A 70,956-nucleotide genomic window follows, 5' to 3' on the forward strand; every position below is an offset into this window, starting at 1 on the left:
AATTACTTCTAACTTATAACATGTAAAAACTATATTTTAGGGAAGACGATAGTTAGCTGTCAAACTTTGTTTAGCAAAGTAGGTTGCTTTTCTTGAAAAAAGTGGCACGCTGGGTGAAACAAAAAATTTTATCGTTCTCTCTCATTTCTTTACACAACACCGGCATAAGTTTCTCTTTTTCTTGTGTGAATGCGACATAAGATATCAATTTGTCTATTGGTTTCTCTGTCTACGCAGCATACATAGTAGCCTTGGGAAAACTTCGTATTAACAGTGGCAATACCAAGTTAGGTGTGAAAGTGATAGAACACAACAATTTTCTTGTTACACGTCAAATGTTCATACCGAAATCTCCAGTGTATATGATATAAGCTTCTTGGTGCACACAATACGAAATTATTTTTTTAAGATCTATGCAAAACAGTCTGTCACAGAGGATCTGACATTTGACGTTTGCACAGTGATGTCAAATCTTTGTCTTTGATTTCATTCGCTTTTCAGGTTTCATAATTAACACTTCATGTTTGTCACAACGTCGTGTGTTGACCTGCCAAGTGAAAGCGAATAACGATAAAGATTTCACAGTACATTTGCAGTACATTTCGATTTATCTGCTATCTACACATATCGTGTCGAAATCATAAAGGTGACAAAAATTTCCTTTTGTGTTTGTGTACAGTGCATTGGCAAATTTGGTGCGCAATAATTATAATTTTTTGCAACAATATTTTTGTTTTGATAATCTTATTGACATTTGTAGCCACGCATAGGTGATTTAAAGTCGTGTAGGTTGTTTCGGAAGTATTTTAGTAATGTCTGGTGAGGATAAAGACATGAACGGTGAAGTGGGTTCGACGATAAATTCCCAAGCTTTACAAGCAGCTGATGATGAGAATTTGAAATCGTGTTGGGTGTGCTTTGCGACAGAACAGGACGACAGACTTGCTGCGTGGGTTCAGCCTTGCAAGTGCATTGGAACTACAAAGTGGGTGAGTAGCTTGTTTATAAAGTTGTATAAGGAATAAGCCTATTTCCACAAGGTTTTAGCCGGTTTTAATGTTATAAGCAGTTTAATCCGTCAGTCCTCGGATCACAGACACAATAGAAAATCCATTGTGTCTCGGCCCGATCGGGCCGCTCGGTGGTCAATGGGTTAAATTGCAATTTTGTAATGACAATATTTAAATACCCACAAGTAGGATAATAAAGTAATAAAAAAAGTAATTGTCCATATTGATTGGTATTGACTTGTAAGATGTATTAATTGTTGTCACATTCAAAACATAAACAATGTGAAAATGATGGACTTTGATGCATGCGTTAAACATTAAATTAATCCGTCAGTCCTCGGATCACAGACACAATAGAAAATCTATTGTGTCTCGGCCCGATCGGGCCGCTCGGTGGTCAATGGGTTAATATGAATTGCGCACATCCACACCCTCAATTAATTTGATAATAATACATATTAGTTAAATATTTATGCATAAAATCTATTTAACCTTAAACACGCACCTCATTTATGATTACAAATAAATTATCCATTAGGAAATTTTACCTATGTGTATATGAAAACGAACATAATAATATCAATATGAGTATTGATTTGATTAATCTATCTACTGTTTAATTTTCAAAAATTGAAATATTAAATAAAATAATATACTGAATGGCTTGGCAAATAAACAAAAACTGACTAAGCATGTTTTGTCATAATTATTTAGTAACCAAACTTTTACAGAGTATTAAGTTAAAGTATTTATTTCAATGCATAATAATTCTAAATGTTAAATTAAAAGTAAGTTAGGCATTTACATTATTGTATTGTGTGTCAAAGAACACAGACAAAATTTAGCATACATTACTCTCAGGTTTTGAAAGCAAAAATTACAAAAACATTATACATTGTTAGTTCAAACAATCTTTGGAATGTAACAGAGTACATAATGTCCTAAAGAAAAATTGTTTATATTGAAAATTCTATCCATGTTAGATAGCCCATTTATTGAGGAAGGCTATAGGCTAATTATTGTCACACTAAGGGCCGATTTTTCGATGCTTGGATAAAACGGATAAAACTTATTCATTGAATAATGTATAAAACTGCCATTTTAAAAACGTATTCTAATTGCCCGTATTTGACAGCTTACGTGACATTTTAATATTATCGTGTATCTTCATTGGACGGATAAGTTTTATCCAAGCATTGAAAAATCGGTCCCAAGACAAAAAAAAGTGGTGTAATGGAGGTAAAACCGCGGGGACACAGCTATTTTAGTATAACTATTAGGAAAATAGAATTGGTTTAAGGTTATTTGTTGCTAATTAATAAGTACACATTAATATGCCATTCTTACATCAGTAGTTCGGTATAATGACAACTTTGGCATGCGTAATGAACATTTATTTACCTAAAATATTCATGTACAAATTAAGAAACCATTATTTTTGATAATATATATTTATATATATTTTGATAAATTAATTTAACTTGTTTGATGAGTCTAAAAAGGAATAAAATAAGTTTGACCTGAATTCATGTTATTTCGTCATTACCTTAGAAAGTTAATAATAGCTGACAATGGTTTATGAATAACAATGTTATTGTAATTTACTTTTCAAAGGGGATAAGTTAGTGAACTGTGTCGCAACTTTGCTTTTGTTGTCTCCTTGATTGTAAAGAAACATGATTCATATCTATAAAGATATTGATGGTGTAAATATGTTGTTCAAATGATAAAAGTATTTTTACATAAAAAAGACAAAGTCTTTTGGTTTCTCATTAAATTACTGTAAGGTCTATTTAGGTAGTATTTTTACATACAAGGTAAAATATTGTCAGTTACAATCAGCAATTGTAACTGATATTTCAAAATATGCGAAAATAAATGAAGTTTGTTAATTATAAACAATGAAGAACGACATTTTTATTTTATTTGTTAACTAAGTATAGGTAATATTGTTTTAGTAGTAATATTTAATACCAAGCAGACTTTACAATCAATATTTCGTTTTTTTATAGCTCTATGATCCAGCATTTGATGATGGTTAGTTTGGATATAGGTATAATATTAGGTATCCAACTCCCTTCACCGTTGCATAAAACAAAATAATACAGTGGTTGGACCATACCATGTTATTTTATTTTGTTGCATTGAATTTGTAGGGCTGCCGAAAGTACAATAGTGGCCCAATTTCAATGAGGATCAAATACCATTAACGAATATTTACTTTAAAAATTATTGTTCCCATACTTCTTCATTGTAGTTAATAGATATAAAATATCGTAGCAGTTAATTATGCCGTAGATTCTGCCTAGATAAGATGCATGGAAATCATATAATGTTTAAATGGTTGCATCCGTTACATTGAGAAAATGTAAGGGTATTTACATAACCGTTTCCACAAACCATTTATAGTTTTCTCACAAATATTGTAAGGAAAATTCAATGCAATGTGATGTCAATAAAGATTTGCTCCTTGAGCCCATTAAATCGTATCAATTGAGTGGCGATAAAATGAATTGACATTACGCTATAATACTATTCATTATTATCATTGAAGCAATTATATTTAGACGCTACAGTATAGTACATATAATTAGTTTTTCTTGATATTTTTGGTTGGATTACTTGTTGACCAATGCCTCTAAAACAAAAGATATTTTCGTAAATATTTTCTATGAACAGGTGTGTTACCATGATGTCATTAATTTCAGTCTGGGAAAGTTATGGCGCTAGATAACCTATATACTAATAACCCCATCAATAATCAACACTGGAATTAATAATGCTTTAAGACATCATGGTAACCCCCCTATAATTTTTATGTAGAAGTGTGAAGTTTGGATATGGTAATTATAATTTATTTTCTTAAGAATTGGGTTATCAAACAACAATATTGTGCGATTCTGTCAGGTGGTTTAGAGATTAGAATGTTCAAATAAGCAAGCAGGCAGCGGCGGTCTTAGGGGGTGGCGAACGGGGCAATCGCCCGGGGCCTCGCTCTTGCAGGGGCCTCGCGCAACAAGCAACAACCCACCCAAGCAAATTTAAAAAAATGAAAATGTGTGCGTGTACTGAGTATGTTCATGCGTGTGTATGAAGGAAACGACGATATTATCTCGGTGCTGAAATACATAATAGAAAACAAATTAACTGAAGTTTACCCCACTATAGAAATAGTCCTGAGAATTATTGCCACCACACCTGTGACAGTTGCGTCTGCTGAAAGGAGTTTTTTGTGGAGTTTTTCGAGGCTTAAAATTATTAAAACGTATTGGTACGGGAGCTATTAACGTTTTAAAAAAAGTCATTTTAGTATAGTTTATATATTTCGGTTAGAGTCCGCGCTGTCTGGCTGGCAGTAGTGGTTGCGTTTATTAGTGCGCACAGGAAAGTATCCGTAATTTAAAGTCATTTATTAAGGCGTAATTTTTAATCTTTTGCCTTTAGATAGATCCATCAGACATAAATTTGTTATTGCAAGACGTTTTTTTCGTTGTTAAATAGGTGCCATACGCAATTTTTTATTTCAAAATCATTAAAATGTCATCGAAATAAGTGAAATTACATCAACATGATTCCGCTTAAAAGGTAAGTAATAACTTTATTACTTATATTATATTATCCTTTTTTAATACTTATATTGAATAATTAGTAAACTAATATTTTTATTAGATGGTTTCATATTTATTACACTTTTGGGTATTAATATGAATTTGATGATATTTGGTTTTTATCAAGTTTACATTAACGTCCTATTTGAGATTCGTTGGGAAAAGGAGGCACCATGGTAGATTGTTGCTAAAAAATTGTAAATAGTAAAATGAATATTATACATAGTATATCCTTCACGGGGACTCATGTTGATGGAATTTCACTTATTTCGATGACATTTTAATGATTTTGAAATAAAAAATTGCGTCTGGCACCTATTTAACAACGAAAAAAACGTCTTGCAATAAAAAAATTATGTCTCATGGATCTATCTAAAGGCAAAAGATTAAAAATTACGCGTTAAAAATGACTTTAAATTAAGGATATTTTCCTGTGCAGATAAGATGTGCACTAATAAACGCAACCACTGCGACCAGCCAGACAGCCCGGACTCTAACCGAAATAGCAAGAGGAACAGTATATCAAAGAACCAACTATACTAAAATGCTCTCTTGTCAACGTTGGTAGCTCCTATACGATATTTGAGGAATTCGATGACACAAGATCGGCTTTCAGCCCTTGCTATTCTTTCAATCGAAAATGACGTAGCTCATTCGTTGGATTATTGTGCTTTAATTAAAGATTTTAGCCTTAGGAAAAGCCGCAAACATCAATTTTAAAATTTATCATCTCTGTATTTGTTAATTTGGTAAATCTTTCTATGTATAAATATATAAATATTTTAAAACTCAAATTTTATTTATTTGTATAACTTTATCATTTCTCCTCAAACATAACAAATACCTAAACCAAACAACCAGACCTACTTTCGCATCACATACATTTCACAAAGAGCAAAGGGCCTCGCAAAGGGCCTGCCGCCCGGAGCCTCGCAATGGGTAAGGCCGCCGCTGCAAGCAGGTATAATATTTGTCTACTATCTAATAGATAACTTATAGGCAGAGCAAATATTTGTATTACCTACAATGTTCTGAATAAGTTTAATTTTAGCTAGACAAATACTATTTTTATTAAATTACTTAATGTGTTAGCGCTTAAAATGTGATAATATCAAACCGCAAAACGTAAAAAAAAAATTTTAGCAGTAACTAGGTTATCTTGTGAATTGCGGTAGGTTTCAATGAAATACAATAACATAAAGCTCTGTATTTTCGTAGATGTTTTTATGATGGGAAATTCTCATAATTATGCGTAAATCATATTGAGAGATTTTTTTACGATTTTATCTTCATGCGTGCTTGTTTATGCCTATTATTTAAGACCAATGATGACGTATCTTAGACTGCTATCAGAAAACCTAATTGGTAGCGTGATAATAAATAGCATTCCTCGATAAGTCAACTATATACAACACAAAAATATTTTTCCAATTCAATTCAATCAAACCAATTCGTTAATTCGAACTGCTAGTTCGAATTGACGAATTGAGAGCAGATTATAGACGAATTTGCGTGGGTCAGCTAGCCCATAATACCTATAGGCAACCCTGACTTGGCAGAAGTCTGAAGTGTCTCTGTATATTTTATTTCTTTTTAAATTCATTAAGTGTATAATTTGTTGTATAAAGTAACTAAATCAATATTTCTTCAAACCATTTAAACTAGACATTGTTTTGCAAGTGAAGTGCTTTGTGTAAAGAACAATAAAATAACAAAGTTAACAGCTGATCGATCAGCTGTATTTACGAAGTACCTTCGATAGTTGTTGTAAAGTGACTACAAAATTGTGCTGTGTTTTCCTGCATATAGAATTTAAGGAATTTATATAAAACTTCAAAATATAAAAATTATTAAATACTAAGTGGAATATCGTGCATAATTGATATTGAAGTAAAATATATTAACTGCCGATTTTAATCATACTGCCATCTAACGACAAGGCAACACACCTAATACAATGACAAATCGATGCGGGGCCTGCGGTAAATTCTGTGGAAACATAGATGGCGTGAAGTGTACAAAATGCAACGTTGTAATGCATAAACAATGTATTAACCTAAGCCCTAATTCCGCTTCAAATGGGAAATATGTATGCAAGGCTTGTAAACATAAATTGAAAAAGCCAAGCGACGATGTTATGACCTCATCGCAAGACTTGCAGGCCCCTGTCACAGATAGTACGCAGGAAGCAGGACCTTCTTCCCCTTTGGGGCAAGATATTAAGCTTTTGAGGACGGAAATCTCCAAATTCAGATCAGAACTGGCCGGAATATTCTCTGTTATTTCTGAACTTGGCAAACGACTGGATTGTATCGAAGAGCGTGTCAGTAAACTCGAGGAGAATCCAATTGAATTGCAATCCCCTCCAGCAATCAGTTGCGAAATTATTGACACCGTCGATCAGTTGCAAAAGCGACTCAACGATTCGGAGCAACAACTACTTTTAAACGATGTTTGTATATCGGGAGTCCCTGAGACAAACGGCGAGAATCTCACTCATATTGTTATGTCACTCGCAAAAAAACTCAGTTTCGAAATTGATGAACGTGATATTGTGAGCGCGCATCGTATGGGTAAGCAGCAAAGCAGGCAGGAGTCCAGCACGGACGGAGCTGTGAGCCCCGCGCGCCCCCGCACCATCGCCGTTCGGCTCACGCGCCGCCGCATACGCGACGAGTTCCTGCGCGCGGCGCGCGTGCGGCGCGGCGCCGACACTGCTGGCACGGGCATCGGTGGGGCTGCGCGGCGGTTTTATGTGAATGAACACTTGTCTCAGTATCATAGCAGACTGTTTTACCTCGCCCGCGAGAGGGCTGCCGCTGAGAGCTGGAGATATGTGTGGTCTAAAGAGGGCCGAATATACGTCAGACGCGATCCGAAAGCTATCTCACACCGTGTTCGTTGTGAAGACGATATAAGTAAAATTTTTCGTCGTGGTTAGGTTTGCAAAGAGTCGCTATAACATATAATTGTAATTATTACTTAGCTTTCGTTATAAAACCAGTAATTAAAACATTGTGTTTAGTAAATAGTATTAACGTATCATTTAGTGTTTGCATTTCAAATAAATATTCATTTCATAAGCATATTGTAAATTGTATCTATTTTTACACATTACCTACATATTATTATTCTGTGACATTATGCGGGATTTATAATTGTAATTTAACCACATATGCATATCAAAACAGTAGTATTTCTGGCCTAGACCAACATAAGTATTTGTATAGATTGTTAGTTCGTTGTTGCTTTAAGACTAAAGTGAGAAAATATTATTGTTCGTATCTATATTCTAACAGGTATAAAAAATATAACGGATCTACTATACTTGTACATTGTCTGTTGTGTAGGCATCTGAACAAAATTAAAATATCATTTTCAATCTCGCCAGCCTTACTGTCGAATTATATTAAAATAATTATTCACGCTTGTTTGGCTGTATATTTGTTAATTATTAATACTAGTATCTATACCCAACTAGTAAATAAATTACTATTATATTATTGTATTTCAATTTTAAGCTTATTTAGTGTTTGTGTATTGTATCTTTTAGACTTATTTAGTTTTAAAAAAAGTTTCTGGATGTACATTTGTTTTAAAAAAATATTGTGTGGCGACATGTCTTGTAAATTTTACAAAATTATTTTGTGTAATAATGTAGTATTTAGTATCAAGAACCGAGTTCGTGTAAAACTTAGTAATTGTTTTTATGAATATGTGCATTTTATTAAAAATTATAGAATGATGGTGACGAATAGTAATACTAAAATATATATTTTATTTCTACTAAATATCAATAATTGTTTCATACTCCTCGAGGTTTCACATTATTTTAAAATAATCTCCTCACTTATTAACATAAACCTTTCCCACACAGATATCTGTATAATATGTATTATAGGTACCTATGTTATATGTGCGAATATCTGTCTATCGTATAGTTTATTTATTATATTTTTGCGTATGTGTTTATGTCTATATATAACTTATATCTTGCCTTCAACATTAAAAATAAATTAAAGGTTGGTTTTATCAATCCTTGCTCTCTAGGAACCCGACATGATGAATTTGTCGTCGCACTAAACCGACTTCGGGTGGACGTACTGGCGATCAACGAGACCTGGCTTCGTGAGGGCGAAGACGGTCGCGCGCCACAAGTCCCCGGCTATAAGCTGCGGCACATACCGCGCTCGAGATCCATTCGCAGTCGCGGGGGCGGTGTTGGGTTCTATGTGAGGGAGGGTATGGTGGTAAAAACGTTGCAGCATCCTGTATCCACGCAAGTCGAGCAGATGTGGATAAAAACCACAGTCCAGGGTAAAGCAATAATTATAGGCACAGCGTATAGACCACCTTGGCTTGACGTCCAGCTTTTCTTGGATACTATTATGGAATCCCTGGGCTCCTTCGCCTGGTCCGATAACATAATAATCTTGGGCGATTTCAACATAAATCTTTTAAACAGGCAACATGCTTCTTTTACCAAATTAAATAGTTTTTTGAACCTGATGAATCTCAACCAGCTTGTATCCGAGCCAACCCATTTCACGGATAGTAGTGAGACATTACTAGATCTAATCTGCACCAACATCCGCGCATCACATGTGTCCGTTAACCATGTCAGTGCCCTGAGCAACCATGCTTTCGTATCATGTACATTAGATGTACCTAAAGATAAATATACTCCAAAATGGATAACGTACAGGTCACTCAAGGACATTGACATGGAAAGTTTTGAAGCTACTTTGGAAGAAGTGCGATGGCAAACAATTTTGGAATTGGATGATGTCGGCGAGATGGTGAACATTCTAACTGCATATATTCAAATTATTTTTCATCATTACGCTCCTCAGAAAGTGAAGTACTTGAAACGAAAGGTCTATCCTTGGGTGACGTATAACATCAAAATGATGATGAAATCTCGAGATGAAGCACAGGTCGTAGCCCGGAGAAGTAAGGACACAAAAAATAAGGAATATTACAGGGAATTGAAAAAACTCGTAAGTGGTGCCCTGCATAGAGAGAAACAATCCTACTTTGATACTTATGTTAATAATAACATCAACAATCCTCCAAAACTCTGGAAACATATTAAGGAACAAGTTGTCATTAAGCCCAAACAGGATAACAAACTACCACCACATTTCAATGATCCCAATCAACTTAATGACGATTTTCTTAATGTTCCTGGAAACAGTCAAACTGCCCTCTCAAGCCTTACTTACTATGAATTTCATCGATACAGCGACGCTACGTCCAGTTTTAAATTTAAATCTGTAACAGAAAATACTGTTCTTAAGGCTTTAAAAACCTTAAAATCACAAGCAGTAGGAGTAGACGACATATCGCTTGATATGATAAAACTCACGATTTCCAAAACTCTGCCAGCTATAACGCACATTATAAACACGTCGTTTAGGACAAACAAATTTCCTGAACTTTGGCAAAAAGCGCTTGTGCAGCCAATACCAAAAAAAGAAAATCCAGTTACGTCAAAGGATCTCAGGCCAATCAGTATTCTCCCATGCCTATCAAAAGTTATCGAGAGGATAGTACACGACCAACTCTATCAGTACTTGGAGCAGAACGGAATATTACCAGACCTACAATCCGGTTTTAGGAAAGGTCGTGGTACTGTCTCTGCTTTGACTGAAGTTGTCGACAACATTTTGACAGCGCAAGATTCGGGCATGAGCACGGTTATCGTCTTTCTTGATTACACCAGAGCCTTTGACACGATTAACATTCCTTTACTTCTTTCTAAGATGTCGTTTTATGGGTTTGGCAAGGAAACGGTTAGCTGGTTCAATAGCTATCTCAGCAATCGCACTCAGACGGTAGCAGTTCGCAAGGAGGATGGATCGGTCGTATATTCTAATCAAGGACACGTTACCAGAGGAGTCCCACAGGGCTCTATCTTGGGTCCACTTCTCTTTATATTATATACTGCCGATATCACCAAGGAGATAATATATAGCCGATACCATCTTTACGCGGATGATATACAGTTGTATATCTCATTCCATCCGTCTCAAACTCCTGATGCCATTGCTGAACTAAACTCAGACCTGGTGCGTATATCGAAATGGTCGGAGAAAAATTCACTTGTTCTTAATCCAGCAAAGACCAAATTCATGGTTTTGGGAACACCGAGGTCGGTCGGAAAAGTCATTGAATTCAATCCGATATTAAACATTGATGGTCAAGCTGTAGAGCGGGTCGTCGAAGCTCGAAATCTCGGGATCGTTTTCGATGAGCATCTCAGGTTTGAAAAACACTTCCAAGCTACTATATCGAATTGCTTCTACAGGTTAAAGCTACTTTATCGCATCAGGAACTACATTACCACACCCTTACGTATAAGGCTCTGTGAGGCACTAATTCTCTCGAAATTTAATTTCGGAGATACCATGTACGGTGCAATGTTGCTTGCAAGGACCAGGAATGCAATACAGCGGGTTCAGAACGCGTGTGCTCGGTTCTGTTGGGACATACCTGCAAGAGATCATGTTACACCATATCTAATCGAAGCAAAAATGCTCAACATGGAACGACGCAGGCGCCTTCACTTTGCTGTGATGCTTTTTGAGGTGGTGACGTCTCAAATACCTAAATACCTGCATAGTAAGCTTAGATGGGTTGGTGAGAGAAATGGCTCGCACTTCACAAGAGCATCCACATTCATGTTGGTTATGCCAAGATACCACACAACCGCTTTTAGAGGCAGTTTTGTATACAACGCAACTAAGTGTTGGAATAACCTTCCGCCGCCGCTACGTGAGTCGATTTCCAAACACTCTTTTAAGTATAAGTATAAAACACACCTCATTAGCGAATTCGTCGGGAAGCCTTAGTTGCGTTGTATATAATATGCATTCAATATATATATGTAATATAATTTATCATTATTTATTTATGTAATATAGGTATTGATGTTTATTTCATTAATTTGTAGATTTTAATATTATATAAATAGTAAAAACACTTACTTATTAATTTAAATTTTTCTAGTTTGTTTTATTGTATTTCATTTTATTTTATGTTATTTAACTATATTTTATTATTCGGGACACTTTAGACTTACGCGTCTGTTGTCTGGTTGGGCCCTGAAAACCAGCGCTATGCCGACCGTGGTGCGGCGTAGCATATGCTGAGTGGCCTTACCCTTTAGGTCACCAGTCGCCACACAAATATTTATAATAGATTTTTAGCTCTTAATTTTTTCTTTTTTTTTTATCCCTGTTTATTTTCTATAGTCTTTAAGAGTGCTTTTGTTATTGTTTTTTTATGTGGTGGTGGTACTTTGGAGATCCTAATAAATGTATTTTATTCTATTCTATTCTATTCTTATAGCTTTGGCTTTTACACACTAGGTTGTATGAAAATATTAGGTATCTGAGTTAAGCTCTGTTCGTTTCGGACATCGACCAGCGGAATTCAATTCGGCGGAAATTACAAGGAAAGTCCTTGAAGCTCGTTAAATGCAAAGGATTGGTTAAAACTTAATTGTGTGTCTGGTAATATGGGAGTTTGCAAAAAATAGTATATTATTTTCTTCGCCACATTATTATTACTTTTTGCAACAACAACTAGCACAGGTAGTTCTGTCTCATTTATATCTCACATATAAATAAACAACCTTATCAGAATTTTATTAATTTCGCAGGTATTTTTTCCCTATTTATATCGAAACCATTAAGTATTAGTTTGTCTAAATTCTAAAACCTTTTAATACCATTAATAGATAATATTACAATAAATAAAGCTAAACGATTCCCAAATACCTATTAATATCGTTAGTTTACCTATTGTCAGTTTGTAACAACGATAAGTATCGATATTGCGTTAGGTTAATGAACCCATTTGCTGATTGATGAGTGCAATTGGCCATGAGCCACTCCTAACTGCAAGTGGAGTTGTAAAATTACTGTTCTAGGAGTCAGGACCTATTTAGAATCTACATAATATAATATCTAACTAGCAATAATATTTTGAAATAGCTCTTAGTAATGAAGCACAATTTACCAGCTTTCATCATATAGGTCCGTGGGGAAATAGTAGATGTCATTATTCTACGGAAAATATGTCCATTCTGAAAAACACACACACATCGTCAACTTATGGACACAAGTCAGATAATAATAAAACTTTAACGATTACAAGTCGCTCTCTAGAATCCTAACTCTTCAGATACAAAAAACTTACCAAAGTTGGCTCCGTTGCGATGTGATATAAGACCAAACAAACACACAAACGCTTTCGCATTAATATAATATTGAGTAATATAACGTGCCAAGCCTCCGTTACTTCAATTGCTATTACAAAAACGATATTTTATGCTCTTTTAAAAAAAATTCCATTATCCTAAACTTCCTTACAGGTACACCAAAGCTGCCTCCAGCGATGGGTGGACGAAAAACAGCGAGGCAACATCAGCAGAAAGGTCCTCTGTCCTCAATGCAAAGCGGAGTACATAGTAGTTTTCCCCTCGATGGGGACGTTTGTAGCACTGCTCGATGCTATGGAAGAGATCACGCACAAGATCAGCCCGTTCATAGCGGGTGGTGTGCTTCTGGGATCGATATATTGGATCGCTATTACCTATGGTGCTGTTACTGTTATGCAAGTGAGTGCCTTTTCTGCTTTTATTTAGATACCTGCCTAAAAAAATGGACCTACAAAATTTGTGTTGTGTACAATTGACCTACAGCCGTTCTCTGTGTATTTTGGGTCAAATAAAATTTGTTGTGTTCACTTTGTCTTGTAGAAATGATCTTATTGTTAATTTGTGTGCTATGAATTATGATTTAACTCTAAAACTACTGGACCAAAATTAAAATTATTTAATCACCAGTGGACAGTTATATGCGGAAAATGATAATCATGTTGAAGCTACCTTTAAACTTGATAAGAGCCCATTTTATATTGGTTAATGGATGAAATTTTCTGTATTTTGTTAGAAAGATAGATGTACAAGTATTATCACGATATGAATGCTTTAGATTTAGATTAGGTATGTTTATTTTAATAAGTTCAAACTTTGAACTGATTTAAATGGTCTTCTATAAATTTTCTCATATAGGTAGGTACTAATCATTTAACTCGTGGCGACGCTCACTATAAATAGTCCATTGAATAAAAAGTTCTAGAGTGCGTGAGTTAGTAACGTAAGATGTTTCTTCGGAAACATGTCAAGAGTCCCTAGGTAATAAACATACTAAAACCCCGGGCCACTAGGAGGAGCCCCGGAGTGGGGGGAGGGGGAAAATGGGTCCATTTTTTCATTTTTCGCTTAAATCTCAAAAACGGTACATGTTAGAGAAAAACTTTCAAGGAAAAGTTGAAAGGCCATAAAATTATCTACAAGTTGTACCTGAATCATTTTTTCCTATATCCTACCGTTTCTGAGTTATACGCAGTAAAACATGATTTTGGCTCAAACAATTTCCACATCAATCGATCAAAAAATATTTCTTTCTTCCAAAAAACTCAAAAGTGCAACTTGTGACCGGTACAGATAGATTGCTCTTAATTAGGTCTATAATTGGTAAAATAAACACATGCCTCCATGGAAGCCTTTAGGAGGAATCGATTGTCAAAATATTATATTATGGTAGTTTGAGTTACTGAACTTGATCTTTTTATTTTTTTCTTCCAAAAAACTCATAAGTGCAACTTGTGACCGGTACAGATAGATTTCTCATAATTGGGTCTATCATTGATAAAAATACCAGATTCCACCACGGAGGCGTTTACGGGGAATTGAATTTTATTAGGGTAGTTACGATACTTGAACTTTTTATTTTTTTTCTCCAAAAAAACTCAAAAGTGCAACTTGTGACCGATACTGATAGATTGCTCTTAATTAGGTCTATAATTAGTAAAATAAACACATTCCTCCATGGAAGCCTTTAGGAGGAATCGATTTTCAAAATACTATATTAGGGTAGTTTGAGTTACTGAACTTGATCTTTTTATTTTTTTCTTCCAAAAAACTCAAAAGTGCAACTTGTGACTGGTACTGTTAGATTGCTCTTAATTAGGTCTATAATTGGTAAAATAAACACATTCCTCCATGGAAGCCTTTAGGAGGAATCGATTGTCAAAATACTATATTATGTGTCTTTCTAAAACACACAGCGTTGGTGAAGAAAGCTGTCTATGAATCCTATATATCTCTATGAAAAAGGGTCACCTTACCGAATATCGATGGATCTTTCACCTCACTAGCAAGAGCGCGTCCCTAGTATGTCATCTGTCATCGCCAATTTGACATCACCTTTGAAGCGCTGTCATCTGCCTCTGCCGGCATAGCGTTTATGAATTCTAGCGCAATAACATCGCGCAGAATATAATTAGTATTTATCTCTAGTAAAAGTGATCAGATTAAGTTACTTTTACCTGAATAAAACACATAAAGCGTTAAATTTTAGTAGTAATTGGTTTAGGAACGGAATTAGTTCCAATATGAAACACAAAAGACCACGTTGTCGGAAGAAAATTCGAAAACCGGTGCTTTGGTATGTATAATAGTGACGGGAACTCTTTTTCGTCCTCGGAGGACGAGAGAAGCAATGGTTCGTCACTGCCCAAGAGACCGGGAGACGAGAAATTCCGTAAGTACAATCAGACTTGTCATAACATGTCCGGACTCGTGCATAGAATTCCATGCAACACGTGGCATACATATTTTCACAGTATTTGACACAAATACATCAATATTTAGATGTAGGTAATTAATAATAAAACACAATGCATGCCTATAGTGAGATCGCTATATTATCATCGGGTTTATTTATCATACACAGGCACATTGGTTACTGTGTCAAGTATTGCTTTTAACCAGAATTGTGAGATATCGTTAGGCTACCTAGGTAGAAGGTACTTAGGTTTATGGAATCGACCGTGATCCCCTATGACTAACGAGCCCCAGCAGCAGGTAGTGAGGTATCTCAATCACTTTGACCATTCAGTTGTAACTACCTCAACAAAAGTGAGTACCTACTACTTAGTGCCCACTACTACACAATTAGTTCAAAACAATTAAGAGGTACTTATATTTTAGATAGGTACAAAACCTGTCTATCACAATATTCTAAAGAGAGGAAATTGTTAATTAACTATTATAATATAATTTCAATATCTATCATGTATCAAGCATGTCACATATAGATTTTACATTACTTAAGATATGATATAGAATGTATAATGTGAACAACGGTCTCACACAATTTTCAGTATGAGGTACTGATTACTACAAGTTGAGATTACCTAGTTTATGGTAAATAATTCTTAACATAAAGAGCGTGTTTTCATAGTCAATTGATACCAGAATAAGCTTTGATTCTATGGGTACTTATTTGAATAAGTATTGAAAAATCATAAGAAATAGACATTGCATATTAGGAGATGTAGATATGTTTATATACGTTATCATCATCAAGGACCCATATTTACCATATCCCCGAACAGTTGAATGATATCATTCTTGCTTATAATGTTACCGATGATAATGATGTTTATCTAGTTCCTTTCTTACTTAAGTGAAAGAGCTTGCCTTAAAATTAACACTCAGGTGTGATAAAATTTTTATAATATCAACAGTAAAGTAACCAAAATCTTTGTATTTTTTATTTGTATCTTCTACAAAAATATGTACTGAAAATATGTACAAGGCGTCCTTAGCCATGATTAGCTTAGTATGGTTATGCTGAAAGAACTGAGTGTCCAGAAAGACACAGAAAAATATATGCCATACTTACATTCAGATATGCTTCTGGCAATAAGAGCTGATGGCTCCGCCAGGTTGATATTCAATCTGAGACACCTAAACACCTAGGTATTAACCAGGTAATTTTGATACATATCACAGGTTATAACGGTAATTAAATTTTTACAAAGCCAGGATTGGCTTGTAAAATTAGACATCATTGGTAACAGTAATGAGATTCTTCCAAGGCCAGGATTGGCTTGTACAATCAGGCATCATTGGCCTATTTTCTGCCTGCATATTGCAGCCATTTCAAATGGTCGCGGAGACCCTACAAGCTAGAGGTGCCCTCTTTCTGTTTTATTTAAGCTATTAAGTATGGTCTATTGAGACCGTTACAAAATTAACTTCACAGGTCTTGTAGACTGTGAGGATTTTGGAAAAGCTTGATTGGCACTACAGCCACATAAAGTCCATTGCCTTCTGGTTTAGTTGGACAATTATCTTTTGGGTCTACCATGACTAATCCAATTTAACTTCACAGGTCGCGGAGACCATGGAGGTTTTGGTAAAGCCTGATGGGCAGAACTATTCCAATTCAACTTCACAGGTCGCGAAGACCATGGAGATATTGGTAAAGCTTGATTGGCACTCCAATCACAAAAAGGGCCACAGCCCTCTGATTTAGTTAGACTATCAGGATTATTCTAATAATTTAACTTCACAGGTCTCGGAGACCATGGAGATTTTAGTAAAGCCACAGAATGAGCCACAGCCTTCTAGTTAGACAATTATCTTTTTGTCTACAAGGATTGTTCCAATTAACTTTACAGGTCCCGGAGACCATAGAGATTTTGGGAAAGCAGGTTTGGCACATCAATTACAAAATGTACATTGTAAACCTGTACTTGTGCCTCATGTGTGATAGTATAGAAATGTCTGTGTTATTGCTAGTCCCAAAAGCTTCAAAGATAGAGCATACTGTGGTAGTCATTAAGAGGACCATGTCTTGCACTAAATAAGAGTTGCAGACAGTTCTAGACATCTAACACTGAGAGGACTGTACAGTTGTCGCCTCCAGGTATTTCTCTAGAGTTTCGCGCACAGCAGACCAAGAGAGAAAGGCTTTCCCTCTACATGCTACACAAGACTTACGAGCTGTGGAAAAGACAACATACACAGAAATGTCATAGTCTTTGTAAAAGAACAAGTTTGTCACTTCCTAACTACAGATACCGCGGATGCGGGCTGAGTAGGACATCTGAACAGTACTTACCTGTCAGAGAAATGGAGAGGGAAGCAGGGGACTTGGCCTTAGAATTTCTGACTTATATGTAGTGTACCATAGGTATGCAATAAAAATGCTTCTGAGTAGATTGAAAGGGGCGCACATCCTGTAGCCCAAGCAACCAATCAGACTTTGGTCGCCCACATACAAAGGTTGCTAACTCTCTTAGCCCTCACAACTGAGTAACTGTACCTAGATGAGAAGTTGAGAATAACTCTTGGCACGCTTCCAGGACGCCTAAATGGCTTTTGATTTAGATTGCCTCTCAAGAAATCTACCTGTACCGGAGTGGCTTCTCCTACCTTGTACAACAGGAAATATATTTCGGAGGCTCCTGATATGGTCCATTCCGCTATCCAAAGAGGTGCTTTAGTGCCAGGGCATATTTGCCAAAGCCTGCTTCGAATTATGCGACATCTGCAGTCGTTGATGGAGCTGACGCCTAGGCTGAATATTCCCTTCCAAGGATAATCCTCCAAGTGTACTAGCGCACCTCGCACCCCGGGACCCGGGCAGATACATAGCACCCAAGGGTGGCTTATGGTTAATATAATAAATAATAATAATATACGGGCATTTCTCCGCAACTCGATGTCAAGCGCCTAAAGATGGCTTATGGTTATTGACTATTATGGTTATATATGGTTATTGACCCGGAAGTCAGGAGCACTCAGACCATTGGTGAATGGCCTTACCCCCCAACTGCTCAGTCAGAAAAGGGGGGGGGGGAGAAAAAAGCCCATTGTAGAGCAAAGGAGAAAGAGCAGTTAGGTAGTGGTGCCCCTCCACAGTGCCAACATATGATCCTCCAAGCAGGAGGTGACTTTCATAATGCAAAAAAAAAAAAAAAAATAGAAGAATGCATGTAATCTAGTACACAGAGATTCTATTTAGCTAATTAAATTAAATTAATTAATTTTAATTAGCCTAGGTCTATCATAAGCAAGCTGACCCTATTCTCTCAGGAGCTCTTATGCTATTACTGGGGTCAGGCCGAGAAGCTCATGACATGAACATGACTTCTGAAGATCTCAAAATAGAGTTTTTTATCGCAGCAAAATAAGATTATAACCTGACCTGAATTTGGATATAAAATGGATACAACAACATATTATCCATCAGGGGTCGGTTGTGAGGACAACCAGACACATAAATATGCCCAGTGACCCATGTGGAAAGGTTGATTCAAGTAACAAAGGACTGATTTTCAGTCTTAAAAGTAGATAATTGATTCTTATCTATAGAGGGGCGGACCCTTTAAGCTTGCAACACAAACCTTTATGTCTGGCTAGATAAGGTCCTTCCAGATCTTAAAGACAGTAGCAACCCTGTCCAGCAGTGGCTTCAAGAAGGTGGTAAGGGCACCAACCTGTTGAGGCAATGGAAGGACCATACAGTCCTTTATAAAGTTTTACTGTCAATCAGTCAATTTAGCCAGTGCCAGTGAGTCTGGTTTACTTTAAGGTAACCTTAAACTGTTTAATTAATTATTTAATTAATTGTAATTGATTTAAGATCCAAGTAATGATCAATGTGTAACAAACATGCTTAAAGCTTAAGGTACAGTTATGTTAACATTGGTATTATAGTTATTTTATATACAGATGTTATTTACTGTAGTATTTAGCCTTAGAGGCTCCATTGTTTATCCTTGATAACATTGATCTTCCTTTGAGTTATAATTTTTAAAATGTTATTTTTATCTTATTATTTGAACTTTGATTTGTTTCAAAGATACAGAGAAATAATAAATCAGTTCTTAGGTTCTAAGACTTAGTTCATTAGTATTGGCTTATGATTATCTGAGGAGAATAATTTAAAATTTAGAGGATATATGGTTAGTTCTTACATGAAAGAAAAACAATTTTTGTTGTTGCTACATAACCCCCTTGTATTGTTTTTAGAATTTAAAATATAACTTTATTTTACAATACAAGAGGTTCATTTAACATTCTGAAAGGAATGAAATTTAAGTTGTTAATACTCTTAGGTATTACAATATTAACAAGATAATTTATTTTCAACATAGCGTTTGTATGTCTTTCTTCACCAGCAGATATCAAACACATCTTCACCAACGCTGTGTGTTTTAGAAAGACACATAATATTGATGTTTTGCATTAAAACAAAACATGTATTATGTGTCGAATAAAACACACAGCGTTGCAGTTTACTGCTTGCTGATGAAGATGCTATGCCGGCAGAGGCAGATGACAGCGCTTCAAAGGTGATGTCAAATTGGCGATGACAGATGACATACTAGGGACGCGCTCTTGCTAGTGAGGTGAAAGATCCATCGATATTCGGTAAGGTGACCCTTTTTCATAGAGATATATAGGATTCATAGACAGCTTTCTTCACCAACGCTGTGTGTTTTATTCGACACATAATACATGTTTTGTTTTAATGCAAAACATCAATATTAGGGTAGTTTGAGTTACTGAACTTGATCTTTTTATTTTTTTCTTCCAAAAAACTCAAAAGTGCAACTTGTGACCGGTACAGATAGATTGCTCATAATTAGGTCTATCATTGATAAAAATACTAGATTCCACCATGGAGGCTTTTACGGGGAATTGAATTTTATTAGGGTAGATACGATACTTGAACTTTTTATTTTTTTTCTTCCAAAAAAACTCAAAAGTGCAACTTGTGACCGGTACCGATAGATTGCTCATAATTAGGTCTATCATTGATAAAAAAACCAGATTCCACCATGGAGGCCTTTAGGAGGTATTGAATTTTATTAGGGTAGTTACGATACATGAACTTTTTAACTAACTACCCTAATAAAATTCAATTCCCCGTAAACGCCTCCATGGTGGAATCTGGTATTTTTATCAATGATGGACCTAATTATGAGCAATCTATCTGTACCGGTCACAAGTTGCACTTTTGAGCTTTTTGGAAGAAAAAAATAAAAAGTTCATGTATCGTAACTACCCTGATAAAATTCAATTCCCCGTAAACGCCTCCGTGGTGGAATCTGGTATTTTTAGCAATGATAGACCTAATTATGAGCAATCTATCTGTACCGGTCACAAGTTGCACTTTTGAGTTTTTTGGAAGAAAAAAAAATAAAAAGATCAAGTTCAGTAACTCAAACTGCCCTAATATAATATTTTGACAATCGATTCCTCCTAAAGGCTTCCATGGAGGAATGTGTTTATTTTACCAATTATAGAACTAATTAAGAGCAATCTATCAGTACTAGTCACAAGTTGCACATTTGAGTTTTTTGGGAGAAAGAAATGTTTTTTGATCGATCGATGTTGAAATTGTTTGAGCCAAAATCATGTTTTACTGCGTATAACTCAGAAACGGTAGGATATAGGAAAAAATGATTCAGGTACAACTTGTAGATAATTTTATGGCCTTTCAATTTTTCCTTGAAAGTTTTTCTCTAACATGTACCGTTTTTGAGATTTAAGCGAAAAATGAAAAAATGGACCCATTTCCCCCCTCCCCCCACTCCGGGGCTCCTCCTAGTGGCCCGGGGTTTTAGTATGTTTATTACCTAGGGACTCTTGACATGTTTCCGAAGAAACATCTTACGTTACTAACTCACGCACTCTAGACCCCCCTTGGAGGGACTCATTCAATGGACTAAAAGTTATATATCTAATTTGAAAGTACATACTTCATTTTCCTTTAGAAATACAGTTTATAAAAAAGAAATAATTTTCAGCAACTTACAAACTAAGATGCATTTTAATGTTTGATCTATTCCCCGTCGAAGTTCAGCGTAACAGAAAGTATAAGATTGAACACCTTACTGGTTAAAGATCTGTAAAACTGTAAGGAAACCAGTACTCAAGTCATCTACACTTAATTTTATTGCGAAGCCGTCATATAAGTAGCCTGTTTTATTTATCACACTACTAGATGTCGCTGACGGTATCCTAGAAGGCGCTATCGAAATGTTTTATGAATACCGTATATACAACGTAGGGAGCTTAGCACGGCAAATCGATCGTTTAGATATTCTTTATTTGATTTGATATTTTTTGGCAGCACTATCTTGTGATTACTGACTTATCAGTTGTGATCGTGATAGTGCTTTATAATAATATATGTTTGTAATTTGTGAAAATGTTAGTTATTCATGTTAATTCAGTAATATGCGTTGCATATTGTAATCTTTTACCGATATCACATATTACCACTAAATAACAGTGCCACAAAATTTTCGCATTCTTCTAAAATCTAAAGTCTAAGCTAATCTTAACAACAGTTAAATCCAAAGAACCTGATATCATTACTTATCTCAAACGTTTTATCATTGTAATGGTTTTGTAAACTAAAGACAATATTACATATTTGTCTTTTCTTATACGTAGATATCTATTTTTATAGGTATACATTTTGCTGTAGGTACCGTGTATTTTGTCATATAGTGGAGTGCCTGGGGGTCTTCACCTCGGATTAGAGTTATAGTGAATGAATATTATGATCGATGTGGGATATTGTTTTTTAAACTATAAATTGCAATGTTTACCCAATTTTTTTTGTGCACTCAATTGTTTCATTGTTTAAACAAATTATTGTATATGTATTGTATATTTTCTCAATAAATAAATAAATAAATAAATTATTTACTTTATTGACTATTTTATATCAACCTTTAAAACAAATTACGTAGGTACGAGAGCTTCGAAATAAATTACAATATCTGTAAAATATCAAGTAATTACTAGATATCAGTTGTTTATACGTTATAGCTCAGAAATAATGATATCGCAGTACGTAATCATTAATGCTATCGTGCAATGACACACAAGGTCATCTAGATGTTAGTAAGACAATAATACCAGATTTATACTAATTGCTTTAATGGTACGAGTATGTTTTATTCTGAAAAACTTGCAATGGTTGGTGGTAAATGAAACACTTTGCTCGACTGTAAGCTGTAGTCATGCTGTATTGAACTGCATTAGACTGATGAACAACAGGACTATATACTATGACGCACACATACATTACATTACACACTACAAACTCTTGAAATAATTGTATTGTCACCGTCGCTTGATAAGTGTGCAAAGTATGAATCAAAAATCTGTCTTTAAAGAGGGTTTAAATCGAGTGTAAGGGAGTCGTTTACATACAAACATACAGTTGAAACTAAAAGCTTCGGGATATATGGAAAACATAATATACCTTGTTGAGTATAAATTTATAATGTAGTTTATAGGTGTATCTGTGAATGCTATGGTACAAACTGTCTTTGTAAATGTTTGAAGTTTCTCGTTTTCTCGTTTTGACACTTGGTGCGCTATCTGTCCTTTTTCTTGGTTGCTCTGTGCTGTACTGCTGTGTAATGTAATGCGTTTAACTTTTATTAAATACATCGGTTGTAAAGAAGAAGTTTTATTGAAAATATTACCAAATCCCAACATACCTAACCGTTTAAATGTTATGTTGATTAAATTTCACGATGTGCTTGATATCCATATAGGAAGTGTTTACTCATTTCTTGGAACAATATGTTGACACTTGACACTATATTGTTAAAAAATTAATAAATTAAATTTACAAGTAGGAATACAGTTAACAGTATGTTTATAAAAAAATATACAATAATACTGATAAATGCAGTTTGACAGTCCAAAGTTCGTATATGCATTTTTGAATTTGAAAGCCTCTTGAGATTAGTAATATTTTCTGAACTAAAATATGGTCTCCAGTCAAATAAGTTGCGTGTAGAAATGTATTCTCTGCTGACCGTCGCGTATGTATAATCTTTCTGACCAAGTAATTATTCTGCCGAGTGACTTTATTTTGCAGATACATAATAAAACTCGCTGCCAGTTAGTGTATAAATTGCCGACCACAATGATTATTTTACAGAAAACGAATTGCAGTCTAATTTTAATTAATGCTAACAAAATCTTTGTATACTGACAAAATGATTTATTAGCGGTTATTTCTTGCGAAACAAATTTTTTAAATGGCATGCACAGTAATTACTTCTCCTAAAAACCGTATCAAAATCCGTTGCGTTGTTTCATCATACAATAGGTATATAATATATATATACTCTATTTTATAGATCTAAACAATCATACGAACGGAGACATAGGTGTGAGACTTTGTTTTATAATAGGTATCTATTAGTATGAAAATAATCAACTTTCTATGATAATCGCGAAAGTATTAAAATTTGTATGAATAATTATTTTGGTTTAGAATTTTTGTAAAATTATCGAGTCGTTCGACTTGCATTGATATTGGCTTGACTAAATTAGATTAGATATGGATTTCCATGCTCGGATCATTAGCATTTCCTCAATGTCTTCATGGATATTCAATTTGAAATAATTTACGTCTATTTTTTTAATATTCAGTCAGTGTTTTTTCGAAAAACAAAAATGACCTCTAAATTCTAACAGAGAAGTAAAGTAAGAATCTAGGTATAGGTAAATGGCAATTAATAAACTATATTTAAATAAGTGCCGGAAACTATGTGATTTTCTAAAGAAACTATTATAAAAAATTATTCTCTTTTCTAAAAATACAGTGAAGCTTGGTTAAGTGGGACCTGGATAAGTGAGAAACCTCCATAACTGGAACTCATGCTGAGGTCCCAACACTTTGGCACTGAATTACCTCTGTTAGTGGGACGAGGTAAACCTCTATATCTGGGATTTGTTCTTTCGATTTATCATCATAGTTACCTCTATAACTGAGACAGCGAGTAAATTTTATATGCATAAACCTCTGTAACTGAGATAACATTGTTTGTTTACTCATTTTTATTCAACCCACAAATTCCACACGTAATTCCAAGTACGTAAGTTAAGTACAAATTTTGAGCTTCAATTACCTTCAGTTTTAGTTTCGCTTTACTATCATACAGATGTTTATTTGAAAAATGTCAAAACGAAAGCTACAATCGTTATCACCCCTCTGTAAATGAGACAGATATTTATTTATACCTGTATATCTGAGACACTGGATAAGTGGAATACCTCTATAAGTGAAACGACATTGCAGGTCCCTTGATGTCTCACTTAACCAGGTAATTGCTACCTCTTTGTATTAAAAAATGCATCTATAATACCTAATAATAAACCTATAATATAATATTATATAAGCCTGTATGTATACAATTGAGTAATCTGCAGTAAAGTAACAAAATGATACAATATATAGGTATGTATATATATTGAAATGTTATTACTTATTAGGCAATGGTTAAGTTACGGTAAAATAAAGAAACTTACAGACAATATTATAAGAATATTATTTGGAAGGTTGTACAAAAACCATGTTCAATTTAAATAAGAAAATGTATTTCCTTAATCTACGATTATTTTTTATCAGATTCTGAACAAAGAATAACAAAAAGGATTGAGATCTTCGAGTATATATTAGTAATAAGATATACATTTAATTCAGCATAGAATTTGCATTTAATCTCACAATACTGCAAGTTTAAGATTTGCCTTTGTTGTATTTAAATTTTACATTTGTATGTAGGTAATAAGCTAATTATAAAAATTTACCTTCGTGTCGCAAAGTCGTTTACTTTCTCGCAAATGACCTTTAAATTATATTGGCCTTTACATAATTATTCGTTAAATCGGAAGCTGATAAAAATTCTCTTTTTTATACATATAATTATATAGATAAAAATTATTCTAGGTTCACTTAAAAAAGGTCTTAATAGGAGTTGTGAGGTTGTTCGTCTGCTTAATGACATATATTCGGAGCAAAATCTATTTCCATAGAAAATTTCAGGTTCAGTAGTTTTTTCGTGAATAAATTCATTACCATACTAAACTCGTCATACACAATACTGTAGGTTTTTATGTCACTACGTATATGTAACGGGTAATATCGTGAAACAACATTTAGTGAGCCTCAATGTTAACATAACAACATAACAGTTTTCGTATCGATCGAGGGAATGAGGTTTTTGAACCTTTGTCACATATGAAACGGTTATAAAGATCAATGTTAGTTTCAATGAACTGGAAAATTGTTGGTATTTTCATATTTTGTGTCAATTTAATGAGGGTATGTTTAAAACAGTACATCATGTACATATTTTGTAAGATTTTTACTGTATGAAATTCTCAGCGAGGAAATTATAATAATAAAAGTGTTTGTTTCTCCTAATCTCAAATGGCCAGATTTATTTTAATGCGGAAATAGAATATATTATATTACATATTATGTTACGGGAAGGCCTTTTTCACGTAAAGACAAACTTAAACTTTGCGAGGCCTGAGACATTTTGCAAGGTCGATAGACTGACTCGTATTTTTTTATAGCTGTTAAAAATTTTGATATATTAAAAAAACAATGTCATACCTGAAAATAACCGATACTTCTATCAATTAGTGGAAATTATCATACCAAAACAACAACCCATTAAAATATTGCATATTCGTAATCATAAAGGTGACACGTCATACGATTGTACGATATAATTAATTATTATTATGTCCAAAATAAAGGAATTATCTTTGTTAAAATATTATTAGGCCAGAAAGACATTCATTTGTAAAAAAATGAATGTATTTCTGGGTATAACACAAAAAAATTAATACAGACGAATTCTAAGCTTTGTTGAAAATATGTATGTGTTGTCACGATTTAAATAAAACAAATCAATTAATCCTACTAATATTATAAATGCGAAAGTTTGTGAGTATGTATGGATTTTAGTTACTCTTTCATGCAAGTAATAAGGAACCGATTACAATGAATTAATTTTATGGTAGCTGAAGGCTTTTTATCCCGGAAATTCCGAAATCCCCTTTGTAAAAGCGTGCGAAGCCGCAGGCAGAAAGATATTCGTCAATAAAACGAGCTAGCAGTTGGCAACGCAATGGTTGTAAAATGTCACTATTAGTGTTGCCGCTCGATAGTCCACTATCGATAGTCTATCGATTAACTATCGATAGTTGGGGAAAAGCAATAGTACCTATCGATAGCACTATCGATACTATCGATAGTGTCGATACTATCGATAGTATCGATAGTCCTATAAGCGTAAATACTATCGACACATAGCAATACCATCGATAGTATCGATACTATCGAAGCTCAATATCGAACGAACTATCGATACTATCGATAGTGTCGATACTATCGAAGCTCAATATCGAACGAACTATCGATACTATCGATAGTGTCGATACTATCGATAATATCGTCCCATCGATAGTGACCTTTTTCTCGATAGTATTGCTTTATCAATAATATTATAGTGGATGACAGAGAACTAGATGTTTGGTTATAATACTTTTCAAGTTATCTATTGGCGCTTTGTACAATCCATTTTTTTTAGTTCGTTAATTCGTAATCCAATAAGCCCATTGACTGACCCATTATACCAAGAAATCGTGAACAATACTATTGCACAATTTACTACTATCGATAGCTCAAAACTATCGATAGTATCAGTACTATCGATAGTATCGATTGTAGTTGCAATATTCAGTAGCAATAGTATCGATACTATCGACAGTATCGATAGTATAGCAACTATTGGCAATCAATACTATTGATTTTATCGATACTATTGCAGTTCATCAATAGTATTCCATGATTAACGCTATCGATAGTATCGATAATATCGATACTATCGATAGTGCTATCGATATTCTGACTTATTTTCAAGGTCAACTATCGATAGTCAAACTATCGATAGTTCGGCAACACTAGTCACTATCATTTGGAATAATTAATATTTAAAGACAATACATACGTAAAATTGAATGTTTTAATTGTTTCTGTTAATGTATGATTCATTCTGTAGACCCATGTACTGATATTTAGTGATTCAACTAAAAATAAATGTATTTTAATGTTTGCAAATAAATTCATTTTGACATTTTCTTATGGTGACCTTTGTGTTCATAGGAAGTTACCTGAACTTTAAATTTTAAAGTTTAAAAGAAAATATTATATTGTATCTGTAATTTTAGCGTATAAATTATATTATGTCAATGACTGCTTTATGGATTACCATGATATTATAAATAAAAAAAGTGTTGATAGGTTACCAACGCACTTATTCGGTCTTCAAAAACGGCACACTAACGCACACATGATTAGATGTCAATGTGTAATGGGCAATGGCATGATTCAACTATCATAAAATGTGTCTAATTAGAGCCAGCGCGCACGAGCAACTTTGTCTCCGCAACTATTTTGTCTCTGCTACCTATGGGCTAGTATGAAAGTGCGCGCACGTAGCGACGCAACTCCCCATACAAATTGATGGGAGAGACAAAATAGTTGCGGAGACAAAGTTGCTCCGAGTGCGCGCTAGCTCTTATAGTATATCGACATGCCACTCCCGGCTTCGCCCACATTGTCTGAACCTAATAAATTAAATAATACTAAAACCTTGCACTTGAATCACTCTATCTTTAAAAAAAACCATAAATATCTGCTGCGTAATTTTAAAGATCTAAGCATACAGACACACAGACGCGAAAGCGAATTTGTTTTATACTATGTAGTGACTTTGTAGTGATACTATAATTGTTAATGAGCCAATTTCACATTCCAGGTGGTCGGTCACAGAGAAGGTCTAGAGATGATGGAGTCAGCTGACCCGCTGGTGCTTCTCGTATTGCTCCCCACGATACCGGTGACGCTGATCAGCGCAAAAATGTACAATTGGGAGGACTCCGTGCTTTTGTTCTTGAGGAAGTACTGCGCCAAGATACCGGCGCTCACGTACATACTGCCGTTTGGAAAGTGAGTGTATTTATAAGAACATACCACATGTCAAAGTCTCATTTTTTACAAAAAAAAAAAAATATGTCCTTTTATTGTCCAAAATTTACATAGAACAACTAGTTTTTTAAAAATAGCCAAGGTAGACTCCAATATACACCCAAAAGTAATAAATATTCGTCGCATGGTTAAATATTTATGCTCTGTCTTATTTTTAACTAGGTGTAATTATTTGTTGGTAAAATTCTATCGAATAAATTCTAAATAATTGCATTTTTTGTATTAAATAATTCGCTTAATAAACAGTGAAACTTTGAATGGTGATTGCAAGCTATGCTACATTATATCTGTAAAAATATTTTAATTACAATGTACTTTTTTTCTATCCTTTGTTCAAAACATTTCAGTAAAAAAGTCATACTCTATTTAAGTTACCAACCTTAAAATATTTAGTTAATATTTAATATTTATGTATGTAATAATATATATATATTTTTTTTATTATTTCAGCGTCGAAGGCGACAGAGCACAGATCGTCACAGGGCCGACGAACCCAGCAAATCAAAATGGCAACTCACATTTATCACCCACTAGAATATTCTGTTCCGCACTCCTCCTCCCTACAATTTCAACAATTATAGGCAAAATTTTCTTCAGATCAATTAGAAATAACCTACACAGAACGATACTAGGCGGTCTCACATACATCACGCTAAAAGGCGCGCTAAAAATCTACCACAAACAAATGCTATACATACGCCATTCTAGCAGAAAAATATTAGACTACACAGAGTCAAATCTCAAATTGTACAGAAGTTCGAATCACGTACACCCAGATTCGGTTACTACGAGAGACGATTCTGAACAAGTCGTTTGAAATATAGAAAGAAAAAACATACACTAGTGCATCAAATACTTGCCACATGTAAAAAAAAACAACGACGGCCAAGGAACGACATTGACATTGACATATAATACAGATTATGTAAATTTTAACATGACATAAGTTAACTTTTTTTACGGCGCTAGATGGCGCTGTAACAAGTGTGATTGAGATAATACAGTGAAACTTGGTTAAGTGGGACCTGGATAAGTGAGAAACCTCCATAACTGGAACTCATGCTGAGGTCCCAACACTTTGGCACTGAATTACCTCTGTTAGTGGGACGAGGTAAACCTCTATATCTGGGATTTGTTCTTTCGATTTATAATCATAGTTACCTCTATAACCGAGACAGCGAGTAAATTTTATATGCATAAACCTCTGTAACTAAGATAACATTGTTTGTTTACTCATTCTTATTCTACCCACAAATTCCACACGTAATTCCAAGTACGTAAGTACAAATTTTGAGCTTCAATTACCTTCAGTTTTAGTTTCACTTTACTATCATACAGATGTTTATTTGAAAAATGTCAAATTATTATTGGAACCCTCTGTAAATGAGACAGATATTTATTTATACCTGTATATCTGAGACACTGGGTAAGTGGAATACCTCTATAAGTGAAACGAAATTGCTGGTCCCTTGATGTCTCACTTAACCAGGTTTCACTGTATAACGAATGTCGTTTATTTTGATTTAAATAAAGACTTTTTGCATGTAAATATTTGACTTTATTTATTGTAGCATTTGCTATTTTTGTATCACAATTTTGGTTGGGAATTAAACGATTTATTTGACGGTGCTGATTTCATTCGATCAGTTTGTTAAAATGTAAATTTCGTACGTTTTTAAAATTGGCATGCTATGGGTTTATAGTTTTTATTTAAATATATTTGGAATGTTTGATTTATCAAATTGTATTATTTTGTAATGCGCAATTTATTCACAATATGGAAACTACTAGATTAGTATTAATTTTGTTATATTATGATAATACTGTTTTATTAATTGTATAAATGTACCTATAATATGTAATATTGTCCAATATATTTTAATATTAATAGAAAATTTCATACTTTTAATTATTGTAACATTCAATGGAATGCAATAGATGAATAATTTAAATGTGCCTAAATAATGTATAATAAAGCAGTAATTTATTAAAAAAATACAAATTGGATTGTTTTTTTATTGTTGTTATTTCGGAAAAGTTCGGAATAACAGTAAAATAGATATAATTACGTGTAAAGACAAAAAATATTTGTGTTCCGTTTTCCATGACATTTTAATTAATTAATGTTACACTGTTCTGATGAATTGTATTTATTTCAATGATTAAAGAGATCATATCGAGCTTGTATAATGCTTTGCCTTTTGATTTAACGAAATGTTAATAAAGCGCTTTATACTGAAGGTTTTTGTTTTATTTCAATATTTTCCTTAAAAAAGTTAAGGTATTCTAAACATTTTATAAATGCAACAGTTTGGATGTTTGTTATTCAGGAGGCCAAAACTACTGAACGGATTTATATCATGTACCGAAATAACAGCTAATAGACATTTAAATGGCCCATACTTTTGTCAGCGGTTGAACCGTTAGATGCATAGCTAATCTTCTTATAATATATAAAAATGAATCGCAAAATGTCTTGGTAAGCGCATAACTCGAGAACGGCTGAACCGATTTCGTTAATTCTTTTTTTATTATATTCCTTGAAGTACGAGGATGGTTCTTACGTAGAGAAAACGTAAATATGTACCACGGGCGAAGCCGGGGCGGACTGCTAGTGTTTTAATAATAATAACACAATTTAGGAAATTTTACTAGATATTGTAGAATGTATAAAATATCAAATATTAGTATGATATAAAATCCAATTATTGGATCCGACATGACTGATATCAAATTATTTTCAGGTCATTATAATAGTCTATCACTATTTCTATTATGACTTCCTACTCTGTAGATGTATTATTTGATCACTATCGCTATTAATTCTACTACTTTTTTCGCATTTCGTATAGTTTGGTGCACAATAAAGAGATAACTCCAATACAAGGCTGTATGCATAAATATTGGCATTATATGGATTAAGCTCGCCTTTGAATCATTCATGAGTGTCTTTATTCGGGTTAAAAGTATTTAAAAAACTAATTGTTATCATAATATATCATGATAAAAATTTAATCACCGATGATTTAGTTTAGTCTGTCTGCCATTTCTAATTCATTTCCCTAAGATTAATTATTTATCAGATATTATAGCAAACAAGCAATGAAAAGTTCTTTGTTGTGAACCACAAAATAAAACAAAACAAATAAGGTAAATCTCACGACGGGCTTTAATATCATTTAATAAAAAAAAAAAAATGTGTGCGTGTACTAGAGTACACACGTAAGAAGTGAAACTTCTTTATGACCTTATTTTTCAAAAAATAATTTACTATCTACAGTAATATTATAAAGAGGAAAACTTTGTTTGTTTGTTTGTTTGATTGATTGTAATGAATAGGCTCATAAACTACTGGACCGATTTTAAAAATTCTTTCACCATTCGAAAGCTACATTATCCACGAGTAATATAGGCTATATATTATCACGCTAAGACCAACAGGAGCATAGCCACGCGGGTGAAACCGCGCGGCACAGCTTGTATACAATATTACAGAAATACGTTAGTCTAACACGCTCGTCGTTTCGCTCCTTGCTACCTATTTAAATATTTACACCAGCCGCTGCTGCAACTCGCTCGCTTCGCTCGCTCGGCTCGTGCGGTAGTTCAAAAATCAAAAGTTAACCTAAGATGCTCGTCGCTTTGCTCCTCGCTACCTATTTAAATATTTACACCGGCCGCTACTGCAACTCGCTCGCTTCGCTCGCTCGGCTCGTGCGGTAGTTCAAAAGTTAACCTAAGATGCTCGTCGCTTCGCTCCTCGCTACCTATTTGAATATTTACGCCGGCCACTGCCGCGACTCGCTCGCTTCGCTCGCTCAGCTCGTGCGGTAGTTCAAAAGACCAAGGGAGACGCCAAAAAATTCGAGTTATATAGAGTTTTCAACTTATAAAGGATTTCGACTTAGGCGGATTTTGATTGGACATAAAGAGTTTGAGGTTTATTCTTATAAATATTGAATTCACAAAATCATAATTGAACACCAATCAAGCAAACACGTGTTAACGTGAGTCATAGATTTATTATCGTATACTCCTAAAATGTTTTCTAAGAAACAATACTGTACTTACATTGTCGGCAAGTTCTTAAAGGCGGTAACTTATTTTTGTTCGAACAATAGAGGTAATAAATATAAATTCCTAATGTCGAAATCTCGAAACAGTCAGAAATTAATGACGCACATAGTATATACATATTATGACAGAGGTTAAGCTTAAATAACTTGAAAAATAAATATCATGATCTCGCCCACGTGTTGGTGTTTTAAAAAATTCAATCAAAAACTGAGGTTAACTTTAAATACAATTTTAGAAAAATAAATACCACAATCAACATTCAAGTATTAGAAAAAATTGATACCATAATTCCACCCACGTGTTAGTGTATTGAAAAATACAATCAAAAAGTGAGGTTAATCATAAATAACTTAGAAAAATAAATACCATTATTACACCTAAGTATTAGAAAAATAGACATGTAATTACTTATTTACTTTTTTTAGAAATTCACTGGAATTAGAATTAAAACAAACCCTTTGATTTTGCTGATCACTTTAATATAACATGTATAATGTCACGAGTACGGCGTAACGCAAAAATGTCACGAGTACGGCGTAACGCAAAAATGTCACGCGCGCGGCGTAACGCAAAAATGTTACACAAAATTTTTGTCCACCCCCGATAAAGAAGTTTCACTTCAATAAAAATAAAATATTGAACAAGGTATCCAATATTATATATTTCGCTGTTTCAACTTTCAAGAGTCTGCTCCTTCCTGATATAGTTCATACAAAAGTTCAATAGTAAATTTGATACAACAATACTTATTAAACACTAGCGGTCCGCCCCGGCTTCGCCCGTGGTACATGTTTACGTTTTCTCTACATAAGAACCATCCTCGTACTTCAAGGAATATAATAAAAAAAGGATTATCGAAATCGGTTCAGCCGTTCTCGAGTTATGCGCTTACCAACACATTTTGCGATTCATTTTTATATATAAGAGAAGAAGATTAGAGATTAAAGAGAATTTTTTAAGTCTATGTTGTACCTACTTAGTGCAATAATTTGTGTTTATTTTCTTATTGTAGGTACCTACAGGCACAGAATAATAACTAGTAGTTGTATACGTAGTATATTATTATTAGTCTGTGCTAGTACCTAGCTAGCTAGTACAGGGCACCTAAATTAAAGCTTGATAAGTACCAAGAAAACAAAAATACCCATAATTTGTTATTTCAGTGGTTATTTCATGATTACTGATGAATATGTCTTAGAATATGTAGTAGTTTTATTTTTTTTGCGCCTGTTAATTTTTTGTAACAACTCTTCATGCGTATTCATTAATTTGTAAAATATAATAAACCAACCTAATTTTGTTATCATATTTATATTTAGTATTTAAATTAAGCTTTAAATGCTAAAGTGCAGGGAGTTTTAGAATATAATGGAGAGAACTTCACGAAAAAGAAGTCTATAAAAAACACGACGGATGTCAGTATCAAAATAATGCATGTTTTATGAAACCATACTACTGTAGGAAATAATATTGTAATACTGTGGTAATACTGTTGAACTCTAGGCATAGAATATAATTTACTGTAACGCGCTCTAGGTGAGCTCTACTGTCACCTAGGACATAGGTATCTACTATCTATTCAAAAAACTAGCATCAAAATCCGTTGCGTATTTTTAAAGGCATACACAGAGACAGACACAGCGGAAGCCGATTTTTTTAAAACTATAAAGCGATAAAGCTTTGCTTATTAGTTCATTAAACGAGTATTATTCTAAGCTTTGACCTCTACGTTTGAACCTTGAAAAGGGCAATGCTTCAATTAAAACATACGGGTATCGCAAAATCAAGCGGAACAATAATCATTAGCTATTATGATTATCTTATACATTATCTAAAAAGCGATATTATATTTATGATAATTCGAGATATCGCGTTTTATCTTATCTATATTATATGGTAAATAATCATAGTTATATTACAATGCAGTATAGCTTGCACCTTACACCTTATCTGTTGCAAATAGCAATTTTAAACATAGTTATCGGTAGTAACAATTGTGTTTGATTCGGTTTCCGGTAATAGTGATAATGTTAATGGTTAATTCAATGTGCTAATTTGTTGAACGGTAAGTGGACACAGTTTTATTGCAAAAGGTTTAGGTACCTAGGTTTAGGTTTAGGTACTTGTAAAGATTAATCATTATTTATGGTATAATTTCAACATATTATAATGTATTTTATAAGTAGACAACTCTAGGTTCTAATTTTTGCAATTCATCCTAGAGTGATGAATTTTTAATTATTTTGTCTGGTATTTTAATGCTGTACTGCAGGTAGGTACCTAGTTAATTAGAATTTTTCGTGCAACACAACAGATTTCTTGTTTTTTCAAAATCCTTATTAATATACCAGAATTAAACTTATTAATTATCTAAAGATTAATCAGTGATCTTTAATTTAGATTGCAGTTTTAATTGGATTCTAATCTAACATGATTATTTGACCGACCAAACCAAACCGAATAAAATGGCCAAGATTATAAAATCCTTATTCAATTCGTCGGAGAGGCGAAAACTCTCTCGGTTTGAAGAAAAAGACGAGGAAAACAGTATCCCGCCACAGGATTTTAGAAGGAAATTGTCTATATCACGATCTGGGAGGATGCGGCAGGCCAACAAGAAAAGACAATCGTTGTCTTTGGATGTTTATGGTCAGGTGAGGATCTCGTCTACTATAATTAATAATTATTTATACTTAAATGAATGTACCTATATATCTAAAATTCCTTCTCAGGAAAGTTTTTCGCGAAATTCTCAATGTAGAGAATCTTCAAAATCAATATGGTACGGGAGCTATTAACGTTAAAAAAAAAGTCATTTTAGTATAGTTGGTTTTTTGATATACTGTTCCTCTTGCTATTTCGGTTAGAGTCCGGGCTGTCTGGCTGGTCGCAGTGGTTGCGTTGTTTAGTGCGCATCTCATCTGCACAGGATAATTTCCTTAATTTAAAGTCATTTTTTAACGCGTAATTTTTAATATTTTGACTTTAGATAGATCCATCAGAAATAATTTTTTTATTGCAAGACGTTTTTTTCGTTGTTAAATAGGTGCCAGACGCAATTTTTTATTTCGTTTTTATAAAAAATTCAAATTATTTTAGAATGTCTGTAAATTTCATATTATGTTCTTCAAACATAATATAATCTAAAATTAATTAGCCAGACGCTAATTCGATTGTTAAGTATTAAATATGTACAAATAAAGACGTAGTGAAAGTAGGTAAGTATAACAATTTGATGATTGTGTATATGGAGAGATAGTTTAAAGTGCAAGAGAGATAGAAAGGGTCGGCCGCGAAAATTAAATAACAATAAAAAATAACTTTTTTTTTTTTCGAAAATATAAGATGCATAGAAATTGAATTGTTCCTACTCTAGGATTCCCTGTGTTGTGGGAACAAGTACCTTCCATTGGTACATTTTATTCCTTAGGCTAAAAAATAAACTATTAGGGTACATCAACAATCTTCTATACAAAACAATTTTTTTATTAAGTACTTAACTATTAAGTTATGGGTTTAAATGAAATCAGCGATTACATAAACTTATTTATATTGTTTCCAATAGCACATTGCCTAATACCACACATTACACACCGCGTACAAGAAGAAAAAGAACCACAGACAAAATACAGTGTTGCCAATACAAGTTAAATTTTCTAATATATATATCTAATATTAACTAGCGACCCGCCCGGCCCTGGCTTCGCACGGGTGCAATGCTGATACCACTGATACTAAATACACTACAGAAAAACTGTGAACGTTGAATATAAAAACATAGCGGCCCGCTCCGGCTTCGCACGGGTATAAAATATACAGCCGGGCGGCCGGCTGGTACCGCCGCAAACGCTACGTCCCGCAATTTTTAAATCTGTAATATCTTCGAAAATATTCACTTAAGGTGATGAATTAATTTTTCTAACATTTACGGCCCTTTTTAAAACTTCGTAATTTTTATATTATTAAAGTTGTCGTGATGAAAATTCTTGACAAGAAAGTTCAATAGTAACACAATACGTCTACCGTTTTAGAAACATGATTCCATAATATTTTCTCGATAGAAAAAAAATACAAAGTTCTCATTGTTATTTTTTTTTAATCTCTGGCATCTTCAAAATAACAAACGTAAAGTTACGACTTTTTGGATATTAACTATAAAATATACAACCGATACGTCTACCGATTTAGAATTTTGAAATATGCGATGGTTTTGAAATAAACAAGAAATACTTGAAATTAGCGCGCGACCAGCCAATATAGCGAGAGCCGCCCTGTACCTTCCTACCCCGATCGCTGCACGAGTCATTCCCGCTACGGCCGTCACACGGGGAACTTGTGTCGCTCGCGCAATCGTAACAAAGGGTGACAACACGATAAGACAAATGGGGACAATAAAGAAAATAAGAAGAAGAAACATAAAGGTTGGAGGAAAAAGAATGCTTACAATTGGAACAAATTAATGAAGTAAGTTGGTTTTATTTTAAATTTGATGATAATTGTATTATAGACGATGTTTGATATGTACCCCTGTTTTAAGTACATAACGAACGTGTAAGATTTTTTCATTTATAGCATAGATAATCTTTTCAGAAATCCGGAATCCAGAAGGAAAATAAACCCACTGATTGTTCACAATGTGAACCCACTCTTTCGTAAGTACCTTTATTCAGTCAAAAATGTATGTTATCAACGCTCTACTGGTTTTATCGCATGATTCCATTTTTAGCAAAAAGCAACAAAGTGCAAAGAAATAAAAAATCATGGTGAACTTAGTGGAAGTATGGTGGACATAATATGGAACAGGAGCTCATTGGAGTAGTATTATATTAAAAAAAAATACGAAAAAATTTCAAGAATTACATTTCTTAGTAGGTGGTAGATAAGTATGTTGTATAAAGAATTTGATGTTGATATTTATTTCATTTATACTTACTACACCTGTGCGGGAAATTGCTTAGTACTAAAACAGGTTTATATTCATATTTACATAGTAATGTGAGTTTTCATTTCGAATAATTTTGTGTAAGTATATTAAATTGAGTTCCTGGGTGATCTGGAAACACAATTGGGCCCGGAAGATGGCGCTGCAGTCACTACTCCTAATCACATGAACCGATTTGGATGAATATTTGTGTGCACATTTCATTGTTGTGGGATGATTGGTTGATTCGTTTTCACATTAGCTAATATTATGTATTTTTGTTGTAAACTTAATTTAATGTTTATAATACATTATTATTGGTATAAATAAGCCAGTGTTCGTCTCACATTGCTGTACCTGCCTACCTACCCTACCAGGGCCTAACTTTGTTCTGGCTATTTTATTTTGATTATTTGTAATGAATAATTACAATTATAATAGAGTGCAAAAAATAAATACATGCGTCAATATATTTTGTGTTTTTTTTAAAACAATTTTTTTATTTAAAAAAATATCATTCCGACCGCGGCTTTGCCCGCGTGGAATTAGGTTATATCGTGAATCCTGTTTTTTCCCACAGAAGTGTTCAGTTCGGATAAAAAGTATCCTATGTGTAAATCCAGGCAATTAGCTATATTTTATCAAAATTGGTAATGTAGTCTTGACGTGATTAAGTAACAACTAACAAAAAAATATACAAATTAACATCCAAAGTTTCGCATCAGTTTTACTGTATTAGTGATATCTTCCACTCTTGACTTTGACTGAGAAGAATTAGGGTTTATAACTTCCTTCAGAAATAGTACCTTTCATTTCTGGGCATGATGTAATGTCTACGTCAGCATCTAAATGAATTCAGTAGTCCGCGTTATTGAGTACCTACCATTTCATTTTTTCAGAGTAACAATATTTTTTGTTATTTTAAAGATTATTTATAACCTGTATTATTTTGTAATAAAGTAAACATTACGAAATAATAATAATTATTAATAATGTCTAAGTAGTTGTTAAAAAGAAGATTATTTGTTTATAAGCAAGAAAATAAAACCAATAAATCAACAATTAAATAAATGTATAACAATATTATAACTGTATGACGTCTCCATACATGTTTGTCCCGAGTCGGCCAGCGGCAGCGCGGCGAGTTTGCAAGAATGACTTCGCGCACACCCGCGTTCGCGATAGCGAGCTATTAGACTCCGCCCGCCAAGCAGTGGATTTTTTTTTGTGTATCGTCTTAAATCATACGGTGTAAAGGGCCACATAGATCTATATTAAATGAACAATGTATTCAAGGTCTTTAATTGGTTAAGGATTAATGCTGTATTGGTTAAAATCGCTTCGAAAATTAGCCATTATTTGTCGTAAAAAGTAAATGACAAAAAAAGTTATTGTAGGTTATCCATAAGAGATAGACATAATATACCATCACGGACTTTTCTGTAGACCTTTTCAATGTGTACTATAGTTAGTACATTATTTTGATAAAACTCGTAGCCTGCGTTTGCACTGTAAGTGGAAAAAATGTAATTATTTACGAAATCACATTAGAAACCTCAAATATAACAGTACTTCTCCACTATTTAATGGATGTTATTATACATATAAACCTCCCACTTGAATCACTCTATCTATTTAAAAAAAACCACATCAAAATCCGTTGCGTAGTTTCAAAGATTTAAAGAGACATAGGGACAGAGAAAGCGACTTTGTTTTATACTATGTAGTGATGATGATAACAATATTAATTCATTAATCTTAATTCTTAATATATATACATAAATCTCGTGTCATAATGTTTGTCCTCAATGGACTCCTAAACCACTTAACCGATTATAATAAAATTCGCACACCATGTGCAGTTCGATCCAACTTGAGAGATAGGATAGTTTATACATGTAGGTACCACGGGCGGAGCCACGCTAGTATACCTATATAAATTCATGCTATGTAATTGTTTAACCTTCATTGATATAGTTTTTATTCCATTCTTTTCAATGTATACTAATAATATATATAGGTAACTTTAATTTATTTTTCACTTTTATGTTTTTTTTTTCATTTTAGCTTTTATTTATAAGAACAAGTGTAAATAATATTGTATTCTTGCAATTATTTCCTGTCGCATAGTTAAAATACACTAGCTGATGAGCTGCATGCTTCATTACTTTTTTTTATTTATACACATTATTTAATACTTAACAATAGAATTAGCGTCTGGCTAATTAATTTTAGATTATATTATGTTTGAAGAACATAATATGAAATTTACAGACATTCTAAAATAATTTGAATTTTTTATAAAAACGAAATAAAAAATTGCGTCTGGCACCTATTTAACAACGAAAAAAACGTCTTGCAATAAAAAAATTATGTCTGATGGATCTATCTAAAGGCAAAATATTAAAAATTACGCGTTAAAAAATGACTTTAAATTAAGGAAATTATCGTGTGCAGATACGATGCGCACTACTAAACGCAACCACTGCGACCAGCCAGACAGCCCGGACTCTAACCGAAATAGCAAGAGGAACAGTATATCAAAGAACCAACTATACTAAAATGCTCTCTTGTCAACGTTGGTAGCTCCTATACGAATAGGTACGTTTATAGAATAGTGTCTTAGTTTCAATGAACAGGAAAATAAAAGAAAATCGGCCAGATATATGTTCTTTTTATGAAAGTCAATATTTGTACTGATAACTGCTTGTCAGCTTACATTACTTTTCTTTATTGGAATTCATATCAGTTCCATTTATATGCAGTTGTCCTGTGTTTGGGGAAAATAACAAAACATTAGTACCTGATTCCACAATAATCATCTTTTTACAATACATATAAAATTAAATAAACTAACTACGAATATATTGAATAAATAATATAATTCGATTTGATTGTTTATCATATGTTTGTGATAATCAGCTATGATACAAGGCTTCGTCCTTAGCAACGAGACAAAGATATAATATTTTTTTAAACAAATGTAGGTATAATCGGAGAGTTGTCCTTGGTCATTTATATGTAAACATACTCCATGGACATGGGCTTTAAAAAAATATTTCTTTTACTTTATATAGGTAGACAGCAGTGTAGTTACTAGTTACGGACTTAGTCTTATAATTCTCGTGTCACAATGTTAGTCTGCATACTCCTCCGAAACGGGTGGACCGATTCTCATGAAATTTTCTGTGCATATCGGGTAAGTCTGAGAATCGGCCAACATCTATGTTTCATATGTACCACGGGCGAAGCCGGGACGGACCGCTAGTTTGATATTTAAATTTAACTTTAAAATAAAAATTCAAAATGTAACGAATTTTTGTTTGTATGTTGCGGCATCGTTAAACTCTTTCTCCGTTTACTTAGAATAGAAGATTTTTATTCCTATCCTTGGAAGAAAATAATTATAAGTAAATTATAATCTACTGATGGCTGATCCTCATCGCTGCGAATATTGGTTTTATTCATGTTTTATTCTATGCCGCTTACTTTTTGCAATTTTTTTATGCATTTTTACATTCGTATTACCTACCTTACAATAAATCTGATTACACCACCAAATGTTATTTAATCATTTTTTTTAATAATTAATAAAGGGTAATAAAAGTAGTACAGGTGCCCAATGATCATTATCTTTGAAGATTAGGTACTTTAGGTCAGTGGTTATCGATCCTAATTAAAGACTTCTTTTATGTAGGTACACAGATAGACATCAAGTGAAATTCGGTCAGATTAGATATTGTGTTTATTATTTTCATTTTGATAATTTTAAATTAACAATAATGGATGGGGAAATAATAAATTTAGCGATATCATTTTGTAATCTTAACCTATCACAAAAACTCATATGTTTTAATGGTCTAATTAACTAATAAAATTTATTATAGGAACATGCGGATAAAATAAAGGCGGAAAACGCAAGCAATAAAGAACATCAAGGAAAACCGGAAAGCAAGAGACGTCACAGCACAGATGTTATAAACCCAGATGAAGAAATCGATAATGCGTTTGAAATTATCGATAAAACGTAGTTATGATGTAATAAAAAAGAAGAGTAAATAAGTGTTAAAATTGAGGTGAAGTTAGGAAAATTGAGATGTATGATATTATTTCAAATTAATATGGACACAGAGATAAAAAACTGAGATATTTAAAAGTACCTAAGTATAATTTGTGAGCGTAAAAATAAATACTGATATTGCTGAATGCTGATAAAGTTTTATTATTAGTTAGGAATGAAATGACGGATTGTATATTTCTAGGAAAATAAGAGTAACTCAATATAATCATGTAATGCGATTCTAGCGTCACGCATTGATCATGAAAATAGCTTATCTGTGTTCAGTCACATTGGTCTGGGATGTTTCCCGCGTGTTTTTATGTTTCTAGATTCAAAAAGAATGTAATGTACATAGTTATTCGGTTTTTTAAAGTTGACTCATTGATAAATTTGTACAAATATACCGTTACGTTTTTTTTTGTTATACGTGCAAACATTAATTTTGTTTGGATATACCTACATGCATGATATACATGCTGTAAATGATGTAAATTTAATACTGTAATTAATGATGTAAATTTTCTCTACGTTGGCTTATAGAACATTGTGTCCTAACTCCTAAGGACAAATTGATAGATACTAATGTGTAAACCACAGTGTAAACAAATTTTATGTGAGATAAAATATGAAAAGACATTGCCCTTGTCACAGTGAGGGTTAAGATAATATACGCAATATCTGATGTTATTTATCTATTAAATTTTTGGTCGTATTTAGTAGGTATGCAAATAAAAGGGGGGAAAGTTAGAAGTTTTTTTTATAATTTAGGCATAGAGATGAGGTGCAATGGCGTAATTTTTTTTTCATATAGATTATTTAAAATGAGTAGGGTTGCCGAAAAATAAAATAGCTAACTATGTGTATTAAAAAATTAAATTAAAATATTATACATGCACGTGAAGAAAAAGACTACAATATTATGATGCCTTCAGTATAGTAATAGCACAGACTAATAATAATATACTACGTATACAAGTGATAGTAATGAGTGATGATAAGATAGGCCAAGTGTGGCGTCAAAAATGTCATAATATCATCAATATTTCGAGATATTATATATTTATGATTAGTTTTGTGTGATAAATAATTCTGTTATTCTCAAGTGAAAGTCGTTCATTAGATAATATTAAGGTTTTATTAAAATGAATGCACCTTAATAATTATAATACGTAGTATGAATAATTTCAGGATAAGAGAAATATCTCTAAATGGATGTAGTAGACCTTTGGAATTACTTAATTGTAAAATTGCATTCAGGTAGAGGGACTACACAATGTAATTATGATTTATGTAGTAGGTTAGATGATTTCTTTTTAAATTAATTACGTCGATGTATTTTTTTAATTAATAACAAGAGTAACAAGTCAATCTTTAAAATGAATTTTTTGTCGTTTAAATTTGTTTTATTAAACAAATCAGTCTTTATATTTTCACAGAAAATCTAACTTTATTCTTACTTATACATTCGATTAACTAGGTAGGTACGTATTTCACCCTTATCTCGGCCCTCTTCACATTTTATCAGTACGCAGTTGTAGACGTCTATTAGCAATATTATATAAGGAGATAATATTTTTGTATAAGTACCTAGGTACCTACGTCGTATAATGTGTTGTTTTTATAATATAGGTAGTCCCCATGAAATCCAGATTTTAAAATATAATAGTTACAAGTTTAAATCCATACTAATATTATAAATGCGAAAGTAACTCTGTCTGTCTGTCTGTTACTCAATCACGCCTTAACTACTGAACCAATTTGCATGAAATTTGGTATAGAGATATTTTGATATCCAAGAAAGGACATAGGCTACTTTTTACCTCGGGAAAAAGGATAGGTTTTATCCCGGAAATCCCACGGGATGCTATGCGGGTTTTTCTTTGACCGCGCGGGCGAAGCTGCGGGTGGAAAGCTAGTAGATTATATACTTGTAAAATTTTCATTGTTGGCAACATTTGTACAAACTATGGGATACTAATATTGCCATAATGTAAAATTTCCTATTGTTTTTAAAAAAATATTGAAAATAAAAATTGTTAAACATGAGTTTTCTCACGTAAACTCAAATGTGATAACGTAATTATTTGCATGACATTTTGATACAGCGGCGTTTTTTATCTACGTTTGAAAAAATATTTAATTTCGTTATAAAAAAAAACTATTTTACATGTTATATTGTAATTTGTATTCTATGTACGATCCTGAATGATATAATTGTAAATATATTTGTATTTCGTCTACTCTAGGATTCAAAAATGAGTTTATGTTTCAAAGTCGAACATTTCTATTTGGTATGGTTTTTTGTATGAGTGATAGATCTATATTTACGATGTTATAAAATGTATAAGTGAACATGTATTTTATGAAATATAAGACTGATACAAAATGTTTATTCTTTTATTTAACTAAACCTTTATAGATTATACTACATAGGTACTACTAATGTGTATTGAAAATAAAATTACCTACCCTTTGTCCCTTTGAATACTGACTTTCCAGATTCGAAGGATCAAAAATTAAATCAATAATAAAAAAAATAATGTCATATTAATTAATGTTTGATTGAATGTTAAATTGAAAAAAAAAAAGATTTCATTGTAAAAACTATTTATTGATACTTATTTACAAATTACAAAATTATAACTTAATTTTCTTCTTCTTAGGTTTGATCTGAAGCGGGCCAGCAATTTTGAACACCGTACTGTAAAAAAAATAGATAAACATTAAACAGACTGATAGTATAGCATTTTATGTCAATGTAATATGTAATTGTATTTGCTGTTATTTTACACAACGCAAATTTATGAAACAATGACTCTTGCATATTATTAATTATTAATATTTATACATGCATTATAATATCTCAAATACTGCTAAACTGATTTTCGAGTTTTTAGTTTATTTTATTTATCTCTTATCTCTTAACTTGAAGAAATAAAAAAAATCATAAATACTTACTGACAAGTCGTGCAAATGGGGCTGAATTTACAAAACACTGAAAAAGAAATGGTGTATATTAGAATATATTTTACGTTACATAAAATTAAAAACAATATGGGTCTAGATTTAGATCATTTTCTGTATCCTATTGATAATTGTATTGATAAATCTATCTGTTACCTAGAGCTTGGTAACAGATAGATTTATCAATTTTGCCTTGTATTTTTATTTATTTACTACCGGTCCCCCGCAATTTCACCTGCATTGCTCCGCTCCTGTTGGTCTTAGTGTATTGATATATTATAGCCTCCCTCGATAAATGGGCTATCTAACACCGAAATAATTTTTCAAATCGGACCAGTAGTTCCTGAGATAAGCGCGTTCAAACAAACTCTTCAGCTTTATAATATTATAGTATAGATTTAGGGCCTTACTAATAAAAAGTTAAACAATGGATTTCTACCATTTTCTATCATAGCTGTGTCTTGCTCTTGCTCACATGAAACGTCAATCATAAAAACAAGACAGGTTATTGCAATAACTAATCCATTGCAAAGCGAATGGGTAACATTTTATTAGTAAGACCGTTAATATTTATTTAATGTATATGTTACAATCAAAACCCTGAACCAGTCAATATCCTTATTGACGGTTATTAAGCTTATTGACTAAGGGCGTCGGCTAATATCCTTATTAACTGATTTTATCTGATAAAATCAGTTAATAAGGATATTGACTGGTTCAGGGTTTTGACTGTAGCATATACATATATCTCACCGCTGAGACACACGGAGCACACATAGCCGATGGTGAGCAGTTCCCGGTGGCAGAAGCAAGCCGCGCGGTAGTCCACCCGCCCGCGACCCGGCAGTACTAACTGCTTGCGTTCCCATACCTCGGGGAGAAATACCCACTGGGAAATAGTACATTTTTGTCAAAAAATAATTATGATACCCACTGGGAAATAGTACATTATTGTCAAAAAAATTGGTTGTTTGTAAAGTAGGTTTACGATCGAGATGTTTACGTGATAACGTCTTATTGGTGGCAGCGCTCGAGATGAGACGGGAGATCGGTCCGTCTCTCTCTCGTTATACCTGCGATCGCGCTCGTGAGGATCTGTTGTGACACAAGTTTCTGAACATGTCACCCGACTAAAACGATTTTAAAAACGTTATCACGTTAAAAATGTTAGTTAATATATTTGTTACTACATCCTGTATTTATAAAGAAGCACAAAATCGAAGACAAATAAGTAGTGTGCAATTATAGAAATTCATAATAAAATATATTACTTATTCAAAAAAAAGTTCAGAGAAAATTATAAGAACGCTTATTAATTATAGAAAGAAGATAGTAAATATATAGAATATATAGAAGATTGTAAATACATTTGAATTTGAAGAAATATACATTTTTAAAGAATAGAAAAAAATTCGATCATTTTATCATGTGCTTCGAACCCATGTATTTTGCTGATTTTTTCTATTCTTTAAAAAGTACACTTACTAATTGACTAAATAAAAATATATAATGAGTGAATACAGCCAATTTTTATCTATAAAATTGAGTTATAAACAAAGAAAAAGGTTATCAAAACTTCTTTAGAAATTTCTATAATAAACCAATTATTAATATAAAAAAAAGCTCACCAACAAATACTGCAACAATCCTTCCAACGAGGGTACTTTAAGATATAATCCTCCAGTGATATCGCAGCCCTGTTGCAGTAGACTGAGGTGCTTGTCGAGAGAGCACACGTCTATAAGTACTTGCTGTTTCTGCAATTGTTTTAAATAACAATTGTTTGTTATATTCATAAATTATAAATGTGAACAACACTAATAAACTCTTATATTAACAATAATAATAAATATACAATATACATTTGTTTTATCATCAATTTTATACTACTGTATACTGTACTGTACTGTATTCTAATACTTTCTTTAAGACAAAAGAAGCTTCTTTAAGACAAAAGATTTGACCAACTCAGCCACTCGTGACCCACCAGAGCAATCGAATTTATTCTATTCTTTCAGTTTAATGTGTCTGAAGGGACACACCGCGCGCCATCTATTGAGATGATTAACAACCATTTCAACCAATATGAAGCACTTTTCAGTGAATACAATATTGTAACGATGGAACACGACCTTTTTTGTTGAATTTATATTTTTGGTTTTATGGCATTCAAATGCTTTATAAATATAAATTTATAAAGAATAGAAAAAATTCGATCACGAGGCGGGACTCGAACCCGCATCCTTCGCGCCATTCCGGGGCGGATGCCTGACCAACTCAGCCACTCGTGACCCGCCAGAGCAATCGAATTTATTCTATTCTTTCAGTTTTATGTGTCTGAAGGGACACACCGCGCGCCATCTATTGAGATGATTAACAACCATTTCAACCAATATGAAGCACTTTTCAGTGAATACAATATTCGCCTTTTTAAGATAAGTACATAACTACCTGTGCAGTAAAGAAAACATTCATATAATTAATGTATTGAGCAGCTGTATCGCTACTGCCTGTCACTATGAGCATTCGACTGCTCATCCTGAGTCCTGGTTGTGCTTCTCGACGCATCTGGAAATAGTATATTTATTTATAGAACATATAATAATGAAATGATCCAATACATAAAATAGCATGTATGATAGCGCTCTTAAGTTATGATAAAATTATAATTTAATAGGAAATCAATTGATGAACTTGATTATTATAATCTATACTAATATTATAAAGCTAAAGAGTTTGTTTGTTTGAACGCGCTAAACTCGGGAACTACTGGTCCGATTTGAAAAATTCTTTCGGTGTTAGATAGCCTATTTATCGAGGAAGGCTATATGCTATATATTATTATTAAGGCCAACAGAAGCGGAACAATGCGGGTGAAACCGCGGGGAACAGCTAGTAACAATATATGTATTACATGTATAATTGAATTTATAAATAAAGTTCACTACTTTTTTGGTTTGTTGTGATGGATCACATCACAACAGAGCAATTTTAGGAGATATAATTTTCATGGACTATACTGGCAAAGAAGCATGCGAAAAGCTACTGTACTATATACATTACTAGCAAACCGGGCGAACTCTGTTTCGCAACCAGAGACACCTTTCCTTTGCTATAAACCTCACGGAGCCCGAGACCTTTCGAACAAATGCAAAACTGTGGAAAATCGGTTTGTGCATTCTGGAGTTATAGCATCAGGAAGGAAAACCCGACTTATTTTTATATAATAATAAATACATTATTAAAATCCCTTTTAGACACATAAAACCGAAACAATAGAATAAATTTGATTGCTCTGGCGGGATTATCTAGCCCCAGTAAGCGGGTAGGTCTTCTGCCTTACCGGGGTCCAGGGTCCTGCCTTTGAAAAATTTATATTTTTAAAGCATTTGAATGCCATAAAACACTAAATATCAGTATAATATTATATATTACTCACTCTAGCAATAAAACACAGTCCCATAGCCAGAGCTCCAGCGAGTAAGGATTCACCAGGTTTCTCCTCATGTGGCTGGCTTTTTATTAAATTCACTAATCTGTGAAATATTTATTGAAAATTAGCAACTAAGAAATTATTTCCTAACTAATTATTATTATACATATAATTTTATTCACTGTATAACTCAAAATATTCACATAAAATTATTTATTGTAAATTGCTTTATAAAATACTAGCTTCCGCCCGCGTGGTGTTTTGATAAAAGGTGGCCTATGTTCTTTCTCAGGGTCTAAAGATTGTCTGTGCCCATCAAAATCGGTTGAGAGGTTTAAGCGGGAAAGCATAACAGACAGACAGACAGTTATATTATTATAGTAGGGATCTAAGCATACATACCTCATTTTAATAGTTTTTTCAACAAGTGTAAATAATTCATATTGTCCATCAATTTGTCTTACATCTAATGGTTTCCCCGGAGAGGGGTATAAGTATTCACTGAAAATAAATTTATACTATAAATGAAAGCATACATATAAGAATTTTATTAAATATTATCATTTATATTTAGAAACCAGCATCTGCCCCGTTTACGCTAATGGTAAATATAATATGTACCTATACATTAGGCTTATTTAGAGAGTGCACTTAAGGAATAAGGATCACAAACAAATCAAAATAATGGAATAATTATTGAAATCTGTTCTGTAGGTTTTGAGATTATTACTTATTAGCTTGTTAAAATAAACAAACTTATTAGATTATCATAGTATAGATATTAAAAAGTTACCAATTAACCCTAGAACCGTACCCTGGGGTACAAATGAAAAAAAAATCAGAAAATCTTCTATATCTTTTTTTCTAAACAAGGGTTTCTTTTGCACGTCCGTGTATTTGTCGGGGATGAGGAGACACGTAGATACCATATTCGATCAGTGGTCAAGCTATTGAGAAGACGTCGTACGAACCTGTCGGGGTACCCCAGTACCCCTGGGTACTACGAACGTAAGTATTTCAAGGTTCATTTATTTTAATTTTTCGCTTTTTGGTCTTTTTATTTTTTATTTTCTATTGATAAATTTGATGTACAATTATAAGTTTACTTTACATTCATGTTATATACATACTGTTATTGTTAAATATTGTAGGAGTTTGTATTTTCAACAAATTTATGATTTGCTGCATGATTTGAATAGCTGAGTTATTCATTTTCTTTTTTAGATGGCAGATGATGGATAAATTTGAAGATTTTGTGGTAGGTGAAATAACAAGAAGAGCTGGTGCTTGGCGAGGCATCAAAATATGAACCAGACGAAAAAATTTTAAGTTTTCCTTATAAAAAACTTCACCTAGAAGAACGATTTCAATACATAACTTTGCCAATGTCTCTAAAAATAAGTAATGAAGATATTTTAGGACAACAATTACCAATAACAGCAGGGACCACTGCTGTTGCAAAATCTGAGATGTAACTGTGAATATCTACGTTAAAAGTCCGTCAGGCCCGCACACAGTGTACCAAGTGAAAACTTTTAATAAATTTTGATCACCAACGTAAAGTGTGTGTAAATTGTAGAAAAAACATAAAAATGCCATGATAAATTAAGTTATTAGGACCTAAATGAATGTTAAGATGACCTTAATAAGTCAACATTTAATAAAAGTTAATAATCTTTTTGTAATCTTGTTTCTTTCATAGGGGTACACTTGTACCCCTGGGTACCGTTAATGAAATTTTAATATGGGTACGGTTCTAGGGTTAAATAATAATTTACCACCTTTTATGAAAATGACACCCTATAACAGCCAATTGGTTTCTAGATTTCTGCATTAAATGTGAATTAGCGAAGGCAATTATCGCATCCAGACATCCTGTGAGTATCTTTGGGTCTTCTGTGATATATCTTTGATTGGGGTTTGTATCCACTATAATAACTAAAGTACTGCTATCTGATGGTGCTGAAAATTAAAAAAAAAAACATATTTAATAACTAAATACCTACTGGATCAATTTAACAGAGACTGGACTACAATAACTCAAGATCGTGATTCATGGAAACACTTTGGCTTTTGGGAAGGTCTTTGCCCAACATTGGGACACAACAGGCTAATGCAATACAATACCTACATGATTAATTGAATAATTATGTGTTTTGATACTAAGTAGTTACAAATACTTTAGAGGAGGTTAGCTGTTTATGTATAAGTCTATTCAAATAATGGTTTAAACTTTAAATGAGAATTATGAGGTTATGAATGGAATTATAATAATAATTGTATTAAGTGTGTATACATCAGGAAGTTACACCGGTTATCTTTATTAATACTAGATTACAGTTAGTTTTAGTTTTAAGTGCTTGATATTGCTTTATAACACGAGTGCCTTACCATCATCGTCAGCCATTGTAATTGTTTTATAGGAACAGGTTTGATATTAAATCTCATATAAAATATATGCAGAAGCCAACATGTATAGTAGAGCCATTTTAATAGGCAACATTTGACAGTTCAACAAAATTCAACAACGTAACCTAGTAACGATGACATAGAATAACATGATATTTCGTTTTGTTAGAACTGCACATTTGCTTAACTTTTTTCAATTACGATTACATATTTATAATAATAATGACCGATGCAACTAATTTTAGGATTTGATTTTACTGATAAACCATTCTAAACATAATAAACATTTTCTTATTTAAAGAACTGACGTCGCTACAATTTTGTGTCAATAAACCTTTTTTCTTTTTAAATACCAGAGACGTTACTCTAAAAATCGAAATCTGACATCTAGAATCGAATGCATTGATTACTTGGGAATAAAAATCATCATAAATTATTGACATGTGTTTCAAGTTCGATTGACAAATGTTTAAAGTCCGTATCGATTAATTCGCTTTAATCGATGTTTTTAAGCAGGTTACCACCCTACGAAGATAAAATTGATAGACGTCAAATGTTGCCTATTAAATTGGCTCAACTATAGGTCTATTAAATTAAAACAGCATTATATTAATATTTTATCGTCAACAAACACAAACACAAGCTTTCGAAACGGTTGACAGTTCACACTTGACAATTGAATTTCAATTTTTTGACATTGACAACTGACAAGGGATGGATGACAGCGTACTTTTTTGTACGAAATAGTTGGAGAGTAGTAAATCCTTTTGGATGTTTTTTAGTTTAAAAATAATATGTGTTTTTTTAGTATAGGTCTACCAGAATCTGATGGCATAGGTATTTATATTTAAGAAATAAAAGATTTTCATGTGGCAACTTATTTGACAACTATCAAATTGGTTGTCAAATTATTTGTCTTTTTTGCAGTTGATGAATAATTTTTAGGATTTTGTCTAAAAAATCTTCGAAAATGTCGAAAAGGCCGCTGCGATCACAAGCAAGAGGTGTTGTTTATAATGTGTATAGAAAAACATTCGATGAAGAAGGGTCAAACACATCACAATTTTCAATTTTGAAGATTTTATTGGTAAATTGGACTTACCCGTTTTGATACTTTAAATTAAAAAATATTATATGTAGGTAACTATAATATTGTTTGTTGATTAGAATATAATTTTATGAAAACTTATTACAGGAGTTTCTAATACGGCTATTCGTCAAGTCCAAGCTGTCCAAGTCAATTTTATAATGTGTGTATCTGTTAATACTTACGAAAATAAACATAAGTAGTTTTATTTTATTTTTATTTTATTTTATAAAAAATTATAAGCAGTCTAGCTTTGATCAACATTATCATTATATCGATATTTTCACATGGCATACTGATTATGAATATACAAATATAGGTATGTGTAAATAATGATATGTATTACCTGTATAAAAGGACTTAATATGTATATTATACATGTAAGTATGTACCTACATAATATTAAGTGGATATCTCATTATTAAGTACAATATTGTCCACTTATGTAATGTGACTAATGATATTGAGGACAAAATAAAAAATAAGCAGTATCAAGATCGTTCAGTCCATTTTCCCTAGGGTTGCACACTCAAAATTTTGATTTCCCTAATTGCCATCAGATTCTGGTTTACCTATATTACTTGTATTACTTGTGACCTTAGATCATTTACTTAATGATCTAAGGGTATTACTCACGTATTTATGTGTTTGGCCGCATTTATCCGTATGAATATTATAATCGATTGAATTTTCTTTCATTCTCTAATCTGTTGAACTATTGTTTGCAAATAAATGATTTATGTTTTATTAAATAACATATAAGCTCGTTTTACTTACCTAGCCTTATTACCTTATTACCTTCACCCTGTCTTCTGTTCTGAATTATGTTATAGGTACCTACCGCTTACTCTCTATAAATTCAACATAACTTCAATTCATATATAAAATGTATTATCATAACTTTGGTCTTTATACTAGTCAAATGAACGCACTAACGTATTTCTTAGATGCGGCATAAAATCAAAATAGTTGGACCAAAAGATAATAGCAGATAATTACTATCTTAGCAAGATTGCAAAATAAGGCTTCCCTTCTGACTCGTGTGCTGGGCACACACGCTCTTTTTTAATGTATCCTAGACGAAGTTTCGTACGTCCGTCTCTGATTAATAGGTACCACACTAAGATCTACTTCCATAAACGCAGAGTAAGGAAGCAATGTAAAAAAAATATATTACTACATATAATATTACTAATATCTTACTAATATTATCATAAATGTTGCAATTTAAAGTCGAACATTTCCACACACATAAAATTTACTTTTATAAACTCAATAATGAAGACATAACAATAATTTACGTGATATACAATCTAATCTATAGACAAGTTCGTAAGAATGTATTAATTTTAATTAATTGTAGGATGACCATGCGTGGACAGATGTCAGGCCTTCCTAGATTCATATATTTGTCAAAAGAACATTCCAGGCATTCTTGCCCATTCAACTGACTTTATCTCGGCAGGGTTAGCTTGTAATATATTATTGTTTTCTTTTAATTGACTACCGATGGCTAAGTCATTTGTTAACTAGATGATCCATGCGTTTAAATAATAGATAAATTTTGAACTTAGTTCTTTTATGATGTTTGATACCTAATATTTATAAATTATGGCAAGTTTTTAGTTATATTCTTGAACTACAGTAAGCTCAATAATCTTTTCCAAAACGATAATTCAAATTACTTCAAATTACTTGTACATAATATAGGTACTGTTTTTTTTTCTGTAGACGTTTAACTTCAGAAGTGATTGTTCTTAATAATTGTTGTATAAGTCCAATTGTAATTAAATATTATTCTGAGAACAATTCAAATGTTAAAACAGTTAATTTCTTCGTAATAAGAATAATTTGTAAATATTTATATACAGTTAAAATGGCAAATTACGCATTCGACTTTTGTTGTAATTTACTTATCAATTAATGGTTTTTATGCCTATAATTTTAAGCTATTAATAAGCGTATAATCACTATAATGTCTTCATTTGTAGCGATTATTTACACTCTGTTTCCGTTTTGAAAAGGTGGCAAAAGGTAATTTCTGTTAAATGTTTTTAAACTTTTGCTTTTGCTACTTTTGCGTAGGCTGTTATTAGTAGGTATTCTATTATAATTGGTCAATAAATTAGATAAAGTACAAAATGTTTAACGTATAGGAAAATTTTCAAATTTAAAAATTACATTGCAGACACTATTAGTAGATACCTACCTAGGTACATTTTTTAAAACTCAGACAAATAACATTTTGAAGTTTGTTTTCATCCTGTTCTATGCCTGCCAGACAGAGCCTAGTCAATTGATTTGACTAATTAAAATAATGAATGTAAACCTTTTTTGGTTAGCGGAATTTCAGAGGAATAAATCTAGGATGACTCTCCGTTCGATGCTTTCCGTTAACAACCTATTAAATCCAAATCCCCCAAATATTAATTAATTCAATAAAATAAACAATGCAGCAGCCCTAACTCCACAGACGTAGAACAGTGGCGTCGTATCCATCACTCAAATGGAGATCTTGCCTCGTGCCCGCTGCGATAGGATCTAACTAGAAAACTTGTAATTGGGTTTTTACTATGAATATATTATAAGATATTGTTTTTAATGTTGGTGTCTATTGTACGTTATTTCATAATTTGTACTGCGTAAAGTGTATTTAAGATGTGAATTGATTTTATAAGCTAAAATAAACCTAAATTATAATTATTTTGGTAATTAGGTACTACTGCAGCCTATTCTAAATTAATGTTATGTAGTTGAATACACATACACATACCTAAAAAAAGTTATAATAATATAATATGTCAGTAGTAATTCGTAAAGGTCTAAAAATTTTGATGAGCTATGGACAAGCTATGAATATAGGCTGTACAACATTGATGGTAAACCAAACATAATATTATGTAGGTAGGTATTCATTCAAATGATTCGAGCATGCATAAAATGATTAAATAAAATTCCGCTTAGTAAAGACACAGACAAAAAAAAAGAAATAGAGTTTACATAAAATTCTCGTAACTCTATGTATTTTGAAAAATGTTAACAATGACAAATAATTAGCAAACACAATATGCAAAACTCTTCAACAACAAGGTTATAAACAGGTCGTTGTCCACGGTTCTTAAATTAAAAAAAAAACCTCATACAGAGCCGCTGATAATTTCGACTAGCGGCTTTTTGTCATAGATGCTCAATGCTCATGTTTAATTCAATAGTATAGTGTATAATGATGTTTCGTTTTAATTACAATAAAATAAACATCAAACACCTTTCGTCACTGCCATTACATTGATTTACAAGCGTCGCGCGTGAACGTAAGACAGGAGCTTATTATTGTTCGAGAATCGTTTTATCGGTGGTGGGACCATGTTTTTGGGAATTTGTGGACTGTTCTATATTGGTTGGTATACTCTTTGATTCTTCGAGATTTTATTGTGAATATCTAATATGCGTTACATATCTCAGACGGATATAAAGAGCATTTTTTGTGTTAAGAAAATATATCTAATAAAATGTTGTATTAACTATTATACTTAGGGTCAGCTTTTTCAAATAGATTGATTGAATACTATACGGATATTAATAGAAGTTATTTCTTTGCTTTTTTTAAATGTTCTGAACGGGATTTTCAAATTTTTGTGTATAATACTCATATTTCATAATAATCGGTTTGAACATATTTTATACGAAAATGGGGAAGTCAATAAATTACTAAATTATTCTTGAATTTCAATTCAACATGACAATTATAGATAATATCCCACAAAATCCAAAAGTTATGGACACACCACACATGTGATACCAATCCTTTAGATACGAGAAACTTATGTCATATGTCAAAATACATGTTAACAGTGCGAGATGAGATGGAACAAGAAACATCCGATAAACGGGCACAATATTATGAGGGATGTGACAGCGAGCTACCTGCCACTTTACATGGAAACTTTTAATGATATACGCGCTATTTGAATGCGCTGGTGGTCTATATTCGTCCAACTTCTGGGTAATTGTGAAAATCGTTGACAATTAAGGCGCATTCGCGGTTCACGGGAATCATAGACAATTTTCTATTAAGGCGCATATGATATGTGGGGGTGAAGTTTTGTTAATTTTGCAGGTAGTACACAAAGGACTTGTAGTTAGTATTACGTAGGTTCAGTAATTTTTTTATCTACTTAATTTTTAAAGTGAAACTTTTATTACATCGTCTCAAACTTTTTGGTCTGTGTAGCGCATGTCGCGTGACGGTCGGTTGCCGAGTAGGTATAAAGCAGTGTTCGGAACCGTTCGAACAGTTTCACTTTTACCGTGGTTTCATAAAACCACACAACATTTTTTTTTTCATTTGTAATAATGGTGTTCCTGAGAAATAGTATACGTACTTTTTAAACGTTGTTTGTAAGGTAGTTCCTAACCGACCCTCAAATAAGTAGAATTTATTTCTTTCTATAGATGATTGCTGGCTACCTACCTATATAGCATTATTTAAATTTTTATTTTACTATAGCAGTAATTAATAATTATTATAAAGCTAAAATGATAAATCATAAAATAAGTTTTGAAACCAACGATCAAAATCTATATGAATACGACATATAAAATTTACATAAAGCCAATATAAAGTAAAACTTCAATAACTATTTACAATAATTAACAGTTCATAAACATATCCGTTTCTGTAATTGAAATAAGATTTTACGAGAACATTGTATACAAGACGTGCTCGAGTACGGCGACGCTACATTAGCGCTACTCGAAATTCGAAATTGGAATAAGAAAAAAAGGCGGGAACGAAATAATTATGCACGTTCCGTTTCATAATGGGCGTCGCGCTACCGTTTCGCTTTAATAGCTCGCTTGTTCTCAGAATTTAATTACGCTCACAACGCACCCAGATTAGTTAGACGCGTTCCGTTTTGTTAATAACTCCCGTAATGGATGACGCCCTCGCACTATTCAAATCTATTTATGGTATTTATTGTCTATTGCTTTATTGTATTAGGTATCTATGTTTTATATTATATGTCCTAAAATGTGACAGCTACAATAAAGTTATAAACGCACAAACCAAAGTTCCAATTAAATCGGTATCATTGTTTGACATGCGAGTAGGTAGCCAACTAAAGAGCAATGCATTATAATAAATGATTTATTAATTCCTTAACGAGCTCCCAAAAACAAATTGTCTAAGCGATAAGACATTCGAGTCAACAAACAAAACATAAAACGATTCAGCCTTAATAAGAACCGGGGTCCGAGATGAACACAAAAGAAAAGATAACGGGCTATTGTTTTTTATCATGTTGTCAATATCGCGCGGCCAAATTTTCTATATTGGAATGCCACGATTCGCCAATAAGAAGCGGGGAAGAATTGATTTATTGTCCAATTAGCGTCGGTCAGGTGTGCCAACTGCCAAGATAGCATCAGGCTGGCCAACCTAACTCGGCCGTGGCTACTATTTCTTTTGGCGCTTTCCGTTTAAATGGCATATTGGAATCAAAAAAGAACCTTTACACGGTGCTGCCAGCTTGCTAGAGGTCAATTTGAAATTCTGATCGTTCGCGGCCAGCGTTTATTTAAGTGGAAATCAATTTGAATTAATTGTGCATTGCTTTTTGCGGTGTAAGAACTTTAATTTGATAGAAATTGCTGGTGTATCATTGAATATACATGGCCGTTATAGGGATGTGCTTTATTTTGTTTTTGATTCTAATTTGATTCACAAAAATTCATATAAGACGAATATCTCTATTCATATAAAGTGGCTTAGAGTTAATAACACCATGATATTATTGAGCGTTTAATATCACAGGAGACAGATATTGTGTTGCCGTATTAGCGGTCCCCTATCAATTAAAGATGTTGTCATAACTATTGGGTCGTGATTTCATTTAGCGTTAATGGCCTTCGATGTCCCATATCGAATTACTATGTCCCAAATGGATTAGAAAATCTATGAGCGCCCGATTTGCTGATAGTTAGTAGACACTCTGTCCGGTTTGTCATATTATACGGTTTTTGTGCAGAACAGTTAAAGTGGGTGACGAAAGGATCAGGCAATTTAAAAGATGTATTCAATTTTTTGTTATTTAATGAGGTATTGTGTAATAAAGGTAAAAAAATAATTAAAATCATGTTATGTAACGGTCAAAAATTAGTTCTAAAAATTAAGGTTATTAAATATTTAGATTATCATCAAGGCCAGAAATAAAGTTGAAGTAGCTTGGCTTTATAGGTAAATAACATTTATATATGTACATAGCAATTTCCACTGAATAAACGATCACTCAGGTAACAGGTATTGTTATTTTGAAGTGTAATTTAGAACGATACGCGATTGTAAATTGAGATAGATCGTTCAATAGCGAATCGAAACATCCATCACAATTTAGTTGGGCTGGCATTGCAATTGTGAGCGCTTCTAACGTCCGACGTTATGCCAACTTGCCAACTTGAAGTGTTGATAATACGTCTGGTTTAATAGTACCTATGTTCTTTTTAAATGTATAATTGTGGATTGTGGTTATGGTATTAGTTCTGTATGCTATATAATTTATATGGTATCTAACAGTATGGGTATGGTAGTTCTAATGGATAAAAAATGTAAAGAATGTAGCGTTTGTGACTCAGTAGATACTTAGTATTGAAGCTTTCTTGGTAAGAGAATTTTCAAAATTGATTATGTCTTCATCATCAGTGTACTTAAGATGACAGGCTGTTTAGTAAGTCTGGAAATAACGTAATGCACTGTGTGGATACCTATAATGTCTACTCGATCACAACTCACAATAGAAGCGGTAAATCGGTGTTCGAAATGAATTACAGTTCAGTAGATACGATATCTACGTACGATACGGTTTCAGATTCCCAGAGCAAAATTAATCGATGTTAGATGATACAATTTGATTATAAACGACTATTCTACCAACATGACTGAAAATTCATGAAGTTACGGGTTTACAAACATTGGAACCATAGAAATCTAAATAACAAGACACATAGAAGGGCTATAATGTCATAATTCGTATGAAAACCGCTGTCGCCAAAATCAACACATTCAAACCGAAAGCTAAACAGTACACACAAGTAAACTATGCCTTTTATTGGACAGCTTGATTTTAGTGAAAACTAACTATCTATTAAATTAAGCTTTTGAATATTATGTATCCTAACGCACGAATTTACGGTTTATTTTAGAATAACATCCCTAAGTATATGAGACTTTTTGCTCCAATACGAACAAACGTGATAATAAGAATGGTCGACTGTGTCATTCATTGTTATTTCGATTACTATGGTGACACTCGCAATACTTGTAAATATTCTATAATTTTAAGGAAAAACGGCATTATTTCTAAAAAAATATATTTTCCGATGAAATATTATTCCTTTATAAGTATAATTACAACTCGTGGAAGAATTTCCGCAATGGGAATTGCTGAAACACACCATGTATACACTCATACGTCTCCAGAGCAACTGAACAGTGACGAATGCACTGGTGATGTGCAAATCACCTGAGTGGCGACAAGGTCACGCACGCTTACGACTTCTAGTGTCTTGTTATTTAGATTTCTATGATTGGAACACACAGCACACTTGCGTACAACGATACCAAATTGCTGGCACGTCCAAACCCGCATGTTAGAAAAAGACAGCACATTTTTCCCCTCTCAGCCCGTAATAAATGCGCGCGAAAGAAAGAGAGGCAGTAATAGCCGGAAATTAGCACTCGTCTATCTTTCATTTTACACCCCAAATTTTCTTATTCCAATTTCCTTTCGCTACGAACGTCCTCCAATTTGCGAAACCTCGTACCTCTTAGGTTTGTTATTAAAAAATGTGCTTTAAACTGTACTATATAGAGTTTGAATTTGTATTGAAATTTCGCGCTTATATGTGTTGTATATTCGGATACGCTGTGAAGCACTCTGTCATTTGAAATGAGTCATTTTCTGATAAGAATGCCCTATTGGCTGAGACGTGTGCGATTCGGCCCGCGTTCCGATAATGCTATTTCCGAACGTAGATACCGAATAAGTGTCGGTTTTTCCTGGAGTTTTAATAAAGCGCAGAGGGAGAGCGGTCGAGATATGGAAATGATCGTGTGGAGAGGAAATTTGAATTTATACACCAGCTAGTTTTATTCGCGAGGGTGCGAGATTGCCGCAGTGTAAAGATGATTTCTGAACGTTTATTACTGTTTTATCTGTGCGTGTTTTATGATTATAGGGGTGATCGTGATTTAAAGCGGTTCGTTGGCTTTTCATAGGAATAAGGAACTAGACTAGTTCATTAAAATTTGCATATAATACGGTGTGGCCCTGTGGGGTGTTATTATTTCCGAATTTTATTTCCATACTTGCAATATTACAGCTAATAATGTATGCCCATAAGGAAAATAGTAGTATATCCATTAAACCTTACAATTTAATTACCTACCTTACAGTAATAATGTAAAGTTAAATACTCAAAAATAAAGCAGTATTATAATACCTACTATAATAGATACATAACTTAGAAATAGATAGACAAAACCATATCTAATGCTTTCTGAAGTAACAGTTGAGAGAGGACACCTACAAATCCATGGATTAGAATATAGGATTGTATATATATATTCATTTGCATGAATGACTGTAAAAAAAATTCTTCCATAAAACAGATAGATATGAAATACATCTACCTACCTCATGTCCTTCTCGCTACTAAGTAATTTATTTATAAATAATTCAGCCGTATTCAGCCCTCACTTTTAAGGGTGTGATGTTCCTTGTACAATCCACGTACCAAAGGGTTGGCCAAAACGATTAATTACAATCGAAAAGAACTCGTCAAATCAATAAAATCGATTTCTTCGGTCATTCGCTGGGCAGGTGGAAAATACAAAAGGTACAACGTTTTTGCGTTGCGTGGGAACATTTCTACCGAATGTCAAGCGAATCGATTTCTTTCACTCGATTAAATTTTAAAGCTTATGCCGATGATAATAAAGCGGTCGTCTTGACTCATTAGCCTTTTTGTAAAATTATATTTTTGTCATTTTTCACGTGTTGAAAATCGTGGGATTGTGTTATGAATGAGGTGATGATTTCAGTGTTAATGATTGAAATGCTTTTTGATCACTATCGTAATTTGTTTTGTGTATTTCCCTGTATATAATTACTAATTGAGATGTTTTCATTTTGATGTTCACGTAAAGAAATAATTATGAGTAAATCGGTAAATTAGAATACCTATTGCCAACAGATTAGATAAGTTTAGCTCGCGTAGAGCCATTATCTATTATATTTCTTAATAAAATAGGTACTTACCTACCTACAGCCAATAATAAAAATTAATTCCTAAATTATAAATCCTTTTCATATCACACTTTATAAGAAACTAAAAAAAAAGAAATAAATTATAGCATTTTTTACAAAAAATGCAGACAAAAAAATAGGGTAAAGCCATCCAGAATCCACGCTTTTACACCTTCATTCACTAAAACGGTCATAAATAATATCACATTCAACAAAACAAATTTTTATCTTCTAAAAACTTGTCTATGGACAAGTGGATTCATTCATAAAGGGGCCATTCACTCATGAATGCAATTGCAAAAAATGACCACTGCGAGGGAGTAACTCATAAAATCCTTTATGATAAGTTAATCTATAACGACTTCATTTTAGTATCCCGTGGGATTTGAGAATGTGATGATGAATTTCTATTTATTATGCCACTAACCATTGGCTTTATGAATCGTTACCTTTGCCTCTTCGAAATACTTCTTAAAAAAAATAAAAGCGCGCGCTTTTTTATTGATGGAATGGTTTTATGATTTTGGTTTTTGGATTTTAAGACGATATAAATTATAATGCGTTGTTGAGAATAGGAACGTTAAAACTATACGTTTGTATGTTGATTAGATATTGTAAATATCGAACAAAAAAGAATAATAGATGCATTTAAAACATTAATTTTTTTAGCTCAGATAATAAGCAATTTATTTTAATTGTTGTGCTTTTATATCTCAGTTATAATTTAGAAAATCGTATTAAACTCAACAATATTGAATATTTGCGAAATATTTTGCAATATCAACGTCAATAACAATTACGATCAATAATATAAAAAAAGAGAATGTGTTAAATCATTTCTTGGAAATTTTAATATTTAATTGTGTGTCCTTTCTGTCAATTTAAGGTAATTATTTTCTGGTGATAAAAATTCAAGAGATATTTATAGGCTGTCAATTTAAATTATTTTTTTGTTTTTTGATGCATGGAAATTGACAGCTGCGATAAATAGACTTTTCAATACCTAGTTACGTGTCAATCTTAAATAAATACAATACTCACAATTTTTATTATAAATGGTAATTGCATGCATATCTACCTAAAAACTGAAGTCCCATGTCACCAAGTGGGGTAAGGGGCAGATGCATTAGGTATACTGATCTTTGATTCTTTAGGGACAAGTAGGTGATCAGCCTTCTGTGTCCTACCAGACCAAGAATTTTTTTTCCTTCGTCTCCACCGGGAATCGAATCCAGGAACCCTCGGTGCTACACTCACGCGACAACCACTGTACCAAGGAGGCGGTCAATACGGTCCTACCACAAATAAGATATGTAATAACTAAGTACGTTTACTATTACTGTTATTAAAAAATCGAAGGAACAACACATTACTTGCTATTAAAAATATTAATAATTTCTCTGAACTGATACATCTGCAAATAGAATTTTTAAACTTCGAATTTTTAACTTTTTTTTTATTCATGAGACATTTTAATGCATTTTTTCAATAAAATATGAAGGAAAAACGTGTTTAAATCAGACTAAATAGTGGGCACAGTTTTTAGTTCATCAAAGGTGTTCTCAGAAACACGAAGGCTTCCACGAGGCAAGATGGAATTAAACAAGAGTGAAACATTATAACTATTGTTTACGCATAACGCAATTTATTTGTAACAACCTACTTATTATTTTCCTCGATTGTTCTATAATTAACATTTTTATATCTATAAAAAAGAATGGAGACTTCCATTGTTCCATCAAATACTTTTCATTGCTTTACTTTTCTTTGCTTGCGATCCGGTAGAATAATGTCTATTTAATACCTATTAGACTGGCAAGAAAATTCGAGCATATGCACTTTTGAAGATAATTCTGTATTAGCATTTTACGTTATCTACTTACTTTTAATTAGCATTTTTTTATTAATGTTGGTACTTACTTGTAATTTGTAGTCCACTTCTAAGCGCCTTTTTGATATTTTGTTAGTCTATAAAATATTCCGTTTCTTATAGACTACAGAGTACAGGCCCATGTTGAAAAAATTATGGGTCATTTGACCCACAACCTGACCTATCTAGAATGATATAAGAGCATAAAATAATAAGATTCAGCACTATGACGTCACTCGTAAGCTGTCCACCTGAGTGCAGGTGAGAATTCGAAAGTTCAGGTAGAGATTTTCTCCCCTTGTCTCCATGATTTTTGTACGGCGTTGCGGAATAATGGCACAAAAGCAGTATAGAAATAGTATGACACAGATGCCGTACAAAAATGGTGGTCCACAAAGTCGGAATTTATTTTTATTTTTCGACAGTTGCCGGGGTAAATTTGGTCATTTGATTTTGTACGGCATCTGTGTCATACTATTTCTAAACTACTTTTAATCAATTATTCCGCAACGCCGTACAAAAATCATGGAGACAAGGGGAGAAAATCTCTACCTGAACCTTCGAATTCTCATCTGCACTCAGGTGGACAGCTTACAAGTGACGTCATAGTGCTGAATCTTATTATTTTATGCTCTTATATCATTCTAGATAGGTCAGGTGGTGGGTCAAATGACCCATAATTTTTTCAACACGGGCCTGTAGTCTATTATTTAAATCTAAATTCATTGCAATGAAGATTTTCGTATTCTATCGAACTGCAAATTAACAATCACACTATAGTATAAAAACATCTTACCTTCTTTCAACACATGCATAAACCCATCCATTTCCAATACAATCAGTAGTTCATTGTTCGCTAATTAGATACATTTATCTGTTATTAAGATGCCATGCTTCTCGTAATTGCAATATTGTTAATTGGTGCAGGGCTGTTTAGTAACGCTTAAAATATATGGTTTAAAGCTTCATTATATCAGAAATTACGTAATGACTGCGATTTAGGGCTTTCGTTTTATGTAGGTACCTATGCGTTTGCGATGATGAAATTAAAACTCATTTTCTAAACTTTCAATTATTTTTTTGTCAATTGAAATTTAAAGACAATTTCACAGCTATATCTATACTAATACATATTATAAAACTGAAGAGTTTGTTTGTTTGTTTGAACGCGCTAATCTCGGGAACTACTGATCCGATTTGAAAAATTCATTCGGTGTTAGATAGCCCATTTATGGAGGAAGAATATAGGCTATGTATCATCTAAGACCAAAAGGAGCGGAACAATGCTTTTTATTTAATGTTAAGCTCACAATTATCATAAGCAAAATTCATGGTAGGTAAGTACCTAAATGACCACAAAAAATTGTTTTGTACGTAGGTAAGTTATTAATGTTTACACATTTAAGGATTAATTAATTAAATTCTTATCTTGAATTAATATGTCACGGGTATTATTGTATTTTAATTAATAAAATTAACTTCTGCATTCGTTAATTAACTTTTGAAAATATAGGAATTCGTATGAAAATATCTATGGATAAGTTGTTATAAATTTACCTATAACATAATATAATATGATACTCACATAATCTATCCTTATTCTAGTTGTAAAATAATAATTCGTAGTGTGTATATGTAGATAGTAAACACGGCTATAAAATGTGGCTAGTGGTGTAAAAATAACGGCGTAAAGATTTCTTTAACTCTCTACAAAGTCCGTTGTTAATTGTACAACCGCTAATGAAGACATGAAAGAAGTGACAGATACATGACAGATTAAAAATATTGTTAAACCATAACCAACGTGTGTTGCCAGTAAAAAAAATTCAATTATAGTTGAGACGGAACTATCTGATATCTGCACGATAAAGATCGAGATATCAACCCTATAATGAAGAGATGGGAGAGTTAAAATGTTTTTTTCCTGGTCGTAATTTTAATGAGTGCTTCGTGCCAATCTGTTAATGACTCTCGTTCATTGATACAGTTTTTACAATGATTTCGTGGGGATAATGAATAACAGTATTGTAGACTAGTAGTTCATAATGCACACCGTTATTTGTGACTGTACTTTTTGTTTTATCTTATATATATATACTTACTAGATTTAGTATCAGGTATGCATATTATATTGAACATTAAGTTACTAAGTTAACTAAGTATAGTCAACTCATCTAATTCTGTGACAAAACAGAATATGAAAAAAAAAGCAGGTTAAACTTCATAAATTTTATTTTTATTTTTAATAGGAACATTAATCAATCTTCTATTTATCATATGGAACAAGTGTAATCTTAACACATATGAATTAACTCAGCGTAAAATGAGCTTAATCAAACCGCGATGACTTGTCTAATTCTGTGACAATCACCATAATTCGGTGATAATACTTCTCTAATTCTGTTATAACCGAATTATGCGAGTATTTATTATTTTTTAACACAAAAGTAAAAAAAAAATACAATTAATAAAAAATATAAACATATTGAAAGTAATAATTATGTTTTTATTAATCAACGAGATACTATCAAAAGAAGGGAACAATAAAAAACAATATTGGACTTTATAATTGTTTGTGTGTACAGACTCATTTTTGACTGCAGAATACTTTGAATTGCGGATGTCAGGGTTGTTTCATTATATTTTCTATTTTTATTTTTGTCTTCCTCCATGCTGTCTAAAATAAAAAAATAACTCACTTAATTATGTTATAAAAAAAATAACGGACTTTTTTAAAATGCTTGAAAGCGATCCTACTTTTTTACCTGAGTAAAAATAAATATTTTCTGACTTAAACGACTAACGTATACGTACTGAAAACAATTATTAATACACGAATTGAAAATAATAAAAATTTGCTTGGTTAATTCGGTGACACTGTTTTGAGTTGCAATCTTGAGAATCGTTAACTTTTTGAACCCAGGAAATAAGGTATTATGCAAAAACAAATGAAAAATTACTAAAACCTTTATCGGTATCAACAAGAATATGTTTTTAACAATTAATTGTCAAAGTATCATGAACTTACACTCACCTTTTCTATTTAAAATTAATTAAATAATGACAGCACAGTTGCATGCTATCGGTGAAGCGTCAAACATGGCGGGCGCAGTGACAAATCCCGTGATTGTTACTATCTCACCCGCACGATTTTAACCAAAATTTGTACACAAAAAGAAGCTTTATTACCATACCATAGGGTTAATTTTAATTTATTGTATTTTACTCCTATAACGCTGTAAAAGAGTCCAAACGTTGTATCTCCGAATTAAGTGAGTCACATAATTAGGTGAGTTTACCCTACTACGCAGGTAATCAATACATATAATAAAATTCTAGAAAAGTGGTGTCTGTACAATGAAAATATGTAAAAAAAAATTAGCAGGGGTTATTACTAAATCGATCCCAAACCCAAAACTGTTGTTAAAAAAATTTTTGTCTGTTTGTCTGTTTGTCTGTTTGTCTGTATGTTTGAACACGCTAATCTCAGAAACGGCTTATCCGATTTAGATGCGGTTTTCACTAATATATTGTGGTAAGCTTCATTTAACATTTAGTGTTTATTTCATGTCAATCGGTTCATAAATAAAAAAGTTATGACCATTTAAGTAATCACGGCGAACATTTGCTAAGGCATTCTAATACATGAATTACTTTATTACGTAAATTATACGCTAAAGTTATTCCTTGACATGTCCAGATGATCATATCGAAAGTCCCCAAGCGTGGGGGGGGGGGTGGTTATGCTGAGGGGGTAGTAGGGGGGGTCAAAGGACCTTTATTTAGATTTTTGCTCATAAGTCTAAAACCTGCACAAATATGTAGCATTATGGTTACTTCTAGGTAAATTTTCTATATAAAAGGTCTTTGAAATTATGTCGTAGGTATTATTTTTAACCCCCGACGCAAAAAGAGGGGTGTTATGTCCGCTATGTGTGTATTTCGTGTCTGTCTGTGCCACCGTAGCTCGCTAACGGGTAATACCAATTAGATGCGTTTTTTTGTTACATTAGTTGTTTATTATATTATATAGGGGTAAGTGGGAATGAAAAAAACGAATGTTAGTTGTTAATGTAGGTTATACCCAAGTGATATATCAAATGAAAATAGACGACATGTCAGAAACAATTAGTCAAATTTTATCAAAATCGGTTCATCCATTTATTTGATATAGGTATAAAAGTGGGAATAAAAGTTGTCAAATAATATACCCAAGTGGCATATCAAATGAAAGGGCATGACCTGACGTGAGAAGTATGATGAGGCATATTTAATCAAAATCGGTTCATCCATTTATTGATTTATAGCGGTAAAAGTGGGAATGAATAATCGAATGTGGTCAAATAATATAATCAAGCGGCATATCAAATGACGTGTGAATTACAATTAGTCATGTTTTATCAAAATTGGTTAATCTGTTTATTACATATAGGGCACCTTAGGGGTGATAGTGGGGATAAATAATCCAAATGGAGTACCAAACGAAAGGATACGACATGTACATAATATATAGGTATGATTAGACAATAGACATGGTTTAGATCAAAATCGGTTCTGCCATTTACTAGGGGTGAAAGGGAAAAGTTGAACGTCTGTGAAAGTAGAAGGAATATGGGAGCGGGAGAATAACCACATCCTGGAAATTTTGAACTCTTCTGTACCTAAGTTTTATACCTAGCTCAGTTTAGTAATAAATTTTACTAACAGTTCTTTTGTGTTATTATTTATTTTATTTCTTAACTTTATAATAATGTGTAAGTACTTATAATTTAGTTGTATATGATAGTACGTGTTTCAAGACGTGTTTACTCAATAATTGTGTGTTAAGTAGTAACTACTATGCAGTCACTATTCCACGCGGACGAAGTCGCGGGCACAGCTAGTGCTTCATAAAAATTTATTCGGAAGTAACTAGGTTCTTCATATTAAAAATGCGCAAGTTTAAAGCCTAATAAACATAGGTACCTACCTACAAGAATGAATTTTTATACAAAATACAACAATTTTTAAATAATTTAATAGAACTTACTATCTGTAAGTCATTTATTTTTATATTTATAGATATTGTGTGATAACGTCAAGTGCTATTATATAAGTGTAAAAATAATAAAATGTTTGCTTATGAATCATTGTGAAAACAAACATACCTACTATAATATACTACTCATCATATAAACACTAACTTATTGTTGCACAATATCAAGTTTACAATAAAAAGTTTTTTCATGTAATTAGTAGATATTATTACGATACATTATTACATCAGTAGATATATTTAAGGAATGTTAATATGTATTGCCAATGATTCAGAAGCTTTCTTAAAATACAACCTGCTGTGGTATTCTTCGTCAATTTCATTCATTGTTACGTAAAGAGAAATCGTAAAGATGGCACAAGTAATTATGATACTTGAAGAGAAAGTGATTAGGTTTTAATAAGGCCTTGTTCACTCACGTGTTTTTTGTATTTACACACTAAGATTAGCGGATTTCTCGTGTGGGTTATCACTACAAAATGTAATACAAAGACGCTTCCCGCTTTCTGTCCCTATTACTATATGTGTGCTTAGATCTGAAAAACTACCTACACAATGGATTGTCAATTTTGATTCGGCTTTTTAATTGATAGAATGGTTCAAGAGAAATGTTTTAGTGTATAATTTGTTAAGTTTTAGACAATACGGGCAAAGTCGCGGGAGGAAAGCAAAGTCATCATATCTGGCCTCTTTATACTTTTTTTTACGTAATATTTGTTAATATATAATTAAGATTTGTTTAGAAATAAATGTTTATTTAAATATCTATCCAGTGCATAATAAAACAAATACAAAATTATTACAATAATATTTATAGATTAGCTATAAAGCCAAACATACTTAATCTCAAGTATCAAACGCATCCATCCCTCTATACAACGACTTAATATTTTGCAAGTCAATTTCGCGAACACAATAATATCCACTATAGTGTAAAATATATTTTCTAAGAAATAATCAACAAAAGTTATGTTGTGACCACACGCCGGCAAATGTGTTATTTTGAATTATTGCCTACTTATTTGATAAATTGCTTCGTAAGCCTACAATTATTAAGGTGCTTTGTGTGGAACAGTGTTGCCATACTGAATGTAAATTTACGAATTATAAAATAGTGTCATGAATAGTACAGTCACTAGCTGATAAAATATGAAAATGACATTACCGAAATAATATGACGTAAAAATCACAAACTATTCGTAGTCATATTTTTGAATTATTAAGATATATTATAGTAATAATATTATTATCTTTATCAAATAATAATATTATTACCTACGCTTAAAAAAATATTTATCTATACTAATATTATAAAGAGGAAAAGTTTGTAAGTATGTATGTATGTATGTATGTATGGTTTTCACGCAAAAACTACTGGACCGATTTCAAAAATTCTTTCACCATTAGAAAGCTGCATCTTTACTGAGCAACATAGGCTATATTGCATTTTCAAAAAAATTAGAGATCCTTACCAAAAATGAAATAATGTAACCCAAGGTGTAAAAAAATCCTCAATAAAAAATCTGTCATCGCGTGCGCTGCGGAATCTATTGAAGATAGAACAAAAAAATGTTCTACGGTATTATAGAATGGATCAATATCTACAAGAAAGTCCGCGATACCATAATATGTCCATCTTCAGTAGTTATGTTACTACAACAACTTTTTTACACATATATTAATCCTTATCCCATTAAATGATGTTTTATTATAGACTGTTTCAATACCAGCAAAATACTTTTTAAATGAAAAGAATTGGATATTCCATTCAAAAGATATAACGAATTTTTAAAAGTGTCAATCTACAGAAAATAGTAGGTATACTGTTCGAGCAAGCCGTAGTGCGGGGGTCACGGAGGAATTCTACCAATATGCGTCTTGACGGAACACAGTGGGGTTTTGGTCGGTAGGAATCCGACATAACCCACGGCCCCTCCCCCGGAGGCCGTGGGTATCTATGAAAGATTTCCCCACTAAAACAAAAAAAAAAGGCCGTAGTGCGGGACGGGGTAAAGGTGATTATCATGTGATTAAAAATTAAACCTATAGTCCGACCTATAGTAGACTTTTCACTGTAACGATATCGCTATCTATGCGGATGAAACCGCAGGGCATTGCTAGTAATTTATAAAGAAACTCGAAGTCCCTCCCCTCAGTTCAACAAAATAAATCCCTCTAAGTGGCAACAATAAAAAGATCAACCTCTTTTGTCTACATATCAAGTGTGTCGACATCTTATCGTTCCCAGATGTAATCTGTCCTTTGTTTGTAAATGTTCTTCAAACAATTGCTTTTATCAGTAATAAGCTCCAGTTAGAAAACGGGGATGGAGCTAATTCGCTGTTTTTTTTCCATCATGTCAATGGGACATCCATTTCGGATCAATCTGTACATATAAGTTAGACATTCATGATTCAATTATTTATTTACATAAAATTATATAAAAGAGAAAATATAATTAAACAGTAGGTATTAGATAGTAGACACAGATTACAAAATGTTTTGTTGGTTATTGATAATTATGTAAGATTTCTGATAATAGCTTAATTATCAAAGCCTCGAAAGTCGGACCTTTAGTGGGATACATTGTGACAAAGGACACCAATTAATTTTCTTCCGAAAAATACTAATCATAGTGTTTTTTTTTTGGGAAATCAGATTTCTTACTTTTTTGGTTTTCCGTCCAAAATACGTAGTAAACGTTGCAACAGTAATTGGTCCATTGCATATTTATTATTCAACGTTAAAAAATACATCCTCCACATCGTTTGCAATGTTTTCCTGAGACAATCTCGATGTATTTTTTCCAAGCCATATGCAAAGGACCACATTTGCATCCTCAAAAAGTCGCCCTAATTTGGTTACCCATCCTATCTCCATCGTTAAAATGCACGCACGGTAGCGACGGACACAAAACAATAAATAAATAACGAGAATAATAAATATAATTAAAAACGACAAAAAGCATCCGTCCTCATGACGTGATACAAACGGTTCGCGGACCCGACGACTCTATAACATACAAACAACTTCCCGTTTATATACAATTTATATCTTATCTGCAACACAAAGAGTTCAAAATGCCATGGCAGTAAATAAATCTGCGTAATATTTTGTCACCAGCGCATCACAGTTCCAAAAGTTCCTCATTAGACCTTTTTTGTTCGATCCGGCTGTAAGGTCGAATTTCCAGTGCCTCGAGTTTTTTTTTCGTTCAAAAATGGAATTTAAACGAGATGACAATTCTTTATTGCATCCGTAAACGTTGGAGCGATTCTGTTCGTGTTCGTTCATTAATTGACGTCGATAGAGATGGAAATCGTGTGTTCGAAGAAATCGATTTGACAGATTCCTAGTCGTATAGTCTGTGGTATCAAATAATATACTTTTTAAGTTCATAATAGGGTTGGTGATGGGT

General features: G+C 32.8%; 3 protein-coding genes and 1 long non-coding RNA gene across 6 annotated transcripts; 3 read left to right on the forward strand and 1 right to left on the reverse strand.

Annotated features, from left to right (window-relative positions):
• Positions 1–478: 478 nt before the first annotated feature.
• On the forward strand, positions 479–29,532 carry LOC149478005 (E3 ubiquitin-protein ligase MARCHF5). Of its 2 annotated transcripts, XM_089709692.1 has the most exons (5): positions 482–646; positions 761–989; positions 12,999–13,244; positions 28,148–28,338; positions 28,828–29,532. In XM_089709692.1, exons 2-5 carry the CDS (start codon positions 813–815, stop codon positions 29,192–29,194), a joined length of 981 nt encoding a protein of 326 aa, XP_089565818.1. In that variant the 5' UTR covers positions 482–646; positions 761–812; the 3' UTR covers positions 29,195–29,532. The 2 variants fall into 2 exon arrangements, with proteins under 2 accessions (XP_089565817.1, XP_089565818.1); XM_089709691.1 differs by having other exon boundaries at positions 479–989.
• Positions 29,533–34,392: 4,860 nt separating this feature from the next.
• Positions 34,393–42,392, forward strand: LOC149478006 (uncharacterized). Of its 2 annotated transcripts, none has more exons than XM_089710066.1 (3): positions 34,393–34,519; positions 34,855–35,108; positions 41,263–42,392. In XM_089710066.1, exons 2-3 carry the CDS (start codon positions 34,920–34,922, stop codon positions 41,404–41,406), a joined length of 333 nt encoding a protein of 110 aa, XP_089566192.1. In that variant the 5' UTR covers positions 34,393–34,519; positions 34,855–34,919; the 3' UTR covers positions 41,407–42,392. The 2 variants fall into 2 exon arrangements, with proteins under 2 accessions (XP_089566192.1, XP_089566191.1); XM_089710065.1 differs by having other exon boundaries at positions 34,862–35,108.
• Positions 36,407–38,465, forward strand: LOC149478007 (uncharacterized). The gene is made up of 3 exons (XR_016317519.1): positions 36,407–36,918; positions 37,045–37,106; positions 37,181–38,465. It is a non-coding gene; the product is annotated as an uncharacterized LOC149478007 (long non-coding RNA).
• A 1,633-nt stretch (positions 42,393–44,025) lies between the features above and the next one.
• Positions 44,026–50,919, reverse strand: Tfb4 (transcription factor B4). The gene is made up of 10 exons (XM_089709811.1): positions 50,822–50,919; positions 50,224–50,306; positions 49,614–49,794; positions 48,235–48,333; positions 47,839–47,935; positions 46,851–46,967; positions 46,028–46,156; positions 45,153–45,288; positions 44,394–44,430; positions 44,026–44,136 (listed from the first exon to the last, which is right to left on the reverse strand). Exons 2-10 carry the CDS (start codon positions 50,237–50,239, stop codon positions 44,073–44,075), a joined length of 876 nt encoding a protein of 291 aa, XP_089565937.1. The 5' UTR covers positions 50,240–50,306; positions 50,822–50,919; the 3' UTR covers positions 44,026–44,072.
• Positions 50,920–70,956: the final 20,037 nt, after the last annotated feature.

The sequence above is a fragment of the Colias philodice genome, chromosome 23 (assembly GCF_061535455.1).
Source record: "Colias philodice isolate Cphi_HAF_F1 chromosome 23, ilColPhil1 Martin Lab GWU primary, whole genome shotgun sequence".
Taxonomy (NCBI): domain Eukaryota; kingdom Metazoa; phylum Arthropoda; class Insecta; order Lepidoptera; family Pieridae; genus Colias; species Colias philodice.

Bases quoted from the DNA above. Each gene is read 5' to 3' on its own strand.
- LOC149478005 (XM_089709691.1), top strand. From the start codon at position 813: ATGTCTGGTGAGGATAAAGACATGAACGGTGAAGTGGGTTCGACGATA. The intron at 990-12,998 runs GTGAGTAGCTTG...ACTTCCTTACAG, and splicing joins GCATTGGAACTACAAAGTGG to GTACACCAAAGCTGCCTCCA. The intron at 13,245-28,147 runs GTGAGTGCCTTT...TTCACATTCCAG, and splicing joins GTGCTGTTACTGTTATGCAA to GTGGTCGGTCACAGAGAAGG.
- LOC149478006 (XM_089710066.1), top strand. From the start codon at position 34,920: ATGGCCAAGATTATAAAATCCTTATTCAATTCGTCGGAGAGGCGAAAA. The intron at 35,109-41,262 runs GTGAGGATCTCG...AATTTATTATAG, and splicing joins CTTTGGATGTTTATGGTCAG to GAACATGCGGATAAAATAAA.
- Tfb4 (XM_089709811.1), bottom strand. The intron at 46,157-46,850 runs GTAGTTATGTAC...AAACAATTGCAG, and splicing joins ATGTTTTCTTTACTGCACAG to AAACAGCAAGTACTTATAGA. The intron at 44,431-45,152 runs GTGAGATATATG...TTTCTTTTTCAG, and splicing joins GTGCTCCGTGTGTCTCAGCG to TGTTTTGTAAATTCAGCCCC.